Source organism: Rhipicephalus sanguineus, chromosome 4 (genome assembly GCF_013339695.2).
Source record: "Rhipicephalus sanguineus isolate Rsan-2018 chromosome 4, BIME_Rsan_1.4, whole genome shotgun sequence".
In the NCBI taxonomy this organism is placed as follows: domain Eukaryota; kingdom Metazoa; phylum Arthropoda; class Arachnida; order Ixodida; family Ixodidae; genus Rhipicephalus; species Rhipicephalus sanguineus.
In genome coordinates this window covers 156,919,882-156,991,970 of record NC_051179.1, presented here as the reverse complement: position 1 = coordinate 156,991,970, position 72,089 = coordinate 156,919,882, and the positions used below count along the sequence as shown (strand labels likewise).

General features: G+C 46.3%; 1 protein-coding gene across 1 annotated transcript; it reads right to left on the bottom strand.

Annotated features, from left to right (window-relative positions):
• Nucleotides 1–38,562: 38,562 nt before the first annotated feature.
• LOC125758132 (uncharacterized) lies at nt 38,563–60,659 on the bottom strand. Its single transcript, XM_049414964.1, has 4 exons — nt 60,526–60,659; nt 48,656–48,747; nt 44,685–44,774; nt 38,563–40,446 (listed from the first exon to the last, which is right to left on the bottom strand). The coding sequence occupies exons 1-4, from the start codon at nt 60,590–60,592 to the stop codon at nt 40,192–40,194; spliced, it is 504 nt and encodes a 167-aa protein (XP_049270921.1). The 5' UTR covers nt 60,593–60,659; the 3' UTR covers nt 38,563–40,191.
• Nucleotides 60,660–72,089: the final 11,430 nt, after the last annotated feature.

The following is a 72,089-nucleotide window of genomic DNA, read 5'->3' as shown; positions in this document are numbered from 1 at the left end:
GAGCTATGACGAGATTAAGGAGGCTCTGTTGTAAAAATATAAATTGTCACCCGAGGCTTTCCGCCAACGATTCCGATATGCAAAAAGGGGTAATGAGTCAAACGTTGACTTCGCGTTTCGCCTTAAAGCCGATTTAATTGAATGGCTCAAGGGCGAAGATGTTTATGACGATCGTGATAAAGTGGTAGAGTGCATAGCATTGGAGCAATTCTACCGCTGTATCGAGGATGACGTCAAGCTTTGGCTGCAGGATAAGCTTGGAGAAGTACAGCTAAACAAGACAGCAGAGTTAGCTGAAGAGTACTACACTCGTCGAAACTTGCACAGTAGAGCAGTGCATGTTGAAAAAGTAGACAGAAAAGAGGGCTTTTCAAAAGAAACTGATGACCGGAAACCTATTCCGCACCGTAAATTCAAAAAAAGACCTGTCTTTTACGAAGCACACTGTGAGGGAAGGGCTAACGGAAGCGCAGAAATCGAATGAGCTTCCAGAACAGTGCACTGATACTGCACGGCCGTTTGAGTCACAGAAGCCGCTAATCTGTTACAATTGCAAAAAAGAAGGGCACATAACGTTAAACTGTAAACAAAAGGTTGCTTTTGCAACAATTCGGGAATCAGAAAAGAACATGCGGTTGTCAGAACCCGATATTCTGGAGATTAGCGTCAATGGGTAAACGTTTCGAGCACTTCGAGACTCGGCGACAACTACGGACGTTGTCCATCCTTCATTTGTGTCTCCGAACGACTTGACAGGAGAATGCGCATGGATCAAGCAAGTTACCGGGGAGCAGAGCACTTGCTTATCGATTGCTACGGTGATCATTGAGTCTATTTGGTAAGCTTTACGCCGAAGAGGCTGTGTCTGCTGCCCTTCCAGATTGTTTTCCTTATATTTGCGAACAACTAGGAGCAGCTTTTCAAAGAACAGGGTAAATCGTTCTTTTCCAGCGTTGCGTACGTGGCCCTCACGCGATGGCAAGTGCGGAAACTCTCATAGGAACTTGATATCGTTCCATGTAGTATGCCACCACCTGCAAAAGCGGCCGAGCTGCGTGACCTTGGCAGTGAGTCGACCGAACCTCGGACAGAAAACTCTCGGGGTGGGTTACTTGAGCCGCCTGCAGCTGAAGTGGGTAGAGTCGTCTCCATCGGTGGAGAAACCGAAGTGGCGCCGTTGGGCGCGGCGGGCAGTTCGCCCAAGCCTGTAGCTGAAAGTTGGTGTGAGCTGTCCAGGGTTGATCGAGCGACGCTCATTCGAGAGCAGCGTGAAGACATCTCGATGAAAGCGCCAATGGAAAGCGTAAAATTGGGAATGAAGAAAAAGAATGTTTCTTTGTATGAGAAATCTGGGCCATTGTATCGTAGCTACACAAATGTACAAGGTCGCAAGTACGAGCAACTCTTGATACTGAAAAGTGTCGTCGCAGCTATTGGAACTTGCGCACGAAAACGCGTGGCAGGGCATCTCGACTTGAAAAAGACCAAGGCTAGCATTTCCTTTGAGTTTTACTGGCCGAAATGCTGGAAAGACGCCGAAGACTATGTGCGCTTTTGCGACACTTGTCAGAGGGTGGGGAAATGCACGGACAAGTGGAAGGCGCCCATGAAGCTTGTGCCAGTTATAAGAGAACCTTTTCGGCGCCTAGTAATCGACCTTGTTGCGCCATTGCTGGAGTTGAGGCAAGGTTGTCGATACATCCGGACGGCCCTCTGTGTAGCAACAACATTTCCAGAAGCAGTACCCCTTAGGCAGCTCAGTTCTCCTCACGTCGTGGACGCTCTGCTCTCGATATTCGCGCGTGTCGGGTTTCCTTCTGAAATTCAACGCGACAATGGCAGCGTCTTCACCAGTTGCGCCCCGCCACGGTGGTCTAGTGGTTATGGCGCTCGGCTGCTGACCCGGCCGCGGCGGCTGCATTTTCGATGCAGGCGAAAATGCTTGAGGCCCATGCACTCAGATTTAGGTGCACGTTAAAGAACCCCCGGTGGTCGAAATTTCCGGAGCTCTCCACTACGGCGTCTCTCATAATCATATCGTGGTTTTGGGACGCTAAACCCCAGATATTATTAATTATTATTATTCACCAGTTGCCTTACCTCTACGTTTTTGAATAAACGTAGAATGAAGGTGGTGCACAGCTCGATCCATCACCCGCAAACTAATCTGGTAGAGCGTATTCATTCAGTTCTGAAACGTATACTGAGAGCTCTTTGTTATGAGCACAAATGCGACTGGGAAGCATCTATTCCTCCCGCTACGTTTGCTTTGAGATCTGCTCCTCGTGAGAGCACTGGCTTTAGCTCCGCAGAGCTTATATATGGCCGGAGCTTAAGAACACCTCTGCGAATGCTAGCGAATCCTGGGAGGGATATAATGAGGACCCCAATGTAATTGCGTATGTTCTCGACCTCTTTCAGAGGCTCGGAAAAACAAGCGATCTTGTGGAGAGACAGATGAAGGCAGCGCAAGTATTATCGAAAGAATACTACGACAAATCGGCAAAAAATGCACCTTCAATGTGGGAAGTCAGGTAATGTTCCTGCGGCCTTCCAAGAAGAACAAGCTGGAGGTTCATTGGGAGGGGCCCGCTAAAGTAATATCAAAGCTTTCCGATACCAACTACGAAGTGAAATGAGGAAAGCGGTCTAACAAAATTTGTCACAGCAACTAGATGAAACCACACGTTCAACGTCAGGAGGTCGTAAATCTGCTTTTGAATGATTCCGAGGAGTAAGGAGCAGAAATTCCGACTTCTAGTGATGTAAGCGAAAGGAGTTCAGAGGTAATGTTGGAACAGTTGAACCTGAAGCCAAGGTTAAGCCAAGTCCAGAAGGAGGACTTGAGAAGGATTCTTTTCTGAGTTTAAAGATGCGCTTTCGGATGGTACCGGAAAAAAACACGGTTATTAAGCACCACATCGAGCTAACATGTGAGGAACCAATCCGTAGTAAGCCATATCGATGTTGCGCTGTGCAGAAGTATACCATGAAAGGTGAGATCAATAGAATGCTTGAGCTGGCAGTCATAGTACCGGGTGAGAGGGACTATACATCTCCTCTAATATTGGTTGAAGTGCCGGGAGAGGATCCTAGGCCATGCATCGATTATCGGCGCCATAACGCTATAACTCGAGACCAGACTTATCCGATACCAAATCTAGAGGAAAGGGTGGAAACAGTGTCAAAGTCAAACTACATTTCCACGCTAGACCTCGTGCGAGGTTATTGGCAGGTCCTCCTTACCGAGCGTGCTAGCCGATACGCCGCGTACGTTTCTCCACTCGGAACGTATCGTCCACTTATGCTGAGTTTTGGACAAAAAATGCGCCTTATTGTTTTTCGGGTCTAATGGACTGCGTTCTTAATGGCCTGTCCGAGTTCACACTGCCGTATCTCGACGATGTCGCCGTCTTCTCGAACAAATCGAAAGAACATGTCGAACATTTACGAGTCGTGCTGAACAAGTTGAAAGAAGCGGGTCTTACAGCGAAACCTGCTAAATGTCAACTAGTATGCGGCGAGGTGCTTAACCTAGGACACGTTGTGGGGCGTGGCCGGCGTAGACCTTCAGAGATCAAGGTAGACGCCGTCGTGAACTATCCACGACCAACCACAAAGTCTGAGATAAGGGCTTTCTTAGGGCCAGCAGGATACCATCAGCATTATGTGCAGAACTACTCTACCATTGCCAGCCCTCTAACTGGCACACTTCGGAAGTCGGAGCCAGTTGAAGTGACCTGGGACTCAGAAAAAGAGAACGCGTTTTGCATGCTGAAACAAGCTTAAGCGAAAAAGCCCGTTCTCATGGCGCCCGACTTTTCCAAGGGCTTTATCAATCAATGCGAAGCGAGTGATCGCGGCATGGGAGCTATACTGTGCCAAGAATATGGCCGTGGTCACGAAAGACCAGTTTTGTATATAAGCCGAAAATTGCGCTGCAGGGAAGAGGCGTATAGTACCTCTGAAAAAAAAATATGCCTGCCTTGTGTGGGCCGTTCAAAAGATGGCCTGTTATGGCTCCGGTTCCAAGTTTCTGGTCGAAACGGACCACTGTCCTCTAACCTTGTTGAATAACATGTCGTCGAAAAGCAGCCGGTTACTGAGGTGGAGCATGATACTCCAACAGCACAACTTGAACGTTCGTTACAAGAAGGGAAAGCTAAACGCGAGCGTAGACGCACTGAGTCGCGCGTTCTACGTAATCAGTGCCGTCTTCGGCTATCCTTTCGGTTTTTCGCTGGCAGATTGGGGCAAATTTTTTCCTCATTGTGGCCTCAGCTGAGCGCTTCCATCCTGAGTGATCTCAAGGGGCCAACATTATGCTGAATTCTGCTTCATTGCGTTTGTTAGACGTGTAATATTTTGAGTTCTACTTTTAAGAGTTTTGGTGTCCCACATGCGCCGCTTCATATAGAGGGAACAAAATTTCGATAGACACGTAGCTAGGAATATATTATGCTATTTAGGTTTGGTGTTCTCTCGGGTAACCAAGGGTACTTGCTTGCGTCGTGTGTTGTCTGATGTCGTGCCGTGATTGACAAGTTGCAGAACCATCAACAACAAGTGCTGAGATGAAAGATTGTCAGAAGAGACGAGGAAAGCTAGTCGACATATCTTGGCGACAAGCCAGTGCAGCAGTGACTCGGCCTGACGAATGAGATCAGTTCACTGAACGAAGCATGTAGCCACATGTCCCCCATGGCACTGGAGGTGAACGTGGATGATCCTGGCGAACTGGCGCGCCTGGCATCCGAGCAACGTGGAAAGAGCTCGTATTTCCGGCGCATTGTCTGGCGGCGGGGGTACTGTTATGCCAGGGCTCTCAACCCAAACTTCCTTGCTTCGGCAAGGCATTCAAGCTGGTAGAACGTCTGACGCAAGTGGTGTCAACATCGATAGACTGTCTGATGCAACCGGCGTCAAAACCAGCGAGGTGCCTGATACAACGGGTGCCAACCAAGGCGGGAGTCTCATGCAACCCACGGCAACTCCTGCGATGCGCCTGACGCAATCGACGGCAATTCCTCGCGCAACGTGTGGCAAGCCTCTCATCCACGGATCCGATTCCAGCCAGCGACAAACGGCGGTTCCTCATTGGAGGCTTCGAACTACTGGCTGATTCAAGTGATCTCAGGGCTATAAAAGAACCGAGCAGCGCGGGGAGACGGAGGGACAGCGAACGATGAAACCCCGGGTCGTCGTCGCACCTCAGTGCGAGCCCCATAAGCTGTCGGCCCCAGTGCCGAATATGTAACCCCTCTGTTTATATGTATATATATTTGCCTTAACTCACCGTCGCCTTGCCCGCTCTGCGCAGATGCAGTCGCAAGCTGACACACGCGATACCCAACACAGTGAACATATTGCTGTAGTTTGAGCTTTTGCTTCCCGGCTACAAGTTCGGCCAAATAAACATTTTCATCTTCAACACGCCGACTGCTGTCTTCGTCGACCTCACGACCACGTGACAGTAATAATGATGCTTGCCTATAATAGTTTTATGTGATTACCAACAGAATGCTCAAGATCACCTAAGGTATGGTGGTATCAACAGTTAGAAACCTGGGCCCGCATTCAGTAGGCGCAATCATAAAACCCGCGCCGCTAAACTCCTGAACCGCTGACGTCGAAACATCACATGGAACTATGTCTCAGCGCCAAAAAGACACGATGAGCTGTATCGTGTCCTGTATCAACCTGTGGTACGTTGCTGTATTTATTAAACAAATGAAACTTCAGCGTACTAGACGTTTCAACTTCAGTGATATCGTGATCAAACAATATGAACAACTGGGCAGCAATATCTTTTGTATATTGCTGGGGCGGTAACTAGCCTGCAAACGGGTCTTGTGCACGGGGTTTAGCGTAAGACATTCCATTTGTTTAAATTTTTGACTGGTTGCCCGGGCGACCTTCTTTTCTTCTCGCAGTGATATCAGGGTGCTCTCGCTTTAGTTACCAGATAAGGCCTCTGGCTTTTGGCTCAAATCATCAAAGTTTAAAATGAAACGCGAACAATTTAACTTTTTCTACTCCGTTATCATCTTTATTTCCTGCACTGAATATTTTCCCCCTTAATCTCTCTCTGGTGGTGCCGTTCCTCCTTTCATAACCTATACTGGAGCGTCTACGCATACTCGTTTGAGTCTTGACTACAGCCAATGGAAGGCCTGTGTTTTTAATGTCATTATTCGTGTTCGTAATTGGCGCTCAACATCCTCGTCCTGTGTACCCTTCTGTCTATTAATTATATTGTCGACGTAGCGCAGCCTGCTTGATGAATGAGCACCAACTGTCCAGTCTTGTTGCTTTAATAAATGAACAATCATTTCTGAATTATTATTTTGGTAGCTTGTTTCGGCGGCAAATAGCGTATAATGCAGTCCTGTACAAATAGTTGTGGACCAGAGATCCCATTTTCTTAACTTTTGACTGGTTGCCCGTATATATCTCTTAAATGAAATATCCTAAAGGGACGGTCTACCGTCCTTCATCGTTTTCTGTTTTGTACCGCAGCAGAAGGCGTACCGTCTGATGTGTCCAACCTTGCTGCGGTTTCTTTGGAAAGTCAGTAGAAATTTTTAAAACAGAAGTTTTCTACCTGCGTTCGGTCTTCTTCCATTGGCGCGAAACATGCCCACAACACTGGTTAGTAGACGCGCTGACGATTGTAGGTGCAGGATAAAAATTAAAACCGAAAGCACATGTGATTTCTGTAGGATTACTTTATTTTCGCTGATCACGGATGTAATGAATGTAACAGTCTTTTTCGGCGCGCTAACGGTTAAATTAAGCCTTATTATACGATTACATAGCACTTGTTTTGCTGCAATCGCAGTGTATACGTTCATTTGAGCACTGCTACCGCTATCCAAGCCAAGTTGAGTCATCAAAAAGATACCATAAATGCGCGTGTTCCCAGTGCAGCACATTCAAGACATCCTAACAAGAATACAGCGGCACAGTACGACCAGTGCGGAGGGCCGCATTGCGTAGCGCATGAGTTGAAGCAGACGAAATCGAAGACGACGCCGCAAGTAGCGCCACTGGGCGCCTTTTTGGATGCGTGAGAAAAAAAAGCAAAACATTGAATTGCTCTCTGGCGCAACCGAAACTTCCTCTAGTGCTTAAAACACAATTTCAAGTTATACATGTTTGTTTTTAAGCAAAATGAGTCTACCTGCGAGGATTTCTTGTCCTACTAGTACATTGACCACATCGCTGTTTGGTGACGCTGCGGTCATTCTTTCACGATTTTCAACATCAAATTAAAACTATAATTTCTTTTCATGGGGCAAAAGCATGCTCGTTGCCGCGGATGTGACGAACAATTTTCTCGTTTTCGTCACAATCAGAGAAAAAATTTCCGAGCGGTAGACAGTCCCTTTAAATTTCTGTGTGCAAGGTACTTTTGTGAGTGCGCGCAATGAATACACGTAAGACCCTTTTTCCTTTTTGTGCATAAAGGGTTATCCGGGAGCTGAAAAAATAGATTTAACTTACTTACACTGAGAAAGAAGTAGATGACGCAGGCTGTTATCCCAACCGCATTGTCGAAGCGCATTCGAAGGTACTGCAAGTGAGAGGGAGACCGTTAGTGTACGACCTAGTTGTGTTGGTACCGAGCTTATCTTTATGCGAAATTCCAATTAAAGCGTTCGTATGTCGTGTTACGAGGCGATCAAGGTCTTTGTACAAGGGATACAGACAAAGAAATGTATAGTAAATCACCGAAACGCCCAATGATAAGGTTTAATACCGTACTTTTTGCCCCTGTTGTCCTTCATAATCGCAGATGTGGAAACCCCAAATGCTGTTGCTTTCAGGCGCTATATATATATATATATATATATATATATATATATATATATATATATATATATATATATATATATATATATATATATATATATATAGCCACCGTTTCAAATCGATTTTAAGACAAGGTGTTGGCTAGCTTAATCATAATTTGCTAATATGTTTTGTCCATAAATGTGGGCGCTGGGGTACAACCGGTTAACTGTACTTTGTACCGCAAATCTAGCGACTGAATCAAGGAAGTTTTTGAGGGCTCGCTTGTTGTTTCACACAACCTTAATGAAAGTCAGCAGATAATGAAAAAAAGGAAGGTGTAGGGGACGTTATTTGAAGTGCTTTAAGTGTATTGTAACAATTTTGATATAGATGTGAATCAAGGAAAGTCGACGAATAGGCAACTTGCCGCTGGAAAAAGGTTTGGCGCCGAAGCTCGCCGGTTCCGAAGTTCGCAGGTTCGGTCCCTGCCATCCGCAAGTTGTTAATTCGTCCACTTTCCTTGCTTTACATCTATATCGAAATTGTTACAATACACTTAAAGCAGGACAAATAACGTCCCCTACAGCTTCCTTGGCTTCATTACGTGGTGGTTTTCATTAAAATCTGGCGATTTGTGACTTGTGAAGCTGCGATATTGCGTAAGGCGTGTAAGGCAACTGGCGAGCGGGGTCGTTTCAGCTGGTCGCTGCAGTGAGAGTTTGGCACTCGCAATTCGATCAACGCCAGAATCCCCGCGTCTATAAGTAAGTTCATCCATGAAGACACAACCACACTGCCTGAGTTCACGCTTATCGGTGATCGTTCTCAAATTGTTTTTGTTTGTCCGCATGCCTTAGCAGATTATCGCCGTACAGGAGAATAAAATAAGAACGGCTGGCACTGTGCCGGCACCCGCCGGAGCAGATCGGTGCATCTCTGTTGCCTGATGGCCTACGAGGTCACGCGCCGGGAGCGCTGCCAGGCGCAGGTCGCCACCGACGGCTGGGTGTTCAATGAGGTTAGGGGGCAAGGCTGCCTTGGTACACGGTGTATCACTTAACTTGTGATGCGAATGATTCGGTGATGCTCTCGAGTAAACACTGACGAAATTTGAAAAACCTTTTGAGGATTCCATTATAAACAGGTGATGCTCGAAATTTCCGGAGCCTTCCACTTTACTGCGTGCCTCATATGATATCCTGGTTTTGGCACAATAAACACCCATATTATTATCGCCGTTAATAGAATTATTATTATCACTGTTATTACTATTATTACTACTATTATTATTGCTCCTATTATTATCATTATTATGATGGTATTCTTATCATCATCTTCAATACTATCAATATTACATGTGGCTCTTCAAAAATGCGTACGTATATATGTATAGAAGAAAGCACGCGCCATTTACTAATCTGCAAGATTGCCACGTAAGTACATATTAAATAGCATTATTTGAAGACTCTCTTGCATTACGCGTAACCTCGCTTGGCCCACAACGGTAAGTTGGCGTGAAAGATTTACGCATTGTTACCTGCCAGGACATTTTTATACACTCAAAACCAACGGCCTACCGTAAGCTTACCTGAAATACGGTTGCAACGCGAAGGCTGTACAGCAGCGGCACCAGAGTTCCCGCCACGAATGCAGCGTTAAATGGTATTGATACGAATGTCCAGAGAAGGTGGAAGCCGTACGCATAGTAGTGCCCCACCGACGCTACGATGTTCATGCCGTTTACAGCTGATGCCAGAACGGACACGGCCAGTGCAATGCCATGAAGTCTGCGTCCTCCTAAGAATGCCTCGAGCTCCGCGTTGACAAGCTCGTTCTCGCCGGAAGCATTCTGCAGCCGATCAATGTGAAACTCAGTGGTACGAAATGTGGGCATGTTCGAAGAAATTCAGAGTAAAAAACTCACAGTTTCGCTTCAAGGGCGAAGCAATGAATGCGATAGCAACCAATTGTAATGTTATACGAAGTGAGGCTGGCAGCTAACTCTTTTGGATCCTATCTCGCGTAACTCTACAACACGCTGGTGCAAGAGAATACGGTCGCTCCAGGGAGAAGAGCGGATTTCGCACAGCCTGTTCCCGTTGAGAGCGCAGTACGTAGAAGGGTATGCGAGACATCCGCTGATGCCTGCCGAAATAGCGCGCGCCAGCGATCGCGACCGTGCCCTCTAGAATCAAAGTTTGATGAGATCTGGGGTTTAACGTCCCAAAACCACGATATGATTATGAGAGACGCCGTAGTGGAGGGCTCCGGAAATTTCGACCACCTGGGGTTCTTTAACGAGAACCTAAATCTAAGTACACGGGCCTCAAACATTTTCGCCTCCATCGAAATTGCAGCCGCCGAGGCCGAGATTCAATCCCGCGACCTTCGGGTCAGCAGTCGAGCGCCATAACCACTAGACCACCGCGGCGGGGCAGAATCAAAGTTTGAAGACGGGCGGGGCGTGTCCTCCATGCTTGAGCAGCATTCGATGGCAGGCCTCGCACAACGTTGATGTTATCGCATGCGCTCTCCGAGCGACGGAGATGGGCCGGCTCGTCTGAGCTCTGCTTCAACTGCATTCGTCGCGCCCGCTCGTGCACTTTTACCCGCGGGTATAGCATATGACGCGCGGGGTCATGTTAACTACTTGGACATTATACGGAACGTTACGCAAACGACAACGACAAAAACCAGTCGAGAGTGTCCATATAATTGATATCACGATAAATGTTGAAGCAGAAATTTATTGCTTGACATTCGCCAAATATTGCGGCATCGTGTTTTGTAATTATGTAACATGAGCCTACATTAGCACTCACTGATATAACACCTTACCCATGACTTAGCCGATGCTAGCCTTTATCAACCGTCATTTTTCTAAAGCCAACAGTTACGGCGTCCGAGCAAGTCAAACATGCCTTCATTTGCACGTTTCTCCGTTTGCTTTCAAACCTGTCGACATTTCCTTGACCTTTTCAACCTTTCAGCCGTCAAGCTTCTCACTCTGATATTAGGATTGGTCTCCTCTACCGCAGAAACTGCCTGTCCAACGGGCGCAAATAGTGGCGGAGCATACGTCGACATTTTCATGTTGAGGAATGTTTAGCTTTCCACGCTAACCTGCAGTGTGCACATGACGGCGTCTTCAAAACATGCACCCAACATTGCTCCACGCTTTGTTTGCGCGGCATGTACAGCTCTGTGTGCAAGTCAGTTCCATCGTGCCATCAGGGTCAGCGCAGCATGGTTACAGCTCAGCCTGTCCCTGGTCTGCCCGAGCTATTTCCATGCCCGGCAAGGCCTTTCGGTCACATTGGCACTGAATTTGATTGGCGCCTTCTGTGTAAGGCTTCCGCAAATCGCTGGATAGTTGTCGCCATCAACCAACCACTTTGAGGGATTCACAGAAAGAGCCATTCTAACCAGGCCCGTAGCCAGGGGGCGGGGGAGTGGGGGAGGGTAGGGGTGAGGGTCCTGGCTCTCTCCTCCTCCCAAAATTTTACAGCGAAAGCTGTTATGAGATCATTTCACCGGCCGTTTTTGTCGCCGTAGTTGTCCGCCGTCGCCGCCGCCGGTGTCCGTAACCAGCATCGCTCGAAATAAGAAAAAAAAAACGAAATAAGAAAAGAATTCCAGGATGGAACGAGGTTCAAACCTGGGCCCGCTGCGTGGGAGCCCAGTATTCAACCTCTGAGCCATGCCGCTGCTTGAAACTGCTTTGCAAAAAGGTCCTATACAGGCTTCATGTCGGGAAGGAACCACATTAGCATATGCAATATAGCGTGGTAGAAGAGTAAAATAAGCACCAAGCGTCGCACAACGCGAATTCTGTAACCAGGCGTCACACAATGCGAATTGCGCAACGAGTAGGTTGTTGAATGCTTCCAACCCATTACGAAAGGCTCTGCCATAATTCGTCATCGTCAACAGGCACAGCATCAACAAAGTGCGCATAATGCCTTACATGCGTTTAGCAGGTACCAACGCTCTCCGTAGAATGACGAAAAATGGCACAGTGCCTGCTGCCCTACTTCTCAAAAATTACAGTGATTTATAGCGTAGTGGGTTCCTCGCAAGTGCACTTGTATTGGTTGCCAAGGAAGCCCATAAGCGCATGATCCACTTCCTCGGGGTCTCAGTAAAATTACAATGATTTATAGCGTAGTGGGTTCCCCGCAAGTGCACTTGTATTGGTGGCCAAGGAAGCCCATAAGCGCGTGATCCATTTCCTAGGGGTCTCAGTAAAGTTCTTCGCCCCCCCCCCCCGTCTCTCTCCCACGTGAACGTATGTTATACAGCATGACGGAGAGGGAAATAGCGACCGGGCGTCACCCAATGCAAATTATATAACTGCTGGGCCGTTTAAAGATTCCAACCCACTACAAAGGGCTGAGCCATAATTCTTCATCGACATCAGTCGTCGCGTCAACAAAGTGCACATAATGCCTTACAGACGTGTAGCTGGTGCCTCGCTTCTTCGCAGAATGACGAATAATGGCTTAGTAGGTGCTTCCCAACTTCACAAAAATTGTGATTTATGGCGTAGTGGGTACCTTTCTAGTGTACTTGTATTGAAGCCCCAAGAGAGCTTAACGGGCTCTAGAAACGCCGCTCTTCCAGCTTTCGCTGTGAATGTGCTGCGGTTTCAGCGCACGCCTGGCGTTTTTTTGGATGGGGGTGTTTTATCGTAAATAAATAATGAAAATAGGAGTTCTTCTCAAATAGTGAAGGCTTTTAGCACGTGCCCCCCCCCCCCCCAAAAAAAAAAAGAAAAGAAAAGAAATCCTGGCTACGGGTTTGACTCTAGCTGTTGATACAGTCCGTGACAAGGATAATAAAAAAAGCTCGCGAACTCCTTAGCAATAGAGAGCATGTGTTCCTTTCTGAGTCGTAAATGCACTCCTAGCTGTATTTTGGATCGTTCTTCGCACTACCACCGCATAGCATCCTAAAACTAATTGCTCCATGGACAGCTCCAACCACTCTTGTCGACGTGCTCTTCAAGTGCGTCGCCTATGACAACAGTGATTGGGACCTTACCTCGCCCTTCGTGACGCACACGCCTAGAACACTGCTCCACGGGCGACTACAGCCTATTCGCCATTCTTCCTTTTTATATGGCCAAGAACATTCGACCACGCTCGACACCATTCTGCCACACCGACACGATCACGATTCATTCAAATGCATGTCACTCTGTCAAGCTACCCACCCTGCCAACGAATGCCGTCAGCCTGGTCGCTCATTCACAACAGTATGCCAATGGCAACAAAAACATCTGCTTACGGCTGACCACCCGCTTTACGACTTTCTCCCACACTCTCTTGTGTGGGTTTGCGCTCTAGCGATTTCTACTGGCCGTTCATGCAAGGTTGTCGCCTAATGTCTTTGGCAGGGACCCTACCGTGTTGATGCACAGATATCGCCTGTGAACTATATCGTTGAGCCGTTGACGCAACCGACGGACCAACGCTGTCGTGATAGTGAAACCTTCCACGTGCGACGTCTCAATCCGTATTACGATACTCTCATACTATCTTCACCGTAAGTAGCCAGGATCGCTCTAATTACGACGGAGGATCATTGCAGCGAAAAGGAATGCCCGGCGCTGCATCCACAATGCATGCCCTCCAGGTGACGCGCGCTCTTGCTGCCTTAAATTATCTTGTCAAATGGTGCCCGCTGCTGTTGAGACGGTACGACCGTTACCTAACGCTTCGCTCGCCTTGTGTACGTTTTTTTAAATTAAAAAAAAAATGTAACAAAAAACTCACGGGGTCCGTCATGCATTCACCTAGCACGGCTCGAAGGCGTAAGCCTTCCGCTGCGACTTTTTTTGCCGTGCACAGTCATTCATTCACTCAAATTTGCGAGGCTTTGGCTCCCCTAAAATGTCAGTGAGCGAACACAGGCGAACGCCGCTATTTTTTCTAGACGGAACAAAAGATTTTCGTGACGTCTGCTGAGCCAGGGGGTCGTCTTCTTCATCTTGTTGCCGTAATTGGTCTGTCGGAAACGGCAATGACCATCCTCATGAACCGGCACGTGTTCCCTTCATTCTCTTGCTCACCTCCGCCTTCTTCTGCTTCGTTCTCAGAACAAGTGCGCCGAATTCTCCGGCGTGGGCTGCAATAACGCTAATGGGTGAGAGAACGAGTACAAAAATGGAGAAAGAGGGAAAGAGTGAACTAAAACAAGAGATTGAAAGAGGAATTATTGGCGAAAAAAAATTCTTCACGAGACAGGATTTGAACCTGAGCACCCTAGGTTCCGAAGGTGAGCGTTCTAACCACTCCTCTAGCCAGGCACGCAAGCAGAGCAAACCATAGCCTTTTATAGTGCAGTGCAGCAGGGTGTGGGAAAGAGCAGTGTGCGTGAGGAGGAGAAATGTAATGGTGAGGAGAAGGGAACTGAGGAGGGGAGAGAGTAAAGCATAGCATAGAAAGAATGAGGAAGAGAGATTTAGTAATACAGGAACAGAATGAAAGGGAGAAAGAGACAGAATCAAACGAAGCGAGAGAAAGAATTAGAGTGAGAGAGAGAGAAAATGATAGAAAGAAGGAGGAAGTGTAGCGAGAGAGAAGAGACGCGAGACGACCGACGTGGCCGTGTCGATCTCCCCACTTTATTAGAAGGCGTTGGCCGAAGCGGTACCGATTGCAGGCGTCCAGACCCATGGAGGAATAAAAAAAAAACTAGGAGGGAGCGTCACGTCACATTTTTGCAGCCCAGCCAAAAAAAAAAAAGAAAGAAATGAAACAGGGGCATGCTGGAAAATGAGCACCTCCCCGGGTGATAGGCAGACAGTGAGTTTTACGAGCGTCTCTGAGGCCATTAACCCATGCCTTTTCTTCCATGGCGGCGTCGATGGCTGCGTCGTATCTTTCTCCCGATCCTCCGCGGAGTCATCATGAGACGCAATATATACGTGCTGGCTCCCGCAGCTTGCATTATTTCGCCAGTGCGTCCGTGGCGCATTGGACGCTCTTTCGCCTGTGGTCATCTCTATTTGCAGCACCCAGCCCCAACGTTCTCGTTTGAATCATCGAGCAGGCAAGACGCGCCTCGGAATGCACATACCATGAGGTGCTGTGTGTTGAGGTCAAGGAGGTTGAAAAAAAACTTCTGGAGTGAAGGCAGCGAGCCGCCGCTGAAGCAGACGACCGCCATATTGCTCCGGGCAGAAAACGTGTCGGTCTTCGCTTGAGCCCGCGCGGAAGTTCCACAGATGGCGAATTTCTCCGCTCCTTTGGTGACAAGCGAGTGTTGTGGATGTCTCACTTGTTGGACTGCGATCTACTCGATAACCACATTTACAATTTGTCGAAGATTACCAAGCTGTATATAAAAAACGCCGGGCCTGCGCGCAGCACAGTCACAGCGAAAGCTGGAAGAGCGGCCTTTCTAGAGCCCGTTCTAAACTCTCTTGGGGAAACTAATACAAGTACACTTTCAAGGTACCCACTACGTCGCAAATCATAATTTTTGTGAAGTACGGAAGCAATCACTATGCCATTATACGTCTTTCTGCGGATAAGCGAGGTGCCGCTACACATTTGTAAGGCATTATGTGAACTTTGTTGATGCTGCTTGTGGTTCCTGGATGAAGAATTATGGCTGAGCCTTTTGTAATGGATTTGAAACAATTAACGATCCGGTCACTCGTTGCGCAATTAGCATTATGTGACGCCTGGTCGTTATTTTACTCTTCTGACACGCTATATTACACATTTAGCGCAATTCCTTGCCCGACATGACGCCTGTAAGGATGTTTTTGCAAAGGAGTTCCAGTCACTAGCGTGGCTCTGTGGTAGAATACTCAACTGCCATGGAGAGGACCCGGGTTTAAATCCCATATGAGCCTGTTTATTTTTATTTATTTCATTTTTCTTATTTCGCACGATAGTAGTTACGGACACCGGCGGCGGCAACGGACAACCATCCCACAGCTGTTGTGATTTGATAAAAGCTTTCGCTGTAAAATCAGGCTTCACCACATTTCAAAAGAAATCAACCGGAAGAAAATTCGGCAGATCCCACGCGTTGTGGGAATCTGTTTCATGCGAAGCAGTCAGCGAGTACTGCTATGCTGTATTTTATGGCTTTGAGCCAGGCGTTACGAGGTGGATCAACGTGTTTTTGTAAGTGTGTGCACATCGTGGGCTTACCAGGCACGTCAATACTGGCGTTTAAACGGCAACTTTGAGGTGCAACGTAACGTCAGCCCTCACGTTAGAACACACACGTCAGTATTATCGAAACTAAGTGCACATTATGGTGCAACCATGTGGATATCATACGTAACTTTCGTTAATGTATTCCTCTGGGTCGAGCATTGCTTCAATATAGCGTGCTGAAACATAGGAATATAAATGTAATGTTTATTACACTACTATAAAAGCGGAGCCAACACTGGAACCGCAGACGTTAATCTGATATGACGCCTGTATCGTAGGAGTACATACGTACTGTGCATTGCTTTCTTGCAAAATTAGATAGCCAGCACCACAACCACACTTGACGTTGCACAGACATTACGCCTGCATAGGCTGTTTTTCCGAACCAGTCTATATACCCGACGTACCTTTGTGGTAGAATACTTGATTGCCACGCAGAATGGTTGGGTTAGATTCCTGCTGTGATCTTAATACTTATTCTTTCCATTCGTCGGGTCAACGCTGCCGATGTCGGTTTTTCTTAACGCTCTTGCATTTAAAGTACCAATGTCTGTTCTCGCGGTTCCTGGGTAGATATAAACTGTCAATCACATGTGGCGCATACCCTTACACCACGGCCAGTGGTAAACGGCTATGTGCCACACGTGTCTGGAGGAAAGGGTTTGACGACCTACGCGACAGAATTTTCCCGTTATTCATGTCATGATACGACAGCCATATCCGTCCAATCCTCTTACCCTCCCACGCCGATTTTGGTCTGCACCAAGTAAAGGAGGCGATCATGAGAGCACCTCGGCGTAGGTGGCTAGGCAGATAGATTCGTAGATAAAAACGCTGAATGTGCGAAAGGTTCGCTAAAAAATGCCTCGCATTTAAAACTCCCAGAGCGGAGTAAGAACACGGCTGACAATTAAGGACTGTTATTTTGAAAAAAATTATAGACGAGTGTAAACAAGAGCTCTAGCAAGCTAGTCAATTAATCCGCTTTCGTATCTCTTCTTTTGCTGTGTTTACTTTTTAAGGGTGCGTATTTCATATGGTTAGTTTCGTGATTGTCTGCATTATGCGTAAACCAGAGCAGCAGGAAACTGGTCAACTAGTTTGCTTTTGTATCTTTTCTTTTGCTGTGTTTAGTTTTTAAAAACGCGTGTTTCATACGGTTAGTTTCGTGATTGTGTGCATTATGATGCATTTTGAAGTTATTTTGGATTTGTTGCTTTATCGATTCACGTATAAACCACACTTATATTCTTCTTTTTTCTTTTGAAATTGTGTAAAAGCCGGGCGTGAAATAAATTTTATGTACCACTTATTAACTCCTCCATGTGCTTCATTTCGGGAATGCTGGAAGCGAATTCTACGTGTTATCAGGCACGCTTCAGCCCATGTATTATGGTGGAAAAAACTGGCTTCTTCAATCCTGCAGGACAACAAAAAAATTCGGCCAAATAAGTGACACTAACTATCCAGTTCTCACGCTGAAACGCCCCCGCGGAAGCTCACAATTACGCTGTCCGCGCTCAAGCTGCGCTGCCTCTTGCCCGGAGCAAAATGGCTGCCAACCGGTTTCCCAGGCTTCACCCGCTCACGTGGGCGCGTATAGGGGACCTCCACTCCAGAAGTTTTTTTTTTAAACCTCCTTGGTTGAGGTACGCGAGCGTCGCACGTGTTCAACCGAAGAAATTGACACCACTAGGAGGGAAAAGAAGCTATTCGTTACGCGCGTTGATCTCGTGCGCGCGTGTGAAGTATTTATGCTCTTTTTTAAAAGTGAGGACACAAAATCCCTTTCAAATCGGCAGGATCAATAAGTACGACAAGCAGCGTCTAGGGAAGGAGCGACCGAAATCAATGCACATTGACATCGACGCACCAAGCTCACCGCGGCAGACGGTGGACGCTTGTCAACGTGCGTCTAACCCGGTGTCAACTAGGACCTACTGAGAACCAAACAAGGCTCACTTCCCAGCAGGCAACACGCCGAAGACCAAGAGGGAAAGGAGAAACGACGAGGGAGCGGCTTCAGAGGAGGTAGGCTTGTGGAAGCTAGGCGCGCTCCCTCCTATTTTTTTTCCCTCCATGTCCAGACCAGCCAGGAGTGTGAGCGTGATCTTAACTGCTCGCGCCTCGAGCTCTTGGCATGACCTGCTGAGAGGCGCGGGCGGTGGAGAGAAACTGATGATGGTGATGAAAGGCGATGATGGCGCTACAGAATACCCCCCCCCCCCCCCCCGCCGAAATGAAGCCGTAATGAAAACTATGGGGGCGTATATACAGAAGTGTTAATGACGCGGGACGAAGAGGTCCGTGGGGAGTGCAAATCGTCAACGGTGAGAGGGACGGGGTCTTTATGCTCCTTTTGGCGGGCGGCACTGGGGGAAGCGCAGCGGGCGAAGAACCGGATGAAAGTACGCTGTTGTTGTCCAGAGAGAGAGAGAACAACTTTATTAAAGAATAAACGAACCCCAGTCCGGGTCCACTAATAAAAAAAGGCAAGGCTTAGCCATCAGACAAGCCTAAAAGTTTTAAATGTCCGAGTAGTGCCTTCATGATGTCTGGGGAAGAGTCCGCCAGCCACTCCTCCAGGGTCGCAGGTCTTAGATTGATAGGTATGTGTTTAAGGCTCTCGCCCATGGCTGCACAGCCCCCCGGACAATCCCACAGAACGTGAGCGTTATCCGGGTAGCCACCGCATGCCACGCAGGCAGGAGACCCGTCCTTGCCTTGTATGTAGTGTTGAATGTGGGGTGTCATCAAAGAGTGAGTTTGGGCACGCCTCACCAGGGCTGCCTCGCGTCTTGTCATGGAGTGAGGTGGATCGGGATAAACCCTGCGGTTGTAGTGGGCCCAACGACAACTTGATGGGGCCTTTCGGTAGCGCACCAGGTGTCGTGAGTGAGCGCGTCTGACAGAGGTGCCCGCAGATGCAGGTGAGGGCGGGTGCAGACGTCGGTGCAGTCGTTGTCGGCGCAACGTCTACGACTGGGTCTTGTGACGGGGAGTGCGTCGACACCAGTGTGTATCGGTCACATGACGACGCAAGAAGGGTTGTCCCTGCAACGCATGGACACCCTTGAGAGAGATGCGGCACCGCGTGGCGGCGTTGAACGGCGGGTGTGAAGCTTCTGCTGTGTTTGGCGTCAAGTGCGGTGGCTTCGTCGACGTAAAGTAGCGTGCGGTAGACATGTGTGGCGGTTGGGCATCGTTGACGTTGTGACCAGTGCGCCTGCTTAGAGGCCACATGTCGGGTGGATGGCGTCCTGCGTTAAAGGCTAAGGAGGAAAGCCTGTCGTGAAACTGAGCAGGCGTGGTCTCTGTAGAAGGTTCGGACGGCGAAGCCGTGCTAGTGGAAGCACCTTCAGTAGTCTGCTAACGAGGGCTGGTGCGCAGGTAGGCATGTTGGATGTCTGCATCTGTGGCTGGCGTGGCATGTGCGGCATGGTCTGCCATAGGCGGACCAGGCACGTCGTCTTCAGGAACGTCAATCATAATAGCAGCGCGGTGTTGTTCGATAGGCGTGGACGGCGAAGCCTCCGTAAAGGAAGGTCGAAAACCGGGCGGGACGATGTCCTCGGCAGGCTACAGGGCGTACGACACGTGAGCCGTCGTGGAGGCTGACAACTCCGAGGTGTCGCGAACCGTCGAGGTCGGGGGGGACGTGGGGATGGCGGCCACGCCTGATGGACCTTCGTCCGAGAGCTTCGAAGGAACGCACCCTGTGTTGGACAGCCAGTCGAAGTACTGGCGTCTTCTACCTTGTCGTGGTGGTCATCTACAGGAATGGGTGCCATTGTGGCCGGAACTGAGGTAGGAAGTGTTGTAATCAACGAAGTGTCCTCGTGGTCGAGTGAAGGCTGCGAGCCGGATGGTACCGCACGCTGCAACAATGGGGAAACCTGGAACTCGCGGCTCCTTGGAAGTTTCACCATAGCAGGCGCGCACCGCAGCAGAGAGGTAGTTGTAGGGCCCCGGGCTGGCTGTCGTTGCGGCAGCAAGATGGTGTAGTTCAACCGGCGGCACTTGGAGCAGGACGGTGTGCATCATCGGCTGTGCCGTGATGCCATTCAGTGCGAGAATGGCATCGACCTTCAGGAACCTTGCTCGGGGGTAGGACGGGTGGAACGGCTTCACTTGCGGGCAGAGTGACGGAAGCATGGCAGCGGGCCGCTTGGCGAAGGGTGTCTTCTCCAGGTCATCGACGTAGCGGATCACGTCCGGGTAGCCGCTGTAGCTAGAGAGACGTCAGAAAAGACGGGACGGCGGCCATCGTGGCCGTGCCGTTGTCTGGCCACTTTATTTGGAAGGCGATGGCCGAAGCGGAGCGGCGGCGGCTGGCGGCGTCCAGACCAGCCAGGGGAGTGAGTGCATTCCTAACTGCTCGCGCCTCAAGCTCTAGGCATGTGCTGCCGAGAGACGCGGTGCGGTGGAGGGACACTCATGATGGTGATGAAAGGCGATGATGACGGCGCTACAGAAGCAAGCGAGAAATAGTGAGAGAGATAAATAAATAGATATAAAACGAGAGAAGAGGGAATAAGAAAGAAATAGAAGAAGAGAAAAAGAGAAATTTTGCAAAACATAGCAAAATAGCAAAAGCCAGGTCAACAGAGATACGCATGAACGCCGTTTCTTTGCATTGTTTTAGTTACGCCAACGCCGCAAAGAGGAAGTGAGCGTGAATCTCGGTTCGCGTGAGCGAGCGTGACTGAGGGTGAGTGAGCGTGAGCGCGGGTCACGTGACTTTTTAGCGCGAAATCTTTTGCTTGCCCAGGCAGGCGAAAGCGCGCACAGGGCAGGCGCTGTCAAAAGCCGTGTCTGCAAGGCGCATGACTTTTTCCACCAGAATTATTCCCAGCGCCAACTCTCACAGCAACCAGCGCAACCACTTCCAGACGCGGAGTTGGAGAGGGCAATCGCCGCAGCGGAAGGGAAAGCCTGGATTCAGAAAGGGTGCGTTTTTGACCGCCGTGGCCGTTGGCCTTCAACTTCTGTAGACTAAGTGCCGCAACAACCTGTATAGCGGCTATGGCGAAACCCTGTGGCGTTCGCACTGCATCGATATATCCCACACTTGTGATGCATACTGCATGAACAAGATTTAGAAGAGGATGTGTAAAGTGTCGCCGGCAACACTTTAATTGTACAAAATCGCGTAAATGAGAACAATTCTGCCCATCGCCTTCCCTGCTCCTCTGTAACACAACTCGATAACACCGCCTTGCAGCACCCCTCCAAAAGAAGCTAGCCAAAAGAGGCGCTTTAGCGTTCTGATCTTATAAACATATCATTAGGGATAATAGGCAACATGTACCGCAAGTCGTGCTTTCAATACCAGCGTCTGATGACATAGTTGAGGCTCAGGCCTTAAAGAGATAATACATTTTATTGCGCGTACTCGAATATAGGAGGGAATGTATGCCAAACGGCGGGTCAGCGTAATATCTTCTCGCGTTTCTATAGTTTGGCTGTGTAGCATGCCTTGTATTGGCGTACTCCCCCTTTGTGCCTTACTATATCCTACCGAACAATCGCTGAGACAGCGCTCCATTTTCCTGGAAGTTGACTAAAGTCACGGAAAGGGAAGAGCCGCTGTGTGCAGCTTTTATTCCTTTGAGTGACTGTGCCACCGCCCTAATGCAGTTACTCTGCTGCTAGGAGATTCATTTACTGGCGAATAATAAAATATTCAGACTGTCACTTGCCGCTACTGTACAGGGCTGGGCAAAGATACTTTGAAATTGTATCGTGATACGATACGAGATACCCAGGCAAGAAGTATTTGAGATACAGATGCAAGATACTTACGGAACAATTGTATCCGATACATACTTCAAAATTGTATCTCAGGATACTTCGATACATTCGCAAATTTGCTTTTATATATTCATATAACGAAGCAGGAAACACTTATGAACAAAAATATTTACGTGGAATTTTCTTAACTGTGACCAACTTTGTTTATTATGAGAAAATATCCATTTGTGTCCCTAGATTTCTGTCTTACTTGCTCAAGACTTTCATTCTGAGACAACTGAGCTTAACATGAGAGCTCTTTATACCCTGCGCTGTCAATGGTTCTTGTTTGACACTTTTGAAAATAATGGGTGCCGCTTCTCTACTTGCCGACCAGCTAGCGGGTTGCAATATAAATACAAGAACGTCTATAAGAAGCCTCCGCACGATGGCGCAAATACCGCGGTGCTGTTCTACCTTGTCCGTAAGCGCATTACCGTTTTCGCAATACCAGATCACCCGAAATGCAGCAACAACGCTGGTAGCGAGATTTTTGGTGACTCATCATGTTTACATTGAGGGCTTAAAACTTCAATGATTTTTTATATTATACTTATCTGCTGGCGTAAAGCGTTCGTGAGCAGCATATTCACTAACGTGCGATCTTTCGAAATCTTTTCTCCAAGAGAACTAGTGCCGACGAGAATTGCCTCAGGCGTATTGTAGTGTCCCAAGTCGTTGCAGGATACCACTGCTGTTCACTCTATTGCCACATATAGATCCGACTATCTTGTGATTTGCAACGGCGAAAAACTTTATGGTGACCTAAAAAACAAAACCAATATATCTTAGTCAAATAGCAAGGCGACTCCGTATCAATCACAGTGAATACGTTTACAGGTTGTTTCACGCAACTATAGAACCAAATATCTAAAAAAGTGGTTAACGTCGACTGAATGAAACCAATGAAGTATGTCATGTAGTGCTCATTATAATATGTTTTATATTGCGCTTAGTTGGTTGATTAAATGAGGTCAATTGTGCAGCATTTTAGATGCGAAGTATCTTATGGCGGAGTTCAATCCGGTGGTGGTGGTGTGCGGCGTGACCACCCTTACTGCGCGTGCGCATACCCTCTCCACTCACCCTCTCTCCTCCCCCTCTCCACTTCCCCTCTTCCCTTTCTCCCTCCCCCTCTCCACTCTTCCTCTGAAACGCGGGCTAGACCAATGCCACCTAGAAAAAAAATTCAGGCCTGCTCACTGCCGCCGTGACGTCACGCGTCTTGACCGAGCGAGCGAACGCGCGGGAGACAGTGAAGCCATGGGCACTATCGTCTCCAATGAAATGACGAAGCGTTCGCGGCTAGTTTTACATGCGTAACAGCTTTATTTTGCCTTTTGAGTCGGGATTGGTGCTGGCTTAAGGAATGTGTGACGCTTTAAGTCTGTGGTGATTGGTCTGTAAGCGACTTATTATTCCACTTAAAAATAAGAAAAGATTGTGCGCTATCGAAAATGTGACCGATGTATAAATGCGAAGGTTGATCGCCCCGAAAAGTGACGAAATAAGGCAAGTTTGATTCGTACTTCATTCTTTATTTACACACACACACACACGTCACACTGTCCATAAGATGCGCAGAAGCTGTTCCGATTTATTTGGTAAACTGAGAAAAATTGTGGGCACTGCGTCCAGAGGTCCAGAGTCAGCCGAGTAGCCCCCATGGGAGCTACTACTGTCTTGCCGGTTCTTGGATCGGTGTACTTGGTAGTCGTCCTTAAGTGTTCTGGCTTGAAATCGAGCTCACACACCTGAAAACCATTTAAGAAAGCGGTTTATCACAGGCTTTCCGCTCCACTGTGATCCTTATTTGCTCAGTTACAAAACAACAAAATCTATGAGGTGTCTACAGACATCCCAATTCGGCTGACTTGCAGCAGTACACATTTCAAGGAAACAAATTAGGCGAAGGTACTGGCGAGACTGGCGCGTAATTATAATACCGCGAAAAGTGGCCGGAGCACCGGTCAGTAATACTATGTATACAAGACAGATGCACAACGCCACGCACCGCCACTGCTTAGCGTTTCTCAGTCAAAAGAAGCCCGCGGTGCTACGCGCAAATAGCGAAATGTTTACCGACCCTGAAGGAATAAAACGCCTCTTCTGAGAATATACTGCCACGCGCGTTTATTGCTCAATTCTTATAAGTTCGGGGCGCGAGCAGCGGAACTCAAAACGCATCTCTCGCACCACTTGTGAAATCGCTTGATTGGAGCATGCAGGTGCGTCTACTTCTTTGCGCCGTCGTTTTGCAGCCAAGCTCACCGCGTCTCGGCAAGACGCGCTCGTCAAAAACGGGAAATCTATGCACTCTCTAGAGACGCTACATCATCGCGGGGGTGAGCGTCTGCGACGCTCAGCGAAATGTGCCTTATGTAAAGGCTTACGCTAACAAGTCAGAAGTGCACACGGCATTATTTTATCGAAATAACTGAACGTGTTAGAGGTGGTGCCTTTAAAACATCTGAAAAGCAAGTAGCATAGACTACACATACCTTTGAATCACGGAGAGAATGCATATCGATGTCATCCCGATGAACGGCACGCTCTCATTTCGCCTTGGGAGAATGAAACCACTGGAACCTTCGGTACATCGCCAATATCGGCGACACTTGGGCCCACAGCACTGCTCCATTGGGAGACCTTGCAGGTGTACAACATTCCGTGAACGAAGCACATCACATCACCACGCAGCACTTCACGAACGCAGACCGCGGTCTTCAAGCAGACGCCAAAAGAAACACCAGTATACCACCGCAGGCTTCGTCAGGCTTAGCAATTCTGTTCTCTCGAACGGCGTGAGCATGCATGCGCACGTCTACTCAGCAGGAGACGAGGGTCAAAAATGACTGACGTCAGAGGCCATGCCCGGAGTGGTGAGCAGGCCTGAAAATATTCTAGAGGGCGCTGGCTAGACATGCCGAAATTCTCTCCTGCGCAACGCCGCGATGAGCACCAGCGCATGCGCGTCCCCTCCCCCTCTCCCTCTGCCTACTCTGCCCCCCTCTCGCACGCCTGCCGACTGCGTTCCCCGCTCGACAAGACGCGCGTAGCATTCCTCTTCGCGTTCCAGGACGCGAGGTCGGTAGCATGCCGAAAGAACGCCAACGGAACGCGATCGTGCAAGTGCTCCGGCTTAGCATCGCCTCATGGTCCCCTTTAGCGGGAAATGGTGTAATTTTTTGTTATTCATTTATGACCAAGTGGGCGCCATCATGTCGTAGAAGACATTCCAAAACAACCAGTCCAATTTTCGGTGACGACGTAGATGCTGCGTGGCGATCTTTTTCGATTTTAAACGAAAGCGCACAAAACGAAGTGCTCTCAAACGTGATTTGAGCAAAACAACCGGCGCACCAAATGTCAACATATCAAGGACGACGGAGTTTCCTTGCCGTGTGAGGTCGCCACAAATTTTGGCGCACTGTAAAGCCGATTCATAAAGCCGCGGCTGGTCATTTCGCCGCGGTCCACGCGCCGGTTGTTTCGCTCGAAGCGCGTTTGAGAGCGCTGCAGTACGGCAGCGCACGGGGGTAGTCACGTGGTCTTGTTTTGCGGGCTTTCTTTAAAATTAGATGCGAACGGAGGACAGCAAAAATAACATTCATGCTGACAATCAAATTATGATGAAAATAATCCATCGAATAATTGAGCAGGAAGAACAAAGATACAGTACGCCAAGATACGTTATGTTACTTAACTCCTTGTTCTACGGCATCTAGCATCAGCACCGGTGCAGCGACAGTTTTTAGAATCTCATTTGCATATAAGTCAATCTCATCGTATGTAAGTCAAATTTATATCCACGAGATCTTTTAAAGGGCCCCTGACCAGGTTTGACAATTTTGAGCTAACGAGCGCAATGCATAGACTGGGCGTCCACGATCACGTCTGCCAAAATTTGCGACGCTATGCGCCGCGGAAATGGGTCAAATTTCAAGGTGAACGCTGCTTGCCCTTCCTCTCGCGGGCGCGCGCTTTAGAGAATGAGGGGATGACGTACATGAGAAAATGGCCCTACGTCGATGGTAGTGCTGTGACGTCGCTCCTCTATGTAACGACTGTGCTCTGACGTCGCCAACAGTAGCACCTGACGCTGCGATAATTATTTGACACGACATGTGTAGTTTGTGTAATTTGTTGCTTGAATAGATTATTAAAACTTGAGAAATAATGAGACACACAAAGGGAGTGTGTGCGTCTTTTTCATTTTTTTTTCCTGAATTTCAGCGACATGCGGGGCTAATGTGCCTCCCTTTCCCATGCGTTCGTGTCCCCGCGGTTAGCGCATCGAGCAGACGCCAGCCCTGGAAACGAAAGTAATATTCTAGCGCGTTCGAGCACTCATTATGCTCGTTTATTCTACGGCGTCCAAGGAAACTTTAATGCGGCACTCGCTCATGATACTGCCACTCTCGTGCCCGTACAAATGTCTCAACTTTCATGCCCGTCCCGCAGAGACAGGCAGTACACCACAGAGAACGCCGACAAAAAGCCCATGGCCGCTACATAAAAAAAATCACAGCATATCCACGGAGTGAATGATGATGAGTGAGCGAAGCTGCGGAGGTTCATCGGCAAACCGTGAATCTTCCGTGAATTCTGCCCAGTACATCATCACCGACGTGAGATCGGGCGCGTTTATACTAAAGGTTCGATGAGTTATGACGACTTGCAGCTCACTTTAATTTTACATGTACGCTGTGAATTTTCATTGTTTAGAAAACCATTGTTTTAGAAAACACCTGGCGTCTTTCGTTAAGCAGCTGGCGCCTTTTCGTTTTGCTTTAGAAACATCTGGCGTTCTTTCGTTTTGCTTTTAGAAAACATCTGACGTCTTTCGTTGGTTTATTTCATCGATCAACGGCGTTTTGAACAAAATTTTTATTGTTTAATCACGCACAGGAGAAATCTCACCAGGCACTACCTTGGAGGTAAACAATGGCTGCTAATGGGAATGAGAGACAGAAGAAGTCGGCTTTTAGCTAACACTTACACTTCTACTTCTACTAACGTTTCCTACTAGCTGCTAATGGGGAATGAGAGACAGAAGAATTTGGCTTTTAGTTAACGCGCACGCTGCGAATTTTTTATTGTTCAACAACGCACAGGAAAAAAAATCACAGCATATCCACGGGGTGAATGATGATGAGTGGGGCGAAGCTACGGAGGGAATCATCTGTAAACCGTGAAACTCTTCCGTGAAATGCGCCCAGTACATAATATAAAGAGTGTGAAACATCGTGTATATATTAAACATCAAACTTTTATTGTACTGTTGGTTTACGTGGTCCCTTCATTATCACTTGTGATCGGTGAAATGCAAGGAAGAAGTCCGCTCCCGAGCGAAAGAGCGCCAAGAGCGACCGCATTCCCCGCTCGCCCTGTGCGAATTAAAGGCAAGGCTAGAGGGAAGACAGGACGCGCGTTCCACGACGCGAGGTCGGTAGCATGCCCAACGAAAGCCAACGGAACGCGATCGTGCAAGTGCTCCGGCTTCGCATCGCCTCATGGTTCCATTTAGCGTCCCAAAACCAAATATATTGCTCAAGGTGTGCCTTGCGTTTTTCGTAGAAATAATTTCTTTATCATGTACATTAAGACGGAAAGTTGAAAGCTCACTAGAGTGTATCGCCCGCAAAGTATGTCTTTTAGTGTGATTTAACTCTCGTACGGCAGGGTCCTCGCGCCGTTGCCGGTCCACCTCGCCCGTTGACGATCGGGAGAGGTGGCTACATACAACTACTACTACTACTACACTTTAAGAAAAACATCTGGCGTTCTTTCGTTCTGCTTTTACAAAACATCTGGCGTCTTTCGTTGGTTTATTTCATCAATCAACGGCGTTTTGAACAAAATTTTTATTGTTTAATCACGCACAGGAGAAATCTCACCAGGCACTACCTTGGAGGTAAACAATGGCTGCTAATGGGAATGAGAGACAGAAGAAGTCGGCTTTTAGCTAACACTTACACTTCTACTTCTACTAACGTTTCCTACTGGAACATGCCAATGGCTGCTAATGGGGAATGAGAGACAGAAGAATTCGGCTTTTAGTTAACACGCACGCTGCGAATTTTTTATTTTCAACAACGCACAGGAGAAATCTCCCACCGGCACCACCTTGGAGGTCAAAGCGTAAGCCTTGTTACGCACTACTACGATGATTACGAGGGAGGAACGGGTGCCGCCTTAAGGAGCTTCGTCCCTAAAATCTCCCACCGGCACCACCTTGGAGGTCAAGATCTGGTACTAGCGTTACGACTGGTTACGCACTACTACGACTACGAGGGACGAACGGGTGACGCCTTAAGGAGCTTCGCCCCTAAAAAGGTAGCGGCCGTGCAACGCCGCTCGCGTGCGCCGGCTGGCTCGGGCACGTCATGCGCACGTGACCATGTATGCGCATGACGTGTTCATGCGTATGTGTCAAGTGAAGAGGGCAGGGAAGGGATTTGGCTTGCGAAGGCTACACGGGGCGAGTGGCAAGGGTTCGAAACCCGCGTCCTCGCGTCATGGTTTCGCGCCGCTACAGATTGTTGTTTTAGGGGCGAAGCTCCATAAGGCGGCACCCGTTCGTCCCTCCTAGTAGTCGTAGTGCGTAACCAGTCGTAACGCTAGTACCAGATCTTGACCTCCAAGGTGGTGCCGGTGGGAGATTTTTCCTGTGCGTTGTTGAACAATAAAAAATTCGCAGCGTGCGCGTTAACTAAAAGCCGAATTCTTCTGTCTCTCATTCCCCATTAGCAGCCATTGGCATGTTCCAGTAGGAAACTTTAGTACAAGCAGAAGTGTAAGTGTTAGCTAAAAGCCGACTTCTTCTGTCTCTCATTCCCATTAGCAGCCATTGTTTACCTCCAAGGTAGTGTCTGGTGAGATTTCTCCTGTCCGTGATTAAACAATAAAAATTTTGTTCAAAACGCCGTTGCTTGATGAAATAAACCAACGAAAGACGCCAGATGTTTTCTAAAAGCAAAACGAAAGAACGCCAGATGTTTCTAAAGCAAAACGAAAAGACGCCAGCTGCTTAACGAAAGGCGCCATATGTTTTCTAAAGCAATCGTTTTCTAAACAATGAAAATTCACAGCGTACATGTAAAATTAAAGTGAGCTGCAAGTCGTCATAACTCATCGAACCTTTAGTATAAACGCGCCCGATCTCACGTCGGTGATGATGTGCTGGGCAGAATTCACGGAAGATTCACGGTTTACCGATGAACCTCCGCATCTTCGCCCACTCATCATCATTCACTCCGTGGATATGCTGTGATTTTTCAGTAATTGTGTCTTCCTCTAAGCGAAAAATTCAGCACATGGAGCCCATAACTCGGCGTAGAACTTGCACTGAGTGAGTGAGAGTCAGCTACCAGCGTTACGAGTTCCCAGTGTCGGTAGACATATATAGCTGCGCTCCGTCTGTGCTTCATTTCTTGATTTTATTTACTGTGTTTAGGCAAGCATTTATTTTTGTGTAACATGGCTATAGGCTGCATCTTTTTCTCAGCTCGTAATAAACCGATTTGAAAAATTCTTGCAGCATACTGCTCTTCATTCGGCACACAACAACTTCCAGCGTCTGACTAAAATTTGCTATGTGGCCTCGCGAGGGGCCCTTTAAATCGCTGTCGTGTGGAAGCCTCAAGACGCAAAGAAACCCTATTCTTGCATTCTTGAGACTTCGTAACGCAGCACCACGCGAGGGAAACTTCGATAACGACACTGTAGGAGCATCAGAATTTTCGTGAAAGGTGCCGAACGCGTTGGAGTACGTAGAACTGTGCAGTGTGTACGAGGAAGTGTCACGGCACCGACAGAAGTAACAATAAAGAAACAATACCGAGAAAGCGAAGTTAGCCTGCGCGTAGACGTTCGCGGGCTTGTTTTTGTAGAGATCGTGCGAGCGTCACCACGTGACTGTGCTCCACTAATAGGGACGTGCAGACCTCATCGCCTGCCCTCGCTGGAGAACTCTGGCAAATATATAAAAGAATGCCGCTGTCGTTAGTTTTATTCAAGTAGCTTAGTAGCAGCAGTATCAGCTTGAGAAGCGTAGTTCAGCCACCGTTAATTGTTTCGCTCGGTGTTGTTTCTATAGCAATAGCTTGCATCTTAAGATACACGACACATTATTGAAGGTATCGGAAATACACACACAGATACTCGTTTTGCGAGACATGCCGCTATACAGATACAAGATACCCAAGGAGTATCTTAAGATACATGTATCTTCAATACTGCCCAGCACTGCCGCTACGTAACGTGCGGAGTTGTGTTTGTCGAGTTGGCGAATATTTTTCGCTGCCCTCAGCGGGATAACAAGGAACAACCAATATGAACTTTGCTGAGGCGCAGCACAATGCTTGGTGCTAACTACAACGAAATTGAGGGTTTGACGACGGCTCACTTGGAAAAGAAATTACGTGGCAGAAGAAAATGTGTGCCTTGTAAAAAAGGCAACCGGACTGCGCTCCGAAATGTCATTTTGATCATTGTTTTTGTTGTCTTTTGGTTGGCGAGTGCACGCCAGGTTTAAGCTTGTTAACTGCCAGCTTTAATAAATTTTACCACCAGTGTGAGCAAACCAATTCACATGCTGAGAGCGATATGCGTTTTATTTCGCGTTAAAGAGGGGAATATAGTAAGCAAATGGTGAAGGGGGCGTCCAGCTGCGTGAACACCACATGGCAAACCTATGTATTAAATAGACCCACCACCAGTCAAACAAAAAGTTAGCCGAGGTGAAAAGCAGCAGTGATGCACATACCTGTTTACGTCGACGGGCAATTGAGAAGTAAATACCTACGACGTAACCAAGGGCAGTCAGCAGACCGAAAACGGCGCACTCCGTGGCATCCAAACCATTTGAACTTGGCATGCTTCCTGCGAACGGCGCGACACTGTCACCACTAGCTAAAATGATTACTTCGAGGAAGACGCACTCGCGACTCGTGGCGAAATTTAGCACTTTCTCGTTTGAAGTTCCTCTATCAGCACTAAGTGCTTTCAGCTGCTTGAATACTTTTGCCGTATTGAAAGCGGTAAACGAGCTTGTGTCGCTCTTATTGTTGGGCTTAACTACAGAGGAACCAAAAATATCATCAACGAAAGAATGATTTGCGCTCTTTTAAAGATTGAATGTATTTCACTTAGCTCTGCCGGCTGTGCTCTCTAGAGGAAATGCGGGAACTAAATCTAGGAAGCACTTGTGTCCTAGCTGACGCAGACAGCCCGAATATCCCGAGAAGCGAAACGGGAGCATTCCACCTACGTTTACTTGCGAATTTATTTTAAGGACCTAATAGTCTGTTGCACTCACACGGATGAAGGGACCCTCTGGGTAAGAATATATTGGCAAATTAAAAAAAAACTGTATCTTACATGGACATGGATCAATGAAGAAACATGCACGGGGTAACAATTCTATAGACTGCAGAAAAGTGCTTCTTATTTACTACAGAGGAGATTAATGAGACAAACGCCAACAAATGCTACGCCTAATTTCAAATATCTAAGAGCAAGCTACGAAACGCAAGATATATTTTTACCCTACAGCCTACATTGAGCGTAACGGTTGCTCTTATTGTTTTCACATAGATGCCAATGCACTTACAAAGACGGTAGATTGTTAAAACAAAATCAAACTGAAGCTTTGATGCGCACTGTTTCTTTATGCTGGAGCACTCTAACGTCCGTGCATTCAGCAGGAAGTTATTCTGTCGTCATCACTGTCATAGCATCCCGGCTCGTGTTGTTGACAAAGCCGCGTAATAAAACTAGCAATAAATATGTGCACGTTTCTGCCGAAAGTGTGGTACTTTCTACTCCGAAAGCTGTACCTGTGTATTCGTAAGCGTTCAGGAAACGCGGTGACGTTAGTAGATCGTTAGTAGACAGGTTGTCCATTTCAGCACACTAGGTGCAATGTTCGATGTGTTTCATAAACGACCATAGAGGAAAAAAAAAAGATACTGCACCTGTTGACTTCACGTTCAAATGCAGTGAGGGTGATAGGACAAATGCTCAACTTTTGAAAGCTACGTGGCTTTACGACTGCAGACTGGGCATCAATGAAATTACTGTAATTAATTACTTTTAGCGGTAATCAATTGCTTTTCTGGGCTGGCAATTCGGTAAGGTAATGAATTACCTCACGCGATTAATCCAAGTATATTATTCATTACTTTTCCAATTCTGACTACGATGTACCATGTCCGCTTCTAATATAGCATAAAAATTTAACAGAAAGTAAAAAAAAAAGTAAAAAAAAAGCAACTTAATCTGAGTGCCAAACCTCAAGCGTGGGACCAAGCGGGCCCACATTAAAGATGCCTAGCATCCGAGCTCGAAGCATTGAATAATGTAGCTGGAAGGTTATGGCCCTCGAAACCTCAGTCAAGAGGGCTCGACAACGGCTCCACTGCTTTGCTGACAGTCGGACAGCTCAGCAGCAGTCTGCAGAGGCTTCGAACAGCGTAGACGTGCCCCTCAAAAAATAGGGCTTTCCATACGACTATAGGATCAGTAGTCCCCCCCCCCCCACCCCAAGCCTAACTTAAGCAAGGTCAAGCGAGCTTCAAAATTGCGTAATAATAATATTTGTTGGAATTTTACATTCCAAAACCATGATATTATTATAAGAGACGCAGTAGTGGAGAGCTGCGAAAATTTTGTCCACTTGGGGTTCTTTAACGTACACCTAAATTTGTAGTACTTCAAATCGGCTACCGAGACGCCTCATCCCAACAACAATAATTGTCGCTGTGACGGCTTAGCTGCTAATCGCCAGAAAGAATGGCGCCACAGTCTCCGCAGTAGGCCTGTATGGTGGCAAGTGAGTGTTCCTGAGAGAATCGAAGGAGGACAAAAAGGCGAGGCGCTGGGCAACATATGGAATTAGTGGGGAGCGAACGAGCGATTTCCGAGGTTCATCCCGAAGACGAGCCGCCAGTCCTCAAGAATTGGGAACGTAACCAAACACCTGCCGAGGGGCCATTGCTTTAGAGGTACCGATAAGAACTCTCCGTCCGCATCCTCCCTTGGCTTAGAGAAATATGGAAACGGAGGAAATAAGAAGCTTACAGGAAGCAAACAAAGTATGGCGAAGGACAAGTGCTGTCCTTTAAGCGAGGGCACTCTTTTGAAGCTCACTTCGATTCCCAGCTGCTTCCTCGGGCGACTATGTTCTCCGAGATTTCAGTGTATATGTGCTGTCAGCAAGGATTGCATGAGTCAGTGTGCACGACTAATAAACTTAAAAGTTATTTCAAAGTAACCTTATTACTCTTTAAAAGTATTATTAACGTAACGGCATTACTTTCGGCTAGCTGTAATTTATATTGTAATTTAATTACCTTTGAAGAGTATTTCTGCCATCACTGTACGGCCATTTTTGGGGAGTAGATTGCAATCTTTTTATAAATACGATGAATGACTGTGCGCGCGCCTTCACTACATAAAAACCTCTTCGGCGTCCCTTTCCTTTTCTTTGTTTGTGCCCATTTCCTTCTTCGCCACTTTAGAGCAGCCAACCAATCGCAATTATGGGAACGTACGTTCCATTTCTGATTAAAAGTGGCATCTTTAATTTGCAATGCCAACGCAAAACAATGAAAAGAACATTCCGTTTCATAAGCAATATTTATGAGGCATCTTCATTCGCATAATCCTATTCTTGAGAATTGATTACATTCCAAGCAAGTTGTCAACATGCAAGTTCGAAAAGTAACACCCAGTCGCAGTTCTTTTGCAGTTAAAAAGATAAAGTTCTACGTAAAACAACAACAACAATAACAACAACAACGGATGCTTTATGACTGAGAAATGAATGTATAGGAAAGCGAAATCGAGGTCATGAGATGACCTATCGAGTACAATATCGCCTATTCAACAGCTGATTGTGCAGATAAAAAATTACGTCGTAATACTTAGGAATCAATTGGAAAATATTGGGCATAAAAGCATGGAAAGAGGACGGCCACTGCAATGGCGCCACGGGTATGACATCTTTCGGAAACGCTTGTGCACTGAATGAACAAAAAACAAATGAAAGGTGTAGCGCGATCTCTTCATTGGCAAAAAGCGCATACCTTTAGTACCAAACACACTGCTCTCGGACAAGACGGACGGTGATTCTACAGCCAGTGAGACACGCCTAGAGTCAGTGAGACACGCTTACTCTAGGACAGGACCGACGTTATAGAAATGTCGATCTACGAAGCGGAAGCAGATAGGGTGAGCAGAAAATGTTTTGGGGATTTGGCAAGAGTGGCGCATATAATAACTAAATATTGCGATAGACTTGTATGGGTGCTAATGAACATCCTGAGAAGACGAACGTCTTTGATTACACCTGCTATGTTGATCTCAGCTAAGTTCATCGCAGTTAGCGCAAAGGTAAGATAACCGCTGGTCACTAAGAGTAGCAGACTGGATTCCTAGGTAAGGCAAGCACGCGAAGTGGAGTCGGAAAATTAGGTGCGAAGATGATGCTAAAAAGCTTGCGGTGATGACGTGGCCTCAGCAAGCACAGGACCGGGTTGAGTGGCGAAATATGGCATAGGTATTTGCCATGTAGTGCGCGTAGTAGTCAGGCTGATGGTTGTGGTAATAATAATGATGATGATGATGATGATATTTATTAATGCTAGCAGAAGCAGTTACCTTAGCAGAAACATCAACCAACAACCACCGGATATTCACTGATCATTTTTGAAAGGAGAAAACGCGTGGGACAAAATATGGCGAACTTGCAAACTCCTTAACAACAGTTGCGACAAAAATATTGTTTCATTGATCTGAAAAGTGCGCTACGACAAAAGTGAGTACTAACACAGCGTTGTGACAAACCTTGGATTTACGTATATGGCTGAAAGATGAAGTTGCAGATGAAGTTGCACCCGATGCAGATGCCACGCTTCTGTAAAAAAAGCTGTTCGTCAAAGCTGATAAAAGTGCTATTAAGCGTGGCATCTGCATGGCATCTGCATCGGGTCGTGGCATCTGCATCGGGTCGCGTATAGCGCCGCTACTGTGTAATATATTTCTGGGTTACATTCACAAGGCGCTCAAGGAAGCTTTTAAAGGCAATGCGTTTTTAAACATTTTAACCGTTTTTAGATATATAGACAATTTTTTATTTGTTTTTAACGAGCAAGGAACTTTAACTACCTGTGATGCCATTCTGGATATGTTTAAACGTCTTGGCAAAGCTCTTTCCTTTACTCATGAGCTTCCACTTGAGAATACCCTGCGTCTTTGGACCTAAGTATTTCTTTCGGCCATGGTCATGCCTGCTGGCAGATATTTCCTCTGGCACAGAAGGGTTTGGTGCCATATGATTCTTCCTAGTCAAAGACTGTGAAAAGGGGAAGTTGCTATGCTCTCTTTAGAGTCGGCTCTCTAGGAAGTCGTGCGTTCACAAAATGCAGGATGCATTTGACAATCAGATTTCCCGTCTCAAGACGGCTGGGTTCCCTGGCTCGATGGTGACGCCAGTGGTGGAAACTCTTCTGCAGAAGGTGAAAGGTTCGAGAGGGAGGCAAGGACGAGGACGACCGCTCTTACCGTAAGACCTGAAGTGGTACCTTATATACACAAGGTCAGCCACAACCTAAGGAAGGTAGCAGGCAGGTATGGTGTCCCCCTTGTTTTTTTTTGGCGCCCTTCAAGCTGGCGCGGCTCTGCCCCCGTACCTCCAGAGAACCTAAAGGAAGACTCGGCTGTGGTAAAAACCATGCAAAGCCGTACGAAAAGCGCTCTACAGGAGTCGTGTACGAAATCCCCCTGACGTGCGGCAAGTCCTACATAGGGCATACGGGGTGGTGCCTAAATGATCGAGCCAGGGAAGACGAGCAAAAGTTAAAGAAAGAAGACGTTTTGGCGCACCTGCCTGCGCACTGAAAAAACTGCGCGTGTGAACCACAGTTTCAAGGGATAAAGATTCTGGGCAGAAGCCAAGATCAAACAGCTCGAGAGCTATTAGAAGCTTACTTTATTAGAAAGAAAAGTGATGATTGTGTCAGTGACACCTCTATCAGATTATTTCAATCAAAAATGTCTTTCTTCGACAGGTGGCTGCCCCACAAGACTGATGAGCGGACGTAACTGTGTCTGCGCATGTCATAAATCGTTATATATTGCTACGTCTTTCCGTGAATAAAATGTGTTGAAAGTTTACCGCCCGTGTAGTCGTACCTCCCTCTGTCCTCGTCTTTTTTGTGCGGTGAAAACGTCGAACAGTAAGCACCAGCTAGGCCAAAGGCAAGTTCTCCTGACATGCTTTAGAGTGAGGTGCCATCAGGTGTTTTTACGCATGTTATATAGACTGCATGCAATATTGTACATGAACACTGACACACTTTCTTTATTGTGAGGTATGAAAAAGAAAGAAAAAATAATAATAATAAAAATAAAAATAAAACCTCGGCCTGCACACTGAAGCACGCACTGAGGCGAAGGCGAGATTGATACGTCTGACGCATTAACTAGCACAGCTTTCCCCCCTCCCTCCCCCTTTCGTGAATCTGCCAAGTCTGAAGAAAACCCGTGCTTCGCACTGGATGCAAAAATGAAAATGAAGTGATGACGTGCATTCCGCAAAGCCCATGCTTTCGCACCTACGCTTTCCAGCGGTCACGGTGGGAAGTAAGCGGTTCTTGGTATGCAACATCATGGGTCCTTGACCGTCATTATTGCCAGGAAACTGTACAGCCATGATTCTGCAACCTGAACATTGATGACACACGCCAGACTAAGCAAAGATCCGGCCGTCTTGGCGCCACCCTAACATGATTATAGGAGCCTATGTCACGCTCATGGTCTTACGTTGTCGAAAATAGAGCACTGAGGATGTGACAAAAGAAAAATACTGCTGTGTGTTTGGCTTGGAGCATCTTCACTTGCCCGTGCATCTTTCCTATGTAGGAAACACAAAGTCAAGTAGCAGCGTCAATTTGAAAAAAATATGAATGTTGTAGCCAGCTTGTTCACGTTGTTGCGCAGTGCACATGGCGGTGCGCGTGTAAACAGATCTGCATGTATGTATACAAGCTATGTGTATGTAGCCTATCCAGCTCTTTATGTCTCAGAATTTTGAACACTGGAATAAGCAGGTTTGAGAGAACGTCCACTGTAAGACAACTTCACCCAATTTTCACTGAAGAGTTTCATTGCTTACTACGCTTCCCTTAATGACGAGGACAGCACGGTAGGTGGCGACATAAGAAGAAAGACGTATAGTCGTGAGCAATATGAGCTGGAACATAAAAATGAGCTTTTAAAGGTCATGGCGCCTAAACGCAGCTGATAAGCCAAAAAGTGTTTATGATGCCAAATGCTCGAGTGAAAACGTATCACTGGCAATTCAATACGTCACGTTCATATCAGTGCATTAGAAGTAATCGTTGAATAAACATGAATTCGGTGTTCGAGCTCATATTGCTCGCGATAGTACGTGCGTCTGCGTTTATTGTAATTTGCTCGTTTTTCAATGTATTACCAGCAGTCTCAACGTGCTGTGCCATTACTCTGACAAACCCTTTTCAAATTTCTGTATTAGCTTGTATGTTTCCGCGGTAAATGTCACCGGCGTAGAACGGCCTCCCGCACATGTTTTCGTACATAAATTCTCATCGTCAGGATCAAAGAATAGTAAGTTCATGAGTGGTATGAGCCTGCGAGCGCCTTTTCGTTGAATGTTGCAACGGGCACTTCGTAAAAAGGTACAATGTGTTCATTTCAGGGTGCGTGCTTTGGGTAGCCTGCGTTTTCATTTCTAAAGAGATCATTCAAAGAAGAGAAAACTTACACGCGATTGCAGTGATGCCAAGATTCGTGAAGGTTCCTGCGCGCTTTCATGCTTACGGAGAGAAATGTGAGCCATGCACAAAAAGTGCGAATATGGTTGAAACCTATGGCAGCATCAAATATGTTTGTAAGTTGTGCAGTCTCTGTACTGCACACGCGCAATGTGTGCCTGCCCTATGATCCGAATTGTGCGGTACATTTAATAAAGTTCTTGGATATGTGCATGCCGTACGCGTTCTGCTTCAGTGAATATTTGTTTGTACAAACATTCCCTATATGCGCTTAGTATTGTCTGCATTCGTTTCTGCTCGGTCGGTACCCGATATAACCTACTCGGTCCTCTCTCAAGCTAAAGCATTTTTCAATACTCTCCCGCTAAATCCTTCAGCCGCATTCTATAAAGAATTCTCAGCTAAAGATTCAGGATCTTGTAGCCTCTGAAATACTGTGTTAGCAGTAGATAGCGTGGGCGTATATGTAACTCCTCAAGGGGTGTGCAGGTGTTGAATGCCCACAGTATGTTTCAAGATAACTCAAAATCATTACACGTGAAAGCAGCTTTTAGAGCAGCATGCAGTGCGCACACTGATTGCTTGATTTTTGTCGGTATTTCAATGTATTCTAATTTCTATACTCTATAGTTTCTAATTTCTATAGTTCAAATATAAATGGAAATATATAAATCCGCGTGGTGATTCTCACTGTGGGGATTTCGTTTGGTACACTTCAAACGATGCGTTATGCTGGTGTCAAACGGTCATATTCAATTGGGATCGAACCCAATGAGTATGAAATTTCTTAACCGCCATAGGTTTTTTTCTTCAGGTTGCGCAATTAAACCGACCGGAACTGAGAAGTTGAGTGTTCATGGTGTTCGATCCCAATCGAAAGTGCTACAAGTGACAGCTGAGTCAGTTAACTGGCAACGCAATACAACCAAGTTGTACGAGAATATACAAGAGCGAGACGTCCCAGAGGTTGTAGGTGTTTTTATTTTAGACGTACAGAGCAAACTACGCCGCTCACGCTAGCAGGCTACACTTTAAGAATAAAGACAGTCAATTAGACAGTGCAGAATGGCGCAATACAGAGTTTTGCGCGAGTGCCACCAACCGTGTCAACGGCGCTAAGGCCGCAATATCGCCAACCTTTGCACGCAACTATGAAAAGCTTAGAGCGCGAAAGAAATTTCTGTATTTATTGTTCCATCTAGAAATTTTGTTTAGGAGGTTCATGTCGGTGAATAGTGAATATGTTTACATTAGTTGAGAGAAAAAATGACATTCTCCATAAAAAAGATAACTATTTCATCAAATTGAAAGATAAGCAATTGAGAATTTACTCAGGTAATTATTTGGGCCAGGGAAACTCAACGCAAAAAAGAAATCTTGTCATGTCAGTTTGGTTTGTTTTGCGCGAAGGACCTGTGTGACTACTTTGTGTTTTTAAGGCGAGGGGAGGGAGGTGATGTTGACCGCAGTGTTATGCTCTGATATGCATTAAAAACGCGTTTATTCGTCGAGAAAGATTTTGAATGGCTGTCCAGCAACTGCCGTGTGCAGTAAGTGAGTTAACGAAAACTGGGTGCCGTAGTAGTCTGTGAGTTGGCTTCGGGAAAGTAGACGGGCCAAGTATAAAAAATCGATATTTTCGGAGATGCAATCTTACTGTTTTTTTTTTCAGTATGAATGTCCCCGTTCGTTGTCACAATCTAGTAGTGATATACACATTCTGCCATATTTCTTAGCTGTAGCAATGCATCGATGTAGCTACTGTCTATGTAATGCAATTCAATGTGACAGACGCCGAGATACAAATATAGGCAAGTAATAGCAATAATACGTTCTAATCGACATAACCTAACTATCTTGAACAACAACAAATCAAGAGATCATAACCACCCTCTAAGATCGTCATGGAGGCTCTGTGCATCCGTGATGTATTTATATGTGCGTCGTTATAAGCATTTTCATCTTTCTTGGTCTTCATAAATACTTAAAAGAGGAAATCAAATCTGAAATATAACAAACTTCGTATGCTTCCTAAGACAACTGCACAAAGCCAATAACTCCCCCCATTACCAAAGTAAAGTACCTGACTGATAATGACACTGTGGCAAATAGAAAAAGCAAACAAAAATATCGAGGAGAAAGGCATGTTGGCCATGAAGGATTTGCTCCATGAATTTCCATTTGCTTTGTTAAAAATGCTATTTAACGAAGCCTGAAGCACTCTATTGAATTCAGTGATGTTGAACGTAAGCATGACAAAAGAAGACCACGTACAAAAAGTGCTGAAAAGCATTATTTCATGGCGATGCGTATCGAAACGGAACGTACAGATTTCCTGCTTCAGCTTGTCTCTCTTATATATGCAGCTTTCTTTTTCGACTGCAGTAAAAAAAGATTACAGCCTTCACCATTGTGAAGTGCAATTTCCGGATGCACAAATCCGCAAATAAAAATCGGTTCTAAAAAAACTGGTTCGGCAGAAAGAAAGCAATCTGCGTCTATTATTTTCAGTGCTAGTACGCTTGAGCAGTGCTGTCTTCCACATCGCAACACCGGTCACACAGTTACAAAGATCTGGCGCTTCCTGAGTGCATCTGAAGCTATTGCTTTTTAGATAGGAGGCCTTTTCCAATACTTGTTGTTGATTTCTCTTTTGTCGAAGCGGACGAAGTAGTATCTTCTGTATCCTGCTTCTTCGACGAACCCAGCAGATTTCCAACCCCAGTTCCTCCTTTAGATGTGGAGTCTTGGGTCGGAATGAGTCGTTTTGGCTGCTCCGATTCTTCGCTGGAAGGTTCGGCTTTAACACAGGTTCCATTCTTGCAGACCCTCTTAGTGTTGTTCACGGTCATCAGCTGTCATTTGAAAGGAGAAACACATCATTAGGCAAAGCTGGAATATGTCGTAGAGCTTAAAACGCAAACGAGAAACGTAACAAGGGACAAGACTAGTGGTGGCGCAAACTTTCAACTGTTTATTTTCACAAAAGCACGTCAAAGATATACACAAAAAACACTGAACGTAACAAGGACTAAATTGCAACGTGTTGTTCATGGAAGCAAGTCATTTTGCTGCGATCTTGCTCCGCGTGTGTATTTCTAACTAATCTGGCGGTTGTCAATAAAGTTAAATGCTGCCTCAGTGAGGGCAATAGATGCAGAGCTCACGTGATTGTGTGATTTAAACATTAAAAATGCCTTCATAATTCCGCGTGTTCTTTTAGACCTGCAAAGCGCCAACGTCTGCGTTTGGTTAAAAATGGGATCACATCCGCATCTTGCGCAATCAGTAGCTAAGTGCCCTGGTGACTGCAGCATTTCTGTGGCGTACCTATGTTCTCTTAAACTTGTGTTTATGCAACGCCCAGTCTGTCCAATATAGCATTTCCCGCACGTGAACGGAATTTTGTAGACTATGCCCTCGTCGCATTCTAAATATTTGTTTGCATGTTTGATGGTGCATCTTTTCACGAGCGTAGTTTCGGGCGAATCATTAACTTGTTTGCAAAGGCCTTTAAGTTTCAAAGGGGCAGAGAAAACCACTTTAGCGCCATGCTTTTCCCCAATCTTTTTGAGAGCATGAGAAGTCTTGTGCATATATGGAACAACACATATGTTCCTAGTTTGCTCGTTTTCTTTTCGTGCCTTCTTACTGCCAAGCAAACTTTTTAGGCCCTTTTCAGCGACAGGAGCTATTAAAGACGCCGGGTATCCGCTGTTCTTAAGCTTCGTTGCTTGTTGCACGATACTATCATTGAGCTTGTGGTCATTTGATCTTCTGACTGCCAGTGTGAAGCATGAGGAAGCTATGGCCCTCTTGACGAGCTTCGTATGACCTGAGTCGTACGGCAGCAGGGACTTATTGCTTTTAGTTTTATATTCCGATCATGTATGGGACTCTTGGAAAGTTAGCTGCAAATCAAAAATTGCAAGCTGTAGATACTGGGCATCTCAACATGAATTCAAGACATTGGTGTGCCTGTTTGAACAATTCTAAGCATTTGTCTTTTTTATGTTTCTTAAAACACTACCGCGGGCAACAAACTAAGAAATCATCCACGTAACGGAAGCATTTCACAGCCCCCGAAATGGCTCATTTTTCCTGCAAAGTTATGTCGCTTCTGGCTAAAAAAGTGGCCCATAGTGCCGGGGCCACACACGAGCCTATGCAAATTCCCTTTCTTTGTGTGTACACCTGGACTTGGAACTTGACAAACAGCGATTCTAGGTATAGCGAAAACATATTCAAGAAATCTGTGACTTTCAATCTGCACTGGTTCTGGAACTTGACCACTCCAAAAGCACCTATGCGCTCTTCTACAGTTTTCAAAGCTGCATGTTGTGGAACGTTGTAGAAAAGATCTGTCACGTCGATTGAAAGGCATTTCAATGGCTGTGCTTTGCTGAGAAAATCAACAATTTCATCTGAGTTTTTAACATGGCAGGGGTCATCCAATGGAAGCACTTCTAATTGCTGTTGCCGGAAAAAGGCTACGGCGCGTTCCCATGTTGTCCTGTCTTCCACAATTACTCTGAAAGGGTTGCCATTTTTATGTGTTTTGACTGAGAAGAAGGGTTTGAGTGTCAGCTGGGTAGCACTTTTAATTTCCTTGGCCAGTCTTTCCAACCCTGCTTTTTGACACATGTGTACGGCTTTCTTCTTTGTATACAAGATCTTTTTGTGGTCTGCGTCGCAAGCTTCCTTAAAATTCTTACTCATGGCCTTTCAATCTCACTCAAATGCCTTTCAGTCGACGTGACAGATCTTTTTTTACAACATTCCACAACGTTCAGCTTTGCAAACTGTAGAAGAGCGCATAGATGCTTTTGTAGTGGTAAAGTTCCAGAACCAGTGCGGACTGAAAGTCACAGATTTCTTGAATATGTTTTCGCTATACCTAGAATCGCTGTTTGTCAAGTTCCCAGACCAGGTGTACCCACAAAGAAAGCGAATTTCCAGAGGCTCCTGTGTGGCCCCAGCACTTTGCGACACTTTTTTAGCTAGAGGTGACAGGACTTTGCAGGAAAAATTAGCCATTTCGGGGGCTGTGAAATGCTTCCGTTACTTGGATGATTTCTTGGTTTGTTTCCCGCGGTAGTGTTTTAAGGAACATAAAAAAGACAAATGCTTAGAATTGTTCAAACAGGCACACCAATGTCTTGAATTCATGTTGAGATGCCCAGTATCTACAGCTTGCAATTTTTGATTTGCAGCTAACTTTCCAAGAGTCCCATACATGATCGGAATATAAAACTAAAAGCAATAAGTCCCTGCTGCCGTACGACTCAGGTCATACGAAGCTCGTCAAGAGGGCCATAGCTTCCTCATGCTTCACACTGGCAGTCAGAAGGTCATGTGACCACAAGGTCAATGATAGTATCTTGCAACAAGCAGCGAAGCTTAAGAACAGCGGATACCCGGCGTCTTTAATAGCTTCTGTCGCTGAAAATGTCCTAAAAAGTTTGCTTGGCAGTAAGAAGGCACCAAATGAAAAAAAGCAAACTAGGAACATATGTGCTGTTCCTTATATGCACAAGACTTCTCATGCTCTCAAAAAGATTGGGGAAAAGCATGGCGCTAAAGTGGTTTTCTCTGCCCCTTTGAAACTTAAAGGCCTTTGCAAACAAGTTAATGTTTCCCCCGAAACTACGCTCGTGGAAGGATGCACCATCAAACATGCAAACAAATATTTAGAATGTGACGAGGGCATAGTGTACAAAATTCCGTTCACGTGCGGAAAATGCTATATTGGACGGACTGGGCGTTGCATAAACACAAGATTATGAGAACATAGGTGCGCCACAGAAATGCTGCAGTCACCAGGGCACTTAGCTACTGATTGCGCAAGATGCGGATGTGATCCCATTTTTAACCAAACGCAGACGTTGGCGCATTGCAGGTCTAAAAGAACACGCGGAATTATGGAGGCATTTTTAATCTTTAAATCACACAATAACGTGAGATCTGCATGTATTGCCCTCAGTGAGGCAGCATTTAACTTTATTGACAACCGCCAGATTAGTTAGGAATACACACACGGAGCATGATAGCAGCAAAATGACTTGCTTCCATGCACAACACGTTGCAATTTAGTCCTTGTTATCTTCAGTGTCTTTTGTGTATATCTTTGACGTGCTTTTGCGAAAATAAACAGTTCAAAGTTTGCGCACCACTAGTCCTGTCCCTTGTTACGTTTCTTGTTTGTGCTTCACACAGCGCATCTACACTAATATGCCGTACAACCTAGCCCAAATTGAAGCTTTGCTAAGCTTCAAACAGATTTCTACAGACGCGGACACAGAGAGGGATAAATAATCAAACATTATTTGCTGAGTAATCGCCTGTCATCAAGACCTGTTATGGGTGGCTTTCAATTTAGGCCTCATTGAAATCAAAAAAGCTTAGCTTGGTCATTTATTAGAACTAGGTGTCCTCACCTACACAACACTTCAGATACGTATGCCCTGAGATGAGAGGGCACATGCCCAGTTAATTAGGGGCAGTCGTCATTGCGCCGTTTTAAGCGTTAAATTGTCATCGTCGCAGATAGTTGTCCTTGAAGTTCCCGAACTTCCCATTAAGTTGACGACAGCCATAAATTACCAGCAAAAGAACCAACTTACACGTCGACTTGTGTTCAGGTTTGTCATTCTTGTAAGTACACTTCTTAAGCATACTTGCAGCAGCCTTTGCTTGCAAGTTTAATTCTCAAAGCAAATATTGATGACCTAAACGAAAAGTATTTTCTTTCCCTACATCATTAGTGTCGAAACGCAATAATCGCTTGCCTGGTAGAACGAAAATCAATTTTTGAATAGTATTAACGTTCCGTATCCGTGATAGAGAGAATGCGAAGAGGAAAATAGCGTTGCAGAACTCGGAAAACAGTTTGGAAGCCAATATTTTATGCGCGTAGGGTTTCGGTTCTGTTTTCACCTTGTACAGCTGCAATCTCGACGTGCGCTAGAAAAAAAGCAATACGAATTTCATTAAACTGTGAGGGCAAACACTCATAGGCTCGCACTTCTGCATCTTTGAGGGCCCGATCGACATTTCGGAGTGACATGTGTAACAAAGCAGAAAAAAAACTTACCCCACAGGCGATACCTTCAGGCTCAAATTCAATGCGCAGAGGCCAACTTTTGCAGATATACCAGCATCTTCCACGATAGTATTTTGCCCACTGAACAGGACGAAAGAGGAGAGAAAGGGAACGCCGTAATCTATTATGCCATTTGAAATGGAGCGGAATCGCATACAATCTTATTTAATACTACGGCAGTACATTACTTTTGCTTCAAAATTATCTGGTGGGGCAAATAAACAAAGAAAATTATTTATCTCGCCCTTCTCCTGATATCTATATGGAGAGAGAGAGAGAACACTATCGAAAAGAGAGAACGCTTAATAGATACTTAAAATTTGAAAGCTTGACCGTCGTTCCTGAACGACGTAGACCACTCCATCCTTCAATCAAGACAGTGTGTATTGTGCCAATAAGTGTCCCTCTTTTTGACGCATTCCACATCAACTGACTTTGTTCCTTCGTCGCCCAAGACAGCCTTTGTAAGGACTGCACTTTATTCTCCTTTTAGCGTATGCTTGTTCCCACAATCTACTAGGCACTTTTCCCTCTCCTGCCTTCACCCTACAGAATAGCAATAGGGCGAATATAGGTTGGGGAATCATTCTGCTTTTCAATAAAGAGCTTTGTCACTCTTACCGCTAAAAGCAGTGAAATAACTGCAGGCCATTTACGTACTTTGACAGCATAGCGATTTCATATGGCTGCTTGTATTAGAGTCATAAGGCACGACATATTGACGTAATGCAAGCTTTTAATTTAAGCGTCCCTAAAACACTCCGACTGCAAAGGCGAGAGAGTGGCTTCTTTCTCGCTCTCACTGCCCCCCCCCCCCCCCGCACAGGTGCTGTCTCCTCCTCGCCACACATTTCTTCATAAAACACGCGGACAATGTCAGAACTAAGCGGCGAGGCTATAAGGAGTTCGCGCTGTTCGGCTACAGGCTGTGATCTCCGCTTGCGCAGTCGAAAACGCACACAACAAAGTGAAATTACTTCACCGTACCCGATAGTCATGCGAGACAAAACAGAACGGGCGCGCGGTTGCATGGCAAAGCAAGGGAGCGCACCATTCACAACTTATATTCGCGTATGTGGACCAATTGAGATCTTATTTCATCATGGCGTCGCGTGAACAGGCTGCTGGAGTCGCGAATTCGGTCGAAAAGACAGGAAACAGCAGGAGAGAATAAGGCGCTCATTCTTCGTACTTTCAGAAGTTGTTTAACGGCCCTTTTAACAAACCTGTTTGCGCATGGAATTCGCAATGCCCACGAACTATAGGTGGCGCGCCGTGCTTTTCAACATGGCGCCAGGAGGAGGGTCAACCCGTTTGTTAGCATAGGAACAGATAGGACGTGCGGACGTACGGACCATGCCACTTTCACCGGATGAAGTCATGAGCTGCGCTGAAATGGATATGAGACTAAAATACTTTCCCAAACCATGGAAAGTGCTAAGTACTCGCCACCTAATTATTTGCTGCGAAGTGAAAGGTTATGTTTCAGCTCCGTTACCGTGCATAACGATGCTTTGCGAAATCATGTGCGTGCTACATAAACCTGTATGAACTAGAATTGACGTATGAGCTGAACGGCACTCCGAGGTAGTACGTACCGAACCTGCCTGACGGATTTGCCGCAGTAGTAGGCCGCCAGCGAGTCGCGCCATCGCTGCTGCGCGTGATGACGGCTTGCAAACATAAAAGTGTTCTGTGATAATACCCCTTCGTCATTACTTGCGCAGTCGGAAACGCGGAGTTACGTCTTCAACGGAACACAAGCATTTAACATGCCATTCAGTAGCGCTTGTGTCACAGCCATGCTGAGACTGTATGTGCAATTCACTTCACTCGCATGTTGCAGGCTCGATCAGCACAATCGAAATATGAATATTGAAAAGAATGCACACGTGTCCTTTTCGCAACGTCGAAGAAGTTAGCCAAGAGGCGTGGATTGTGGCCGTGACTGCACGATCCATCGCTCTAACCATTTCGCTTCGCTGGTCGAGCTCGAGCGTGTTGGCGGCATGCGGCGCTCAATAATATCCACAATAATTATGATACATGCAATGCACAAGAGGAACTATGCTTTTATTTCGATCTCGCTCAAGGATATTATACATTAAATACAATCAAAGTGACTTACGAGTTACGAGCGTGAAAGAACATTAACGCACGAGGGGACGTGAAGTGCAACTCGCTCGTCGTGAGTTAACAGCTGGTGGTTCATCGTCGCTATCACTCTCGGTGCTTCCACAGCCTTCTACGTCCAGTGAAAAATCCTCGTCGTCAAGATGGTTTCTTTCAACATCACTGCTGAAAGCAATCTGAAGAATTTCCTCCGCCGAACGACTTCGACCACTCCGCGTCACCACGTTTACAATTAGAGAGACGTCTGGGCGCGGAGAACGTTTTGCTCTCAGACCGGTCAACAAGCAAATCGCTTGCAGTGTGCTGCACCTATCAACAAACGTACAAAAACAAGCGGCGCAGCGGTGACACGAAGGATGGCGTGGATGGAAAGCGTTCGCTCCACGAAAGGCGTGGAGCACACGCGTCCTCGAATGATTGAAACGTCGCTCGCACGATTCGTAACAGCGATTTGCTGACAAAGGATAGAGGCCCTATTTTAATGTATCGCCAACTTGAGATCGCTCAGTTATACATGAGCACATCGCGAGCCCGCGCGACCTCCCTCCCGCGTACAGTGTTATGGGACTCATGCAGTAGAATAAACACTGACCAATTATATATGCAAGTAAAACAGGGTGAGCTTCAACTGAATATGTCGGACGATAACATTTAACTTACCTACGTGGCTACAGAAAGCCTCGCGAAGCTGATAGTATGTGTACACTGTGGGCTAGCATTGAAAGCGCGAGTTGCGACGTATTTTCACGAAAACTTCGCGTCTCGCAAGAACGAATCAGATTTCTCGTGTCACGGAGGGCCCGGTTTGTTCACTGATGCAGGGTTCATGCAAAGTCGTAGTGTTCCTTTCTTGCCAACGCGTTAACACTGAGGCTAGCACAGCCGAACAAGGGAGCGACTGCATAGTGCCGCCATTTTGTCGTCTACTAACCCTCCTCGAGAGGACGCTCCTGAATTCCGCTCGGTGGCGCGACAGTCTATGGGCATTGCGAATATACCCCACGGGCTCGTGTTCTCCGTGCGCCCTTCTGTGCCGGCATGATGGCATCTTTATCGGGTACCATATTTCTTCTTTTTTTTTCATCTTTCAGTTTATTTCTCTTTAATGAATGAGCAGACAACTTATCATAACTAGGACGTATTGAAGCAAAGTGACGCATGGACGAGCTGCGCTCTTGGAGCGACGTGTGCGAAGAAAATTCATGGCGTATAGTTTTAGCAGGAGCACCTCGCTGAACCTTCTTTCTACCATTGTAAGTCCACGTTCTTGTCTCGGTTTTTTTCTTTTTTAGATGCAGGTGTACTTATCTACAGTTCTACGGATTCTCAGTGACATTCTAGGACTCAATATTTGATGTTAATGTTTACATAGCGCTCTTTCTGCTTTTTGCTCAGAACGATAAGTGTCATTTAGTGAGCACGCACTCCCTCCCCCCCTCCCCCCCACGACAACAACAAAAAAAAGCTTCATTCCGCCACGTTTCTTCAAATTTTACCGCTATTAACAATTTCCAGAAGAAAGCGAACACCAGAACTACAGCAAAGCACTGAGCCGCGAAGCACTGCAACTAATGAGAAGAACGAGGGGATATTACACAGTAAGAGTTGGTGCAGCTTCATAGGGGCTAGCAGCGCGACACACAGAGCATTTTCTTTGCCCTTCATCTGTGTCGGTCGCGCTGTTGAGCACTATGAATGTGACGGCTGATGCATGACGACCATTTGAACACGGCGGAAACGCTATCGAAGAAATGGCCTGTATACAAACTGAACTTAAATTGTCATAGATGGCTCGAAGTCACATATGCAAAGTTCGAGTCGCTACTTACGGGGGGTAAGGGGGATACCCTCTCACAGGTGCCTGGCTGCTCAGACTGTTGCTCTGGTTGCTGCTGCTCTGGACTGTTGGGTTGATCTAGAACTGAATAAATTGAGCATATGAGACGTTTCGCACAACTTATATCATGTTTAACAAAAGTATATACGATGCCGGCGGTCCAGCATTCTCTGAATTTGAGCAGACATTTATGGTTTAGCGACGTATATTGCGCAAGGCAGAAAAAGCCAGGAATTTTAGTACAAATATAATAAAGAGGCACTACAAGCAAATGTTACGTCTACGTGGGATGTTGAGGGGCCATTCTAGAAACCTCGCAGTGTCTATTTCTTGCAAATAATGCTTGGTTCAAAAACAAATTGCGTTCTCGTGGTCGGCATGCCATTCGTGCAATCCAGACCACCCTCCACGGAATGGGAGGACATGTCACGTACAATTCGCCGTCCTCTCGACTCTGGTGCAGGCGCAGTGCTGGCAGAGAACCGGCGAAGTAGTGCCCTAGCGTCGGCTAAAGGAGCGGATCGAGTATGTATAAACCGGAAACGCACGCATGGTTAGTTCCTGTTATGTTCCTTTTCCGTGGAAGCAGTGCTTTGAAGGCAGCACACATTACACGGCTTGCATACGTGTCGGTAGGTTTAGTAATCCGCTGCACAAAAATGCGGCGAGTACACAACTAGGTTTTTTCGGATGTTCATCGCACTGTTACAAATAATACGGCACTTAGCCACCTCGTGTTTAAGTGTTGAACGTAGCCACTTCGAGAGACCTGACCTAGAGTCACTGTATATGCTACTTTTAGGTAGCAGAGTTGCGCATAGGTCCGGCTAGCAACCACAGCTATGCGGTGAAGTCGCACTCCGTTTTTGCAGGAGACATGCGTACCGTGTCGCCGATAAACATGTCTGCCATGTCGACGGCTGGCGATAAACATTGGCTGTCGATGACTAGTGTTAATTCAATTCGCTGCAACGGTGGCGTCGAGAAATACAAAAATTGGCCCGAGCGTCAGTTTCTCCGCAATGCATGGTTGCTTGCGGCTCTGGAAGACAGATGCGCAACTCTGCTACCTAAAGGTAGCATATACAGTAACTCTAACCTGACCTACCGCTGGGCGCCCCCATGTGGCGCCCAGTGGTAAGTCGCGCCACTTTATTTGCTGCAGCTGCTCTTGAACAAGTGGTGTACACAATTCGGGTATCCGACGGCATCACATGGGCGCCGCATAATCTCTAGCTTGCCGTTAGAGCAAGTTTCGCAAACCAGCATAGCACACGCAGCAGTGCGCTATAACGATGCTACTATTGAAAGGAGACAATGTCAGTGGAGGAGATTCCGGCAACAACTAAACCTTCGGACCACCTGTGTCGACGAGAGCAATGTCAAGCAGCTCTTTCTTCTATTGATCGAACAGTGATGCACAAGGAGCATTTTATACCGCCTTTTAATGCACGCCAGTAATGATAGAACCGAGTAACACTATGATATCTTCCAGACCATCTTGTAACGTACCCGGTGCAAGTTGTCCGAAATCTCTGATAATGGTGTTATATATATATATATATATATATATATATATATATATATATATATATATATATATATAAATGGGATGGAATTGGTTAGCTAAGGGCTGTATATGACAGAATAAACATTCTGGTTCGTCATAAAAATAAAATTGCAGTCATAATATTTGTGGAAATTAGTGTAAACAGTATTGCATCTCAGAAACTTGTCGTATCGGTCTCGCTTCTGCGTCTGACGGATGCGCGCGCGAAACATAATGGTCAGCTAAGGAGAACACCAGGACACACGAACGCCCAAAAAGTATTTAAGAGATGGAGTGGGTTAAGCTAAATGGTAGATATGATTCAGTGGATTGAGTGGTGTATATGATTAAAGTATGTAATCGCTTAAAATACGCGCAAGGACCGCGTCTGGCATATTGGCGTCATATCCTTCCCACCGCACACTCTCTCCCAGTCATTCCTTCCGTTGCGCCAGCTCCGTGCGGGTAACAGGGCTGCCTCACGTACATCAATGAGAAAGCTCGCGTCAGGTGCACTTTCCGGCGCTCTCCAGGTGTCGCGCACCTCGCCTTTCCTCCTCCCTTCCCCAGTGGAGAGCGGTGCCTGCTTACGACAGACGTTGTATTTCTGGGTGTGCTGTCGTGGCAGTGAACTAGAAGAGGGGTGCTGGGCTCACTGGCGTCGAACGCGTGAAGCTGCCGATGTCTTTTTGGGCAATAAGATACACACCAGGGCACGGAATGCCGATGGGCTAGTGTCACTACTAGACACATACATCAAGGCTGAGGGTGGTCTTCAGATTTTTTTTTTTTTTTTTTTTGCTGTGGAGAGCTGTCCCTCTGGTGGCTCAAGTCATGTCTAACGATTACCTCACGAAATAATTACCAAATTAAATAATTTTTTCTCTACCTGATATCAGAGTTTAAACGTTGTCAGCATCACCTTCACACTCGCATAATTGATCTGTGTCGGAAGTGTCCGTTTAATGGACACAAGAGGGGGCGAACCACAAGCAAGCTATTGTTATTGTGTCTTAGTTATTTTAGCAAATGCTGCTAATAATGAGTCGACTTTCCTGTGAGCATTACCAGAATGACAAAAGGAAGTAAAGATTATCGAGATGATCGTGTTAAAGGAACAATACTATGCACCATCTTATCAGGAAGTAGAGCGATCGCAAGAAAGAGAGAAAAATTGCTCGATATCTCAAAATCTTCCACAAAAACGTTAGTCGAAGGGGCTTCAGAATGTGTTCACGCACGCTACAATGACAGTGTAGGGACCAGTGCAGCTATTAACGTTTGAAGTCACGGACACGTAACAGCTGTGTAGCTGCACAATTTGCGCTAGTGGCATCAGGGCAATTACATTGGCCTGAAAGCGCGCCGCATTAAAAATTGGAGTAAGCCGGGACAGAAATTTCCACAAGCTGCAAAAGTAAGTTTTTCATAGTTTTTCACACTCGGCCTTGACAGCGTTTCAATTTCTGCAGTTGAGCTAATAACAATGACGTTCTATAATCTCGCTTCGGCTTTCGGACGTCGTCGCTGCTAATGAGCTTCAGCTCTTTGTCATGAGTTACAAAAAGGTGCCTTAAGCTGGATGACCAATCTCCATTGAGAGTAGCCCACGCTTCCTATTAATAATCCTGTTTTAATTGTTAATCATTTAAATCGTTTACAACAAGGACCCCTCTGAATATGATCCCACCTGTTTGCTATTACTTGGCATATTGGCACAAATCAAATCTATAAGTTGGTAAAACATTTATCCCGTGTAATTTAAGCATGAAAACCAATTTAAACTACTGCAAAGACAGGTGTCGGCTTGGCAGCACCAGCGCGAAGACCGATAGCTGCAGCACAGACGAGTGCTCCGCAATGAATAATGTTTCAAATTCAGATGTCCGAATTAAAAAACGCCAGGCCTGCGCTGAAATCGCAGCACAGTCACAGCGAAAGCGGAAGAGCTCGCGGTCTCAGAAAATTACAATGATTATAGCGCAGTGGGTTCCTCGCAAGCGCACCTGTATTGGTTGCCAAAGAGCAATCAGCGCATGATCCATTTCCTCGGGGTCTCAGTAAACTTCTTCGCCCCCCCCCCCCGTCTCTCTCCCACGTCAAGGTATGTTATACAGCATGACGGGAGAGGGAAATAGCGACCGGGCGTCAGCCAATGAAAACATAACTGGTGGGCCGTTTAAAGATTCCAACCCATTACAAAGTGCTGAGCCATAATTCTTCATCGTCATCAGTCGTCTGCGTCAACAAAGTGCACATATTGCCTTACAGACGTGTAGCTGGTGCCTCGCTTCTCCGCAGAATGACCAATAATGGCTTAGTAGGTGCTTCCTCACTTCACAAATATTGTGATTTATGGCGTAATGGGTACCTTTCTAGTGTACTTGTATTCTAGCCCAAGAGAGCTTAACGGCTCTAGAAACGCCGCTCTTCCAGCTTTCGCTGTGACTGTGCTGCGGTTTCAGCGCAGGCCTGGCGTTTTCTTTTTTTAATATTCTCTGAGGGAAGCACCCGCAGTAGAGACGCTCTAGGAAACTCACTTTTCAGTGAAATTGTGACGAGTCTAGCTTGGAGGAGATTAGGATTATCATGTATTGACTCACCTCGAAATATGATGACTTCGTAAATGGCGGCGCTTTTCGTGAATAAATATTCTACAATGATGCACTCTATGCTTTAATTAAAATTACTGGAATAATTTCGAGCTGCATTTTGGTGTTCCGCAATACAATATGTTGGGCGAGCTGGTTTTTAGCGCGACACCAAAGACACAATACACAATACACACAGAGTGCTGCGTTGTTTGCATTATTTGCAAGACATTCTAGTTCTGGACGAATGTATTCATAAAAACAGGAAATTTTCAAGAGCGTATAAAAAGGTACAGCAGCTTATAGGTAAGAATTTTACACATATCTTCTCGTAACTCTGCCTCGGCACATAACCATTCAAACGTTGTTTTTTATTTGAAAAGAGGGACATCATTTTCGTCCCTTCAAATAAAAAACATGCGCCAAACTTTTTGTCACAAAATCAGATCTACTGCAATGATTCGATCACAACCAATTATGCGCAAATCACCGCTGATTTAAAAGATATGTTCTATTCCCAACGAATAACATATTGCCGCGTCTATTTGTGTGTTGTATACGCTGGCGACGACAAGGAAGACAACCGGTGCGCTCGAGAGGCGCAGCGGAAAAGACTGAAAAAGAAGACGTTCTTGGCGGCTGCACGCCTTCAGCGCTATCTTGGAGTACGACACGCCGTACGCCTTTCTAAATAATGCCCCCGTGTTTTTAACCGCGACATGGTGGAGGTGCTGGGTACCATCGCCTCATGATCGGTACTCTTGTGAGCAGCCCTGCATCCAGCCCCACGAGACCGCCACGCGTGGAGACGCCTGTACACCGCTCAAGCCGTCGCCTGCTAGGTCTGAGACCAGAATTTGGCCTTTTACAAGGACCCCCACTGCCGACAGCCACCGCTGCTCAAGAAATGGCGTTTTCAAGGAGCTCTACGCAGGTAACGGTCCAGAATCTTCGGATTCCCGAACCATTTCACGGCCGCCCGAACGAAGATGCGGAAGACTGGCTTGAGGAGTTTGAACGGGTAGCGAAGTCGAACCACTGGAGCCCGACGAGAAGCTCTTCACGTATACTTTGCCCTTGAAGACGGTGCGAAGACGTGGTTCATAAACCGCGAGGCAACACTGACAACATGGGACGAGTTTTGCCATCAGTTACGCGATACCTTCGGCAACACAGACCGACGTGAAAACGCACAACGCCTTCTTGAGTCACGCATCCAACGCTACATGAAGGCGTCGCCATGTTTGCCGAGGATATGTTGCGTTTGTTCCACCGCGCTGACCCCAACATGTCCGAGGTTAAGAAGCTAAGCCATCTCATGAGAGGCGTCAGAGAACAGCTGTTTGTTGGTCTCGTGCGCAATCCGCCGACAACAGTCGACGAGTTTATCAGGGAAGCCACCGCAATAGAGCGGGCGCTGCAGCAACGGTACCATCAATGCGATCGCCGAGCCACCGGTGCACTGCAGGTGCCGCAGCACTCACTGCGACGATGAGTGTTCTCTACGCTTACTCATTCGACAGATCGTGCGCGAGAAGATTGCAAAGGAGAACGCAAGGTGTACATCGCCGTCGCAATCCGCAGCAGCAGGAGTTCACGGTTGCATCCGTCGCTGAAGTCGTCCGCCAGGAACTTCGGCAAGCGTTTGCCTCTCCCGAGCAATACCCTGATGCGTCGTACCAGCCCAACCCATTTACCTACGTGACGCTGTACGTCGTCCATTGGCTTCAGAACTATCGTACCAGCCGGACGCATACAGCTATGCAGACGCTGTTCGTCGACCGTTGCCCATGCCCGCGCCGCAGTACCGCCAACCGCCACCTGTTGCAGCCTGGGCCCAGCAGGATCCCATAAGGCGACCTAACTAATTAAGACGGATATATGGCGCACTGCGGATCGTCGGCCACTGTGCTACAATTGTGGAGAGCCAGGGCACATTTACTGTTTTTGCCCCATCGTCCAGCTGGTACCGCGGAAGTGCACCTGCTGCTACGCGCCGACAGTTTTGTGAAAGCCGCGCCCCCATCGACGACTGGCTGGCCGGCAGGAGAGCTCCGCTACCTTCCGGACGCGCTCACCATCCCCGGCTCGTTTTGCTTCACCGAGCCGCCGTAGTTTTGCTGACGCCGTTAGAGGTTGGTCTCCCAGCCCACGGCGGGGAAACTGAAAGCAGCGACCTCTGGGGGGAAGGTTGCAGGTCCTCGAATTGCCGAAAATCCCCCATTGGTGCCGAAACAAGAGAACGACGAACAAGATTACGCCGAGAAAACTGTGACTGCCGACCTCACCGTGACAATTGATGGGCTTGAAGTGACGGCCTTAGTCGATACTGGCGCAGACTTTTCTATTATAAGTGAGCGACTGGCAGGCGAACTCAAGAAAGTCAGAACGGAATGGACGGGCCCTTATATTCGAAATGCTGGAGGCCAGGTAATGACGCCTTCAGGCAAATGTACAGCAAGACTCACGATCGGGAATAGAGCTTTTGTAGCCTCATTCGTGATCCTACCGCAGTGCTGCAAGTCTCTAATACTAGGAATGGACTTCTTAAGGGAGTACGGCGCCGTTGTCAACATACGTGAAGGCGTTATAACATTTGCCTCTGACAATCCCGTGACCTCGGACGCAGGCCAAGACCCCAGGGCGTTGCGTGTGGCAGACGAAGACGTCTGCGTGCCGGCTGTCATGTAGCCTTGTTTCCGTCAGTTGCAGCGTGCAGTGTAATGAAGACGCCATAGCGAAAGTGTGACTGCCCTTCTCTTCCGTCAAGGCGTTGCCATCGCTCGCGGCATCGTCAGCTTAGTCGATGGCCGTACGGAGGTGCTACTTACCATTTTACGAACGAGCGCCGGCACATTGGTAAAGGCACTGCTGTGGCATACCTCGAGGAACTCGACTACTATTACGATGCCTTGCTATGCAAGGGGAAGCAACGGCTCGTACAGCACCGCAGGCACCAGATGTCGACATCGGCCCAAGGTTAACGCCCACTGAAAGATGTCGTCTTATGGAACTTCTTGGCCGGTTCAAGGACTGCTTTTCCTCGACTTCACGAGTGGGTCAAACGCCGCTGACTAAACACCGTATAATCACGGAAGAGACAGCAAGGCCCATCCGACAGAACCCATATCGCGTCGCTCAGAAAGAACGTGAGGTCATACAGCAGCAGGTCAAGAAGATGCTAGAGGATGATGTGATCCAAACCACCAAAAAGCCCCTGGGCATCACCGGTGGTGCTCGTGAAAGAGAAAGATGGCAGCTTGCGTTTCTGCATTGACTATCGTAAGCTCAACAACGTTACGAATAAAGATGTTTATCCGCTGCCACGGATCGACGACTCTTTGGACAGGCTACGGCATGCGCGCTACTTCTCGTCAATGGACCTTAAAAGTGGATACTGGCAAATAGGAGTAGATGAGCGTGACCGAGAAAGACCGCATCGTGACGCCTGACGGGCTTTATGAATTCAAAGTCCTCCCTTTCGGTTTATGCTCGGCCCCAGCCACGTTTCAAAGGCTCATGGATACCGTTCTGTCCGGTCTGAAATGGAAAACGTGTCTTGTGTACCTTGACGACGTGATTGTTTTTTCGGCAACGTTTGAAGAACACCTAAAACGGCTGCTGTCTGTCCTTCAAGCCATACGGTCCGCAGGACTCACATTGAAACCAGAAAAATGCCACTTCCGCTTCGAAGAACTTCAGTTCCTGGGGCATGTGGTCAGTCAGGAAGGTGTTAAGCCGGACCCAGATAAAACTGCAGCCGTCGCAATGTTCGCAAGGCCTGTAGATAAGAAGGCGGTTCGACGTTTCCTGGGTCTTTGTGCCTATTACCGGCGATTTATAGTGGACTTTGCGGCACATCGCCTCTCCACTCACGGCTCACAAGGGAAGATGTTGCGTTTGTATGGGCGAAGAGCAAGAAGCGTCGTTCAACGAGTTGCGGCAGCGTCTACAAACTCCGCCCGTACTCGCTCACTTCGATGAGGATGCACCAACAGCCATCCATACAGACGCCAGCAATGTGGGCCTCGGCGCTGTTCTTGTTCAGTGCCAAGATGGTGCGGAGAGAGTAGTTGCCTACGCTAGCAGAACCTTGTCCCGTGCTGAGTCCAGCTACTCAACAACTGAGAAGGAGTGTCTGGCTGTCGTTTGAGCAGTTGCAAAGTTTCGCCCGTATTTATATGGCCGTGCTTTCCAAGTGGTAAGCGACCACCACTCCCTGTGTTGGTTGACCAACATGAAAGACCCGTCTGGACGTTTGGCACGCTGGAGCTTACGGCTTCAAGAGTACGACATGAATGTAGTCTACAAGTCGGGAAGGCAGCACTTAGATGCCGATTGCCTGTCAAGATCACCGATTAAACAACCGAGCCCAGAGGATGATGAATGCGCAGGCTTTTAGGAGTTGCTATGCGGCTGTCATCTCCCGGCAACAGCAGACGATCCGGAGCTCAACTCACTAATCGACTTCTTGAATGGACGAGCCGCGAATGCGCCGAGAGTGTTTTCGAGAAATTTATCAGCATTCTGCTTGCGTAACGGAATTCTATATAAGAAGAATTTCTCGTCAACAAGCAAAAGCTATCTGCTGGTAGTTCTGGAAATCCTCCGCAAAGAAATTTTGCAAGCCTGTCATGACGAAGCCACGTCGGGGCACCTCGGTTCACAAGAACTTGGCACGTATAAAAGAAAAATACTACTGGCCAAGAATAGCAGTGGAGGTGAAGCATTACGTGCGAACATGCATTGGGTAATGCCGCGTCCATATTTGTGTCTGTCTATACGCTGGCGACGACAAGGAAGACAACCGGTGCGCTCGAGAGGCGCAGCGGAAAAGACTGAAAAAGAAGACGTTCTTGGCGGCTGCACGCCTTCAGCGCTATCTTGGAGTACGACACGCCGTACGCCTTTCTAAATAAAGCCCCTGTGTTTTATAACCCGCGACAATATTTTATTTCTCTCGCATACTTTCTAACATTGACAGACGAGTACTCTCGCAGCGTAACGCTAACAATAAAGCTTTCAACCGCCGATTTGAAGCCTACCCACATCACTTTTAATTACTGCTTATTATTGTCAAGACAGTTGCATAAGCGCATTGGAAGAGCGATGGTAGAGCGTTGCGTAAACTTGAAAATTCACAGCCCATTTAGAACCACGCTGTTTGTTTCAAGCTTTCATGCCAGAGATTTCAGCTGCCCTAATATAGATTGCCTTGTTTAACGGATGCCACATATGTATGAGTAATTTGGAACATTTACCACGCCGTTTCGCGGTGTCTTAATGTTTCTATCGAAGGTTTCAATGTTGCTTATGCCTCTCACGTGACATGCGTGCATATTGTCTCGCACTCACTTTTCATCAACTTGGTTCCTGAGGCTGGAACTAGCTCTGCCGCGAACTCTATTGTCGAGAAAAAGGGGCCGCATGTTGCACTCTCTGTAACACTTTCTTTCAGACGAAAGCCTGGTTTGTCCTGCCTTGTCTAGTACCGTCTTTGTCTTTCTTTTTCGCGCTGTTATTGCAACAATGAAATACCAATGTACCAAGCATCTGGTTCTTTTAGCACTCAAGATGCGCATATCGGCTAAGCTGCAGCTCAGATATAACCTTTGCATGAAGAAATATAGCTTGGACTGTATGTACAATTGGAGTTTTAGCGGCGCATTCTCAGGTGCCTCTTGCAAAGTTCAGCAGGCAGAATTCACCGAAGTGAATTTTTTCTACCACCGTAAAGTGGTCGTTTACAGGATGCCATTACATTACGTGAGATGAGCAGTTTTAACGCATGAAACTAATTGACGCGTTGAAGGGGTTCTTGGGGACCATTTTGTCCCGCTTTCTTTTCACTGTTTTTAAAGCAGCGAAAGCGACGTCGCAAGAACTACCTTTATGGCAAGATGTCGAGACGCTATACCGCCGGAATTTATTAGCAAGGCACTTTATGTGTGAGTTTGAGTATATTTTTTTACCACATACATTTTCGCAGTAAATGGTTGGGACAAGATAAAAAAGCGGCATGAAACAGCATGACAATGACCCACGTCCCCAGGTTCACTATGGCAACAAGACGGCAAAAGCGAAATAAATTCCAAGTTCAATAAAAGCAAAGCTTATGCTCTCGCTATGCAGAGGACGGGATTACCATTTACATGTCAACAATAAACGCCTGCAGTTTCCCATCAGAAATCATTGAACACGGCATGTCGCTGGAGCCAACGTTTTGATAAGCGGTCTTGTGTACCTCAAAGCTGCAGCGAAGAATACAAGACCGCTTATCGAAGCGTAGGCTCCAGTGACACTCCGTTCTCGAGAACCTTTAATTTCTTCAAATTTTCATCCTCCCCGGATCATCTGCCTGTTAAAGGTTCCCATGGCATGCTCGCTCACCCCTAACGACTGTCTTACCTCACTGAGTTTGTATTCGAGAATATGCAGGTTATGTGAATACGGCATCGCATGTGCGTGCACGTGTATGATGCGAGTGTCACTTCTAAGTGTTCGTGCAAAAATCGAAAACATAACGATCATTCCACATATCCAATGGGCCTTCCGAAAGTTAGTAGGTCAGCCGATGGTGTTTTTAACCGTGTACGTCAGAAGTTCCTCTGAGTTTAGCAGCGTTTTTAGGAAACACAGGGCGACTGAATTGTTGCGTCTAGATAGCGATGGGCTGTTTTACGTATTCATTATGAGATGATGCTGTTGATATTATGTGATCGCTGAAGATTTAGTCAGATTGGCTTGTCGCCTTTTGCCGTTATCTACAGCTATCAGTGAACGAGGCATAGGCTGAACAACCCATATGCTGAAAAAAAGAGTTATGTGAAGGTGCATATTTTGTCCTCAGGCTTTGGTGAATCCGATTTACATTAAGTGAAATGCACTTGTATAGAAAAGTGTATGTATGCTGTCATTCAATAACAACTTGTTTGCAGAAAGATATGACAAAAAGTTCTGTGTTAGTCTCATAAACAGAAAATTGATAAGCTAGCACCGCCCTCCTGTCAGGAGTGTGGAGATAAGGCTTTCGTGTACAGAAGAAAACCGCATTGTGAAGGCACGAAAGAAAGCTTCATATGAAGCGAAAACCAAACATTAAATATTGATACCGTAATTTTACAGTTACAGTGGTTCTGTGTAGACTACAGCTGCGCTTAAAAACACCTAACAGCTTCATTAACTCAAAACTGTGCTGAGTACTGCATATAAGCATTTCCAGCAGTGGGCAATGGTTTGCACAACTATGTGAAACTAGCGTTTTACTGCCTCGCTTCTATATAGCCCAACTAGGGAATCAAGTTAGTATATCCTTACCTGATAAGGGAGGTAACGATAATGTGAAAAGAAGCGGCTTGCTGCTCGGGCCACGATTTTTCGCTACTTCTACATTCGCTACTTCTACTTCTACAGCTAACTCTGTGAACAACACATAGGCGGAAAATTTTTTGCCAGCGTAGATCATAGAAACGAAGTTATACTTGGGTCCCACATTAAAATAAATGTAGGTTTAAGCTGTCGTACCAGTTACAGAAGAACCTTCCCAATAATTGTACATATGTGTGATTCCAAGGACGCTATTAATCTATCCTATTGATATAATTTTCATGAATGGTACGCGTTCTTTTCTGCTCTAAGGCAGGGAATCCTCATGTATGACATGAGAGCGGTGTTGCTTTAAAAAACTGAGGGGCTGCATGCAAAATTGTTGAGAAGCCATACCTGAACTGGCGATGGCGAAAGTCACCAGACATCCAACAGTAATGGCCAATACCAGAGAGTACTTCATTTCTGACGTCTGCTTCTCGAGGCGATTCGAGACAAAGTGAGAGCAAAACGCGGTGGGCACCTGCCAACATGCTATACCGTGACCCAGTTCGCCCGGCTTGTCAGCTTGTCACGTCTCTGCATCAGCCGCCCGTCATTCCCTGCCAAATGGAATCGTTAGATCGCGGTCGGGGCAGATTGTCATTGGTGTCCTTCCACTCAAAGGGCACCAGGTTTACTCTGTACGCGGATATAAAAAAAAACGCAAACACGTCACTGTAAGCAATTACTGGCATCGGGCTGCAACATTACTAATGAAAAAATGCACTCCAAATAATGCTGCGTTTCATCGTGGCTACGCGAAACGAATATTGGTCGTTCCTTTAACGAATTTGCATTATTATTTTTTATATGTGAACAATCACCCGCGCTAGACAATTTAAGAGAACGAATGTGCAGATTCTCTGCGCAAACTGTGCCAAGCATCGAATTAACAAAAGGAACCTACAAGTCTTGTGCAGCGGACGTGTTGATTGAACACGAAGGGAAGGCTGATTCCAGTAAGCTGTAACAGATCTTTCCTTTTCCGCGAAAGTGTATCGTTTATTCAAAAGTGCAGTGGGGAGGAGTGCAATATCGCCCTGGTGGAATTCCAGTAAGAATTTCTGCGTTCGGCCGAAAGTAGGCAGTCTCTCAGGGAGTAATCAAACGTGTTAGTAAACGACATGGACCTGCAATTGTTTTGCGTTGCTATTGTATTATAATAATGCAGGTTCCATGTACCATCTAACTGAATAAGGTTATAGAAGCAAAAACGAAGCCCCCCCCCAACATCCAAAACTTCCAAATATCGGGAACTTCTGCGTATAACGAACTTCTACGTGTGCGAAATCAGACAACATGAGCGAGTGCGCATAAAATAAAATGGAAGTTTATCGGCGATCAAAATACCGCGCCAGGCCAATAAACAGTTTCCACATTAACATTCGGTCAAAGATTGCTCGCAGTCTTCTATTTTACATAACCAAGATATTTCTTGTGAATTAGCGCATATTAGGTGTTAGTCACAATATAAAACAGAAAATTATACTTACATTTTCTATCTAGGCAGGAGAAACATCAAAATTTTATAGTCCTGACGCAGAGATGTGCTTTACTGCACAAACTTTCCAATGTATCTTTTCTGCTGCATCATCGTTATGAAAGACGAGAAAAAGCGCTAAATCACCCATGTGCCCTGCAACAGAAAACTAGGAAGCAAGAAGATTACAGGATCTATATCAGCAAACAGTGCATAACAGTGGATAGCCGTGAATGGCAACACACACATTTGTATCTATCTCTCCGGAAATAACGCGGTTTACAACTTCTCAAAGTCGGCTATAAAATCCATGGGTACCCTGAAAACGTCATGCCATGCTTCAGTGCATGCAAAAGAACTTGCGTACAGGCCTAGGTTTTTCACTGAGTAGAGTACGCATCCACCAAAAAGAGGCTCACGCGGAGGTTGCACCAATATTTTTTAATACGCACAAAATGAACCACATGTTTCGTTCAATCTTCGTATTTATATGCCGTCATCACCCCTTCCCTGAAACGATCGTTTTCGCAGACGTGTTTAAATTCTGACTGTATTCCACATGCACGTTCACGTCTCCGTTTCAAACCTTCAAGCACAAGTTGAGAAAAATATGCAGGCGTAAAGGGATGGAAATCGTCGACAGGTAATGTCGCTAGACCAACCATTTGACAAAGATTTGTCTTTGTCAGGGCTCCTACATTCCTGCATTGTTTCAGGTTCTACCGATGGAAACCACGAAACATTGTGAGCGTCATCTATTGCCCTTAAAGGTCACGTATAATATCGCGCTACGCATGCACTACAATTTTCTTGGCCACGTTTCCGTTTTCAAATAATTTTCTCATTCAATTTTGCCAAGTAGCGCAAGCCTGCAAGGTATTTTCTCAAAACGTTGATACTATCACCTGCCCATCAATTTCGTTCATACCGCATTAACTACTCATTCAGCTTGATTATTTCTAGAGCCGTACCATGTTAAAGAACCCCACTTTTAAGACCCCCTCAGAGGTCTGTAAAGGAATGAAATGAATGAATGACTTAACAAATGCATAAATGAAATCAGTAAAAAAAGAATGTGAACGGATTTGATATTCTGATAAAAGCTTATAACACTAGTATGTTGCTAACTGTTGTAGCACTCACGCGAATTGCGTCACATGGATACTTGAGAATTTTGACCAATACACCCCACATATTAATGTCACACTCCAGATTTGACATTTTATGTATCATGCGCTAAGAATGCTAAGAACATTCATGAATCATTATCGCAAAACTCACAGGGTTCCTTATGCGTTCACATAAGAGGACTCGAACGTGAAAGCCATCTTCTTTTTCTTCTCAGTCGATGTGTTCATCCTGACTCGCCACTCTCCGAACCTCAACCACTAGACCGCCGTCCGGGTAGATGTAAATGATATGCGCTATAAATATGATCACTGATTCGGTTTATCCACAGAATTACTATTCACATAAACTTCTTCCGCTAAAAGCATTCGTGCGGGAATTTTGGGCGAATCGTGATGCTGGATTATTAGTGAAGTCGGCCGATCAATGGCAAACATTTACGACAGAGAAGTACCTTGAAATTGGCCGATGACTTTAATGGCATGTGTTATAATCATTCAACATTTTGATAGCCTTGAACAACTGGTCAACGAGGTGGCCATCTAACGTGAGTCAGTTAATCTTCTGAAGCCCGCTTTTCGGGTAGAAAAATGACTATGCTAGTGATAACGGCTAGTCACTGTGACAACAGAAACTACAAGAGAATGGAAGCTGTTGGTGTTACTTCGCGCCCCAAATCGTAAGTGTGGCATTAGCACGATGCGATACATGCACTGTCTTATTTGTGTAGTAAACCAATCCATGTAGCGGCTTTCTGCATCTTGACAAACATTCAAGCGCTTAATTCTCTATTGCATTTGTAAGTGTGTCGCGTGGTTAAAATAATACTGACAAGATTTGAGGCACCCCAAAAGGGACATTTGTCGTTTCCATTGTTTGCACTATCAACGCTCTCCACACATCGGAGCCAGACAACATGTATAAAATATTTTACTTTGATTTCAATATTTTCGTCGCCAAACGTCTGCACGCCAGCCCCAACGCAATGGACATTATCACAAATCGACACAGTTCACTGAATTTGCAAAATCTGCGTCCTGAATGCACGATAAATCGCAGAAATCTCTGTCAGAGTCTCTGGACGACAATTCCCTCGTCGTCGTTTACGTGAACCACGTGCTATTGGCAGCAAACTGACCGCTGTTGTTAGTATGTGCCCAGCTGCTGTCTTCCCGTGACGGCAGACTTGTCTTGACACGCCACTGCGAAGCCGCCTCCTTCATACCGAAACCGAAATTGCTGCTTTAAGGTAGTTGGTATTAAACATATTCAGTGCATTCCTAAGAACTACGCCGCTCTTTTAGAGTTCTCTACACCCTTTTTTATTTACAGCAACAACTCGTAAATAATTAAAATTCGTGTGAGTATTTTTTGAGAGAGAGAGACAGAGAACATCTTTTTTAAAAATGCCTGCAGAATTCATTAGACCCCCTCCACGCAGTGAGGACGAGCTTTCATCGCGACGCGGCCATTACGTCAGTACTTTTTAAGGGAAGAAAAGCGCATGAACCAAACTACTCAAAGCGCGCGTGATGTTCCGGCATTGAAAGGCGTACATAGGAAGCTCGACATCTTATTGATAAATAGAATAAATGAATGTAATTTATTTAATGCTCATCTCGATCGGATCAATTATGAGGTCGAGCACAGAGACGGGCGGCAAAAAATGCGAGATCCCCTACAAAAAACTGCGAATGAGATCTACACTGTCTGAAGGACGGCAAAATGGGCCCAATATTAGCCGCTGAAAGCCCACGGCTCAGCCAACGTCGGCTGATGAACGGCACAAGTGGCGCAATATTAGCCGGTGAAAGCCAACCGCTCAGCAGACATAGGCTGAAGAACGGCAAAACCGGCCCAATATTTGCCGATGAGAGTCATTGGCTCAGCCGCTTTTGGCGGGACGGCGGCAAACCAAGCCCAATATTGCTGGTGAAAACCCAATATTGTATGAAGGGCGGCAAACCAGGCCAGTATTGCCGGCCCATTTCAACGGCTCAGTCAATAAGGCTCAATGCCGGCAACATTGGGTCGAGATTGGGCCTCGCATAGCCGCCGTAAAACCAATACCGATCCGACGTTGTGTGCTGCCTGGGAAAGCATATAGATGCTTTGAAAACAACTAAAGGAAGGCCTTTACGTTATTGGTTCTGCGACGAACTCCTTGGAACTTCTCGGAACTCCTTGGGTTGAGAATATGTCCGCCGGTCTACATGGGCTCTGAGATTAGTTCATTAGGGAGATGCTAGTTCATCCCACATCGTTCAATGTCCATAATGCGTTCTACTTGTAATGTCTGCGTAGACAAAACGCAGTCTTTCCACGAATTAATTTTTCATAAATGAATGAATGAATGAAGTATTCTGAGCGTTCTGTGTGACTCTAGAGAGATACTAGCGAAATATGGCTGCTAATTTGATCAAAGCTACGTATATAGCCTAATGCGGCGAGATTATGCAACTAAACTGGACCCAGGTAGAAACTGTGGCTATCATAGGCACTAGAACATTCATTGAACCTTATGTGGTTCAATTTATATGTGCGGGGGAATAGTATTTAAGGTCTTGATTTATGAAGTTGAACGTCCCAAAGTGACTCGGGTCATGAGAGGTTCTGTAGTGGAGGGCTCCGGATTACTTCGACAAGGCTGGTCTCTTAACGTGCACTAACATCGTACAGTACACGGCATGCCGTCTCTGTACGATGGAGACGGCATCTAGCATGCCGTCTCCATCCAAATGGGACCACGGCGGCCAAAATGGAAACCATGCTTTTCGTATCGTCAGCAGAGCACCGTAACGAATGAAGAACTGCGTCGGTGAAATAGGATTTATATTGCAATACAAAAATCAGTAGACCACACTCTCGCCTGTGGGGCTCAACTAGGAAATAGGAGTTAGACATGTTATAAATGAAACGGAATGCCCTATCTTATGAACAAGGATGTCGAAATGTTCTCTTTTCTGCACAGTTATAACTAGCAAATGAAAAAAAAATGAGGAGCCATTTCAGTCTGTTAAGATGGATGGGCAGCAAACAGCCCAAATTTAAAACTGAATTTCGATCCATAGCCGACCACATCTCCTCCACGGCAATGCGAAATGACGGTCCAGAAGGTGCCTTTTCAATTTTGCTTACGCTCCTTCAAATTTTCTTTTCGAAAACATCCGCCTTCTGCCGCTGCATGCCCGGTTTGACCTGGCTTGCCGCCTGCGCTTGGATTTCCTGCACGATTTTAATTAGCGTTTGCCGCCAGTGTATTTGCTTCTTCATTTGTAGTGTACCAGTTGCGAGTAGTGGAGTGTGCCCAAGTTCCGTAGCATATACGGTTTCGCCTGCGGACGACGGACATTTCCGACGAGCATGCCTTTACACTATGTGTGTAATATGTGCAGTTTCGCTGTAATTGTGCCCTTTCCACAGCATGTGTGTTGCCCTGTTTGTCTCAAGCTATCGCGCTTAAATCTGAACGTGTAAGGCCTACGCTGCTTATCTGTCGGGCTCAACGCAAATGCCCATAGTGACTGCAGGATCTGAGTTTTAGGCTACGCAAACCTTTCTTCAGATAAAGGGGGACCTTCGACACAATAATCGGGACGTATTGGCAGTACCGTACCCGTGGTTGACCTGCTAGGTGTATAGAGATAACGATAAAGACATCCGGGTCGGATGGAATATCACGTATCCACTTCGCGTTGTGATAAGAAACGGCCGAATGAAAGCTATCAGTGAGGCCTGTGACAGTTCATATGAACAAAGCGTTCAGTGTTCGACGAAACACAGATAAGTGCACTTCCGATTGTTGTCATTCTGTATAGCGATACGTATTGTAGATTGCCTCCCCTCTTCTGGCGTAGCCGCAAAATTAGCTAATTCAACGGCATTCTTTTGCCCGTGTTCTGGAACACTCAGTACAGCACTACTGCTCAACAAAGCACGACGCAGCTAAGGACAACGCAACACAGCTGTGGCGTACCTTCACAGATGCGGTCACTGCGGTTCGGTAGCATCCTGTGGAAATTTAAAGCGCATTGCATCTTGCCTGCCAAGTAGCAATGCTGTGCTATGTTCGGTACATGAAGTCAAAGAGTAACAGCTTTGTGACGGAGATCGTTGCCACATGTAGGGAGGGATCAGAAGCAAAACAACAGGGTTATCCGGGTGACCGAATTCGGGTGAAACATTTCATAGAATACCTGTACCAATCGCAAATTACGATAGAGACCGAAATGCCCATATGCAGAACACCTAATGACACAAATTACACAATTTGAAGATGGTGTGTGAATGTTAGGATGGTGCGCACAAAATGTATGTGCCAGTATGATGACGTATGAATCGCTGACTTCTAAGCTATTATAAGTACGACGGCACGCAAATATTTGTAGAAACATACGCCCTTTATGCCGGTTGGCTGTATTGAAGAATACTGAAAACTGGTGTAAGCGAGAGGAAAGGGAAATAAGCAAGTGCTTGTAAAAACAACGATCCCCAAAACTCAGGAGGAGTAGTACTGAAGCCGTAGTGCACCGTTTCTTGCGCAAAGCTAAATAATTTAGCTGCTTTTCTGCTGGTTCGACTGAACGTGTGCTAAGGCATGTTTGATAAAGGTTGCTGCGATACAGCGAATTCATTAGAAGGCGAGAGAGAGGATAAAGGTTGCTGATTTTGTTTGCAGTTACATTCTTGCAAAATTAAATGTTCATCCTTCCTATGCACCCGCTATGTAGCGTCTTGAATTCACATTTTCTGAAGGGGCCCTTGGAACACTTTTTCAGCATGCTAAGAAATGCTGCCGATTGACAGTCGAGGCTACTGAGAACATGTGAGCCAGACATTACAGCGCAGCATTCGGCTTAAAATTTACAGTTAATTCTCAATATCAGCCAGAAATCGCCCCCTGTTCTGTCGACAAATAATGCTTTAAGCCCGAATGACCGCCCACAAATGCAAAGTTCACAGCCATTGCCTGATTTGAGCATCCTGAGCTGCGTAGTTACCGCGACCACCGCGGGATGCCGCGACATGCTCGCGCGCTCGCTCGTGATCACACTGACAGTAACCGCGGGCTCGAGATAAAAAAAAATCGCAGCATATCCACGGGATGAATGATGATGAGTGGGGTGAAGCTCCGGAGCGAATCATCGGTAAACCGTGAAACACTTCCGTGAAATCCGCCCAGTGCATGATATAAAGAGTGTGAAACACCGTGTATATATTAACATCAAACTTTTATTGTACTGTTGGTTTACGTGGTCCCTTCATTATCACCGCTATGTGATCGGTGAAATACAGGGAAAGTGTTCGCTCCCGAGCGAAAGAGAAAGCGCGCCAAGAGCGAGCGCCTTTTACAATCGCAGGCATCCAATGACATGCGCCATTCGCATTACACAAGCGCCATCTGTCATCTTTAAACAGCAACTCTAAGAATACATGAAACGCCATCTAGCGAGCAATTCATTGAACTAGAGCTGGCTACATACATACTACTACTACAGAGGAGGGAACGACCCACACCCTAAGGAGCTTTGCCCCTAAAAGAAAGGAAGTGCTCAAGGTCATGATGCGCTCTGATGAACGCTCTCAAGATCATGGTGTTCTCTTTCCCCCTTGTCAACCCTTCCCTGCGTAGCCTTCAGCGCGCTCCTTGGTACGAAAAGAGGGAGAAAGCGCTTAAAGCGTGCGGTAAATCCCTGTAACCCCACTCATACTTGAAGTATTCTTAAAAATTGCGGCAGTTGATGTCAGGCAATAAACTCCTTTATTGAAGCCATCCCACGATTCCTTAGTAAAGTTTGCAGGGCTCTACAACAAGAAATCTTTCGCGCCCGGTATCAATTCATTATGTGCATGTTTGCGTGCTGCATAACTTAGAGGTTGATATTGGCTGACCTCGCTGAAATAAATTCTGCTATAGGAGCGTACACATAACCAATAAACAACGTGCATTTTATAAAATACAACCTGCTTTCTCAGCTTACCTTCGCAGTGTACCAACTTATGTGTATAGAATGCAGGCCGCAAAACTGGAGAATGAAGATAAGCTCATGGTATTGGTGTTCTCACTAATCTGAATAGAGAGAAAGTAAGATAAGACAAACACATCACATTTTTGAGCCCCATATTTCTTCCAAGAACGGTGCTAGGCCTATAGCCTACCGTAGAGTAAAAATAAACAACCCAAGCTACTCAGGTTCACATGGATTGATGGAACACATTTGGAGAGCAGTAACTTTCGGTAATAAATTACACCTACACATGTGTAACCACCTTATCATCATAGCTTGTCAGGGGTCTCAAAAGGCGGCTCGTCGGACCTCCTGTAACGGCCCGCACCCCGCACATGACTGTCTTCGTCCCATATTTTATGACTTGTGGTTAAATTGCACTCACATTCTTTTCTCCGTGTGATGTCTCAATATTCGGTTCCTCATAATGACGTCTTCGGTGCTGTTTCACAATGCATAGAAGAAAACGCCACAATTGCTTTTTAAGATGCAGTTCGCTTAAGTGCCGGCATTTTCATAACACTTTGAGGGGTTTATATGAACGCCTCCTTTATCGAGTTTGACAACCAGCGGTTTCTGCAACGCCAGGGCACTTGCATAGGTCATCTGTCGCTCCGGTACTCTAACATTTTTCTTGCCTCAATTGACAAGTTTTTGGTTTCACTAGAGCTAACGATCATTAGATACGCAGGTAATTTTTAGTTAATTTAAATAAACGGGATCTATGTCGTTGCGAGGAGATCGCGATGGGGATAGTACAGAAGTTTATCCAGCATGAAAAAGGGCTCTCTTTCACGCACAAATTGCCGGAACAAAGCAGCCTTCAATTTTTACACCTCAACATCAAGTTCCGAGAAAGAGGTGCATGCTATTGTTATCAACTATGGCCAAAAAGGATTTTTTGCAATTTGGTTCGGCTTAATCTAAAAATGCCAAGAGGGCCATTACGATCCTTTCACTAGTATCCGCACACCCCAAGTCTTGTCTTTACATGATGCAGTTGAGTCTTCAAGGTGACGTTGACAGATTGCATAAAGCAGGCTCCCTGTTCATGTATTGAAGGCCGTGACGGAGGCACTGCTACAGATAGTCAAGGGGTAGAAAAAGAAGCCACGGAGGCGAGATCACGGCAAAGCCAAGCGAGTGGTGATCCCTTATAGCTATAGGGCGAGCCAAAATCTCAAGAGTTTAGTCTATGAGATTCCCATTTCATGTGGCAAGGTTTACGTGGGCCAGACTAGCCGCTGTATAAGTGAACGTGTCAGGGAACATGCCACATCGTGAGATGACGATTCAACAACGCCCATTGTCCCTCCTGCAGAAATTGTAACGGCAGCGATTGTGAGCCACGACTACAGGGAGAAAAAGTCTAGCTATAAGGAACGGCAGATTAGCTCGTGAGCTTTCAAAAGACATTTTTATCAAACAAATGGGTCATAGGTATGTCAGCATCACTTCTGTCTCCTTGCGCGCAAGCGAATAGAGAGTACAACATAGGCAACCATAAAGAGTTTTAGGTTTTAGAGCGAAAACTGTTATCAGATCACAACAAGGCCCGTTTTACAGGGAAAGCTGTTAAGAGATCACAACAAGGGCCGTTTATGGCACCGTAGTTGTCCGCCGCCGCCGCCCGTAACTACAATTGCGCGAAATATGAAAAATACGAAATAAGAAAACATCCCGAATGGAACGAGGTTCGAACCTGGGCCCTCTGCGTGGGAGCCCAGTATTCTACCTCAGAGCCATGCCGATGCTTGAAATACTTTGCGAAAAGACCTATACAGGCTTCATGTCGGGAAGGAACCAAATTAACATGTGTAATGTAGTGTGGTAGAAGAGTAAATAACAACCAGCGTAACCAGGCGTTACACAATGCGAATTGCGCAGCCAGTTGGTCGTTGAATGCTTTCGACCTATTACAACGGGATCTGCCATAACTCTCACTCGTCATCAGCCACAGCATCAACAAAGTGCAAACAATGTATTACAAGTGTTTAGCGGGTACCACGGTTCACCGAAGAACGTCGAAAAATTGCTAACTGCTTCACAAAAATTATGATGATTATAGCATAGTCTGTCCCTCGCAAGTGCGCTTCTTTTTTTTTTTTTTTTTTTTCGAAAGTCTGCCCTTAGGCATAATATTGGTTGCCAAGAAGCCCATAAGGCTCCAATAATACATTTCTTCAGGGTCTCAATAAAGTTAATTCCCCCCTCTCTCTCTCAAGTTAACATATGTTATAAAGCATGGTGGGAAAGTTAAATAACGACCGGGCGTCACACAATGCCAATTAAGTAACTAGCCGGTCGTTTAAAGCTTCCAACCCATTACAAAGGGCCCAGCAATATTCTTCATCACCATCAACCGTCGCATCAACAAAGCGTGCATAACGCCTTACAGATGGTAGCTCGCGTGTCCGCAGAATGATGAAAATGTCGCGGTGGGTGCTTCCTAACTTCACAAAAATTATGATTTGTGGCGTAGTGGGTACGTTGCTAATGTACTAGTATATAGTAGTAGCCTCAGAGACTTTATAACGGGCTCTCGAAATGCCGCTCTCCTAGCGTTCACTGTGACTGTACTGCGCTTTCCGCGCAGGCCTGGTGTTTTTTTTTTATCATTTGCCTTGAATGCGCATGCAGTCAGGATCTTTCGCGTCGTTGCAGCTTATGTCTATTTTCAATGAACTCATTTGAAGTACAGCGCCCGGCCGTTTTGTCTTTCTGTGTGCTTGTGATTCATGTTTAGCGCTGAATTCTTTCAAGAAGAAAAATATGTCGTTCTTATAGCGTTTTTTTAAAGAAGCATTTGCAAGCACTGGCATCGCTCCATGGTAAAACACCTACACGCGACTGAGAAAGCCTGGGTTCGATTCTCAGTCAGACTGCAGATTTGTTATTATGTAGTGAAGAAGATGAGTGCTACTCGGAAAAGCAGGGGTTGCCACTAATGTGGAAAAGAAGACGCTTGGTTGTCTCGGCGCTTAGGCTGGTTCCGCACGCTTCGTGGCCGATCCCCCGTAGTGGGTTGAGCTATTCCCCTAAGGAACCAACCAACCAACTGTCACGTATCTCGGGAGCGCTTGCAAAGCGGAATGGAATTGGGGAGTGGAGAGAGGCGGGAGACCGTGGCGTCACGGCAAACACACTTTATAAACACAACACTTAACAAAATTAACACACTAAATAATTAGAAGTAACATATGCAAAAAATGCCCAGTTGTACAAAAGCCCACAAACGCCTCTAACTAGGCTCGACTCTAATGGCACGAAAGTCTGGCCACTATGGCGTCTCGGTCTGGCTA

Bases quoted from the DNA above. Each gene is read 5' to 3' on its own strand.
- LOC125758132 (XM_049414964.1), bottom strand. From the start codon at position 60,592: ATGAAGTACTCTCTGGTATTGGCCATTACTGTTGGATGTCTGGTGACT. The intron at 44,775-48,655 runs GTAAGTAGCGAC...CGTCCTGTTCAG, and splicing joins GGGTATCCCCCTTACCCCCC to TGGGCAAAATACTATCGTGG. The intron at 40,447-44,684 runs GTAAGTTTTTTT...TTCAAATGACAG, and splicing joins CTGAAGGTATCGCCTGTGGG to CTGATGACCGTGAACAACAC.